The following is a 72,089-nucleotide window of genomic DNA, read 5'->3' as shown; positions in this document are numbered from 1 at the left end:
GTTGTATTAATAACAAACTCCCAAATATAACGGGATATCGCTGGACCCACCTATATACAATATAACTCGTCTTAGCAGACCTACTTATGTAGTTTACTGTCAATGTACTTTTACATGAAATGATCTACAGTTTGCACGTATCTCCATCAGGGAAAGCCATTGGCCAAGAAATAAATAAATGGATAAAAGTGCATTTTTGTAATGTGTAGTTATTGTTTTCCTTGGTTACGGCCCAGGTGTCTTCAAACTTTTAACCCCAACTTCTTGAAAAATGTGTTTCAGTGTGCCTGGTTGTCGCCCCGGCCTGGGTGCCATGGTCCTCAGTTACACATGAGCTCTACTATGTGGTACATCATGCAAAGCATTCAAAGTAAATATTCCTTGTCCGAGCGGCTCATCCGCACCATCGCAGCCATTCGCTCATTCCCACACGACAATGTGGAGGATCTCATTCGTAAGGTGGGCCTCATCTTCTCGTCCAACTTCAAATTAATAATATCTTTTAGTGTCATCAGTTATATTGACATAATTTACCTCCTGTGTGCCCTCAGGGAGCTGATGTGAACCGGATGCATGGCACACTTAAGCCCCTGCACTGTGCCTGTATGGTCGCTGATGTTGACTGTGTAGAGCTGCTGTTGGAGAAGGGCGCAGAGGTATGACATGGATGACTCTTAGACACTGACTCATTCCCCAGAGCATATTACAGATTTTTTTTTTTTAAATGAATGTACTACTTTCCAGACAGCCACTGTATGATATGAAAGGTAACTTGCAAAGAGTTCAACCTTGCTTGTGATGGGTAATCCATCACATGGAACAAAGATACAGGTCTGAGCAGGAGCCTATTTTTTATAACTAACCCGTTGGTGTGTTCAAGAATGTGTTGACATTTGAAATAGATTAGTGGGTTGCTGAAAAGCATTGATGCACAAATATAAAACGGCTAGAAAGATAAACGGTAAACAAACATGGAACTGACGTAGTGAGATAATTACGATTTAGTTGTTTTTGACTATAAGTTTGCCGTTTGACCACCAACTCTCTAGTGTTAGATTCTTCCACTCAGCACTTAGACACACAACATTTTTAGAATTTAGTTTCATACTGTGCTCTTATGAACTGAAACAAGTGGCAGTGGAACATTTTATTTCATAAAACCTAATATTCAATATGACAAAAAATGTTTTGTTACTTGCCCCTAGCCGGGCCAAGCCTTACAATTCTAGTTGGATTTATCCAGGCATAGAGTTGTCTATTTTAAAATATTTGCCTCCACATAAATCCACAGGAGGTTTGGTTTGTGATGCTCATTGCATTGAAAAATCATTTTTTTTTAAATGTGACAACAGAGTGTAAAGCAACATGTCTCTTCAGAAACACTGTCCCTGTTACTTTAGACCGTCACAGGCAATAGTTTTCATTGGGATTATTTGGTAACAAGCAGTTCCAGAATATTGTTTGTACTTTGGGTGAACCAAACTTCTAACTGTAGGGCTCTGTTTTTGTGGTGCTGCAAGCAGAGCTGCAACAGTTTGGTGTTTTCTTGACCTTGAAATTCTCTTCTCCCGTCTGTGTTATTTTGGTGCCCAACTACCACACCCTCTGATCTATATTCCACTTCAGCCAGCCATTTGCACTGTCTGCCGCTACACATACTTGGACCAAAATGTCAAGTGCACAGTTCATGCGCCTAAGACATACCGCTTTGTGCTTGCACACTTTAAACATGGCTCAAAGTTTTGTTAACCACTTAGCGGAACATTGCTCTTTTCATTACATTTCCTTATCAGGTGAATGCTTTGGATGGATATAACCGAACAGCACTGCACTATGCAGCAGAAAAGGATGAGAGCTGCGTGGAGCTGCTGTTGGAGTATGGAGCCCAGCCAGATGCCCTGGATGGCAACAAGGACACGCCACTTCACTGGGCCTCCTTCAAAGATAACCCGGAGTGTGTGAGGGCCCTGCTGGAGAGCGGCGCCTGTCCCAATGCCAGGGACTACAACAATGACACGCCTTTAAGCTGGGCAGCAATGAAGGGCAACCTGGACAGTGTCAAAGTGCTATTAGACTACGGAGCTCAGGTCCATGTGACCAACCTGAAGGGCCAGACCCCTATCTCCCGACTGGTTGCCCTGTTGGCCCGGGGCCTGGGTACTGAACAGGAGGAGGAGTGCTTAGCGCTGCTGTGCCGGGCAGCAGGGCGGTTTGAGATCCGTCGGGCTGATGGCACCCTTCCCAGGGAGCTGAGTAAGGATCCCCAGCTGCTGGCGAGGCTGACCAACATGGTGGCTCAGGCTCCCACGCTTCGCTCTCTGGCACGTTGTGCTGTTCGTCAGAGTCTTGGAGTCCAGTTCCTCCCCACTGCTGTAAAAGAGCTTCCTTTACCAGAGACGATCAAAGACTATTTACTGCTGAGAGACTGAGGTGATGAAACCATTTGGGAGCTCTTAGACCTCACTAGCTGATAATTGGACATTTATTAGCAAGTAAGTGTCTCCATTGAATTAAAGGATATTGTTGGACAGTGGCCCTCATTTATCATTATTGGTAGCTCTGTGTCCAATAGCTCTGGTCCTGCCTGTTAAGTCTCTTCACAGCCCACACTGCAGGCAGTACAGCAAGAAACTGTAACATCAGGGTTGTTGGCCTTCATCATAGAAATTGACCTACATGACGCTTGTGTCAATCCAGCTGTTCACAAAAAGCGTCTTTGACATTTTAAGTAGTTTTTTTTTTTTTTTTTTTGTAATGCAAAATGTACAATATGTATGTTACATTTTGATGCTTAAATATAATGTTATTATGGTTTGTCACAGAGCATGAGGAAAATCATACATGTTGAGTTTGGTGGTAAAATTGGTCTCTCCTCATTGTATGATTTAGATTTAAATGTATAATAGGTTAATGAATAGCTCTAATGTCTCATGATGCAGGCTGTCCAGTAATTCTGTCAGAGGATGCAGTTTCTGAATTAGATCTCTGGAACAAATTGTATTTGATGTATGATAGTTGGAGTGGCCATCTTTCTCTCTGATGTCCCCGTGCAATCATTTTTGCAGTACCAAGAAAAAATTAAAGAAGGAAAAATACACTTTAACCAGAACAGAAAATATTGTGCCAGAATGGAGCAGTTTTATTTGTTATGTAGACACAATGAAATGTTGCAGAATATTGTCATTGGTTTCATAGAATGTGCCAGGCACAATAATCTTGCCTTCATCTAGCCCTCTGAAAAGGTTCCAGTGTTGATACAAGTTATGTCAACATGCCTGCTCATATATATATATATTAGTGTGTGTGTGTATGATTTACCATTTATTTTAATGAAGGCTGTCGTTGCCAGGAAGGAAAGTTCCTGGCAACGTTATTATCTTTTCTTTTTTACAATGGATCTTTTCAGTCTTAAATTGGTCTTTCAATGGTGCTCCCAGGACTAAACTTTTGCTGCATATGTTTAAAAAGTACTTTTCATTTTACATTAAATGTTTAAATGCAGAAACATGAAATGGTGTGATTACTATGTTTTTGTCCTTGAAAGATGCACTAAATAAGCTTGCAAAAATGTGTTTGTTTGTTATGCCATCCGTCTGAATTCTGACCATTTCTGTGGTTAGTTTTGTTTTCTTCTTCTGCCACCCCAACAGTAACATCTTGTGTACACCTGCAAAAGTTGACACTTAACATGGCAAACATGCATTTCAACTGACACTTCCATCTTTTTCTTGACATATACAAACATACAACATACCCACCCCACCCACCCCTCCCACTGGTACACCCACTTTTTCTTTTTCAATGAAAGTAAATGCCTTTATATTCTATTTTCTTCTTTCCATTGTTCTTTACAAAATAATAAAACTCATGAAGTTGTTTAAACGGACACCGATAACGCATTTAACAAATCATGATTAAACACTGCTCCGATGGCTCGGCCGTAGTATGAAACACTGCTGTGTCGGTTTCATATTATTGTCTCTAATCAGATTGAGGTTTCATTTGCATAGGCTTTTTTATAGCAGAAGTTTTGACTGCAGCCGGTGTTACTAAAGACTTGAACAATGGCTCCATTATATTCAAGCGTCCCAATAAGTGAGCAACAGTGTGACAGTGAACCAGCATGCACAAACAGCAGGCCCCTGAAACCAAACTTAAATGCTATTCAGCATCATGAATTTAGCCATTGACCCCTGTGGTTCTCCGGCATCTTTTAATAAACTGCCACTTAGTCTATAGAATACCAAACCAGGGCTCAACACTCAAGAGCTTTGGAAATTAAAAGCTTCCATACACCTGTGAGGAACATAAAGGCAAGGTTTAATTTACCCATATTTAAAATGCACAAGTAACATACAACATTATCTGCTAGGTCAAACATATACAAAAGCATGGTTATTAATATGGTGAAGAACAGGCTGGGTTATGTCAAACTGCGACTTCTTGTTCGTGATTAGGGTGGAATACAGCTGGAATCACTTAGTGCCTGTACGTATAATAATAGTAATAATAATAATAACAATAACAATAATAACAGCTTACTACACTCATTTGTCTAAATCACTGTCTTTACATTGAGGGCCAGAGGAGTTAAAATATGAGAAACCACATCCATTTACACTCAGGACTGCTGGAGCTGTTTCTAAGATATTCTACTACTTGGACCCTCAAGAGTTTATGCCTCAACAGGGCAGTGAATGACGGCTGAACAGGAATCCAGATTTATTTTGACACTGTTACAACTGTATTTGCTTTGTAAAAACTGGTGACTTTGCAAAACATTATGATGGTCAAGAAGTAGCTCACTATGTTTTACCTTAATACAGAAGTGAACCTGAGCGTATTCAGTTCTCAAATCATCCACTAGGGGTCTCTCTAGCCTCGTGTATGTATCAACTCACATTTATTGTCGTATAAAACGTCTCTGAATGAGTTGTTTTGTGTGATTTGCAATTTGGAGGAAAATTGTGATGTTACGTAGCACTTGCTGGAGATTACCTCGGATGACTCGTTATGCATTTTTTCAAACATATAAGAGCTGATTTGCAACAGTCTCAAGTTCAACCATTGCAGTATATCTTATTATTTATATTTTGGCCTACACCATGCTGCCTTTTCATGGCCACAATCAGGATGTCCACTTCCAAGGAGAGAGAATAGGGAGAGAATATCAGGAAGGAAACCACAGTAAGAGAGGGAAATACATTTGCATACAATAGTTTGAACTATTTGCTTTCATCGTATGAGTTGTGACACATTATAACAGTAATCAAAACAAAGATGTTATTAAATATGGGAACAAATCAAGTTCAATTTTACATACATAATACCACTAGTCATCCTTCGTGTACAGCAGCACTCCACATACCTGGGGCTGACTTGGAAATAATTTAAATCAAGTCAATTAAATATCACAACATCTCTAATTAGCCTCAAGAGCCGCTTAATTTGAAAAAAAACACCACACACCCTACCTATTCTATGGGAGGGGGGGTATAAAGACAAATACACTGTATCATTACCTGTTTTTTAGTCTTAAGTTACATTGTTATACTATTATTAAAATGTATCAAAGGGCCTTACGATAGAGAGCGAATACCACTATTTCATTAATTGTAATATAGCATGAAATTTGTTATTTTGTATTCTATAGTGGATTTTTAAGTCAGTTTAGTTTAGTCCTCAACATGTATATACTGTTCTGGCTCCTTGATGTATAACAGTAGTTTTTGCTTTGTGTACATAAGAGTTAACAAACTAAGATGAGCTTCCAATTCAGTATATATATATATATATATATATATATATATATATATATATATATATATATATATATATATATATATATATATATATATATATATAATTCAGTACATATTTTACACCCCCTCCCCCCCCAACACACACACACACACACACCCCCACACCCCCGTGTATACATGTGAATTAAGTCCAATCTACGGGAGACTGGTCTGAAAAGCACAAGCTTCTCCTCTCAACGTTTGGATTCATTTCTCAACATATGGCGACGAGAACTGAGACGAGTTCTCGCGATAACTTGATGTCGAGGGGAGTGTCAAATTCCAAGAGAGAGGAGAGGAGAGGGGAGCCACAGCGAGGGGCGCAAGGGTGAGTTTGTAAACACTTTATTACCCTTTAAATTCCCCACAGATGTGTCGACTACACTAAACTACGACAAAGTAGCGTTTGTCGCGTCAGTTTATGTGTTTGTTATGACCAAAACTACCCGCATATTTAATTGTCCCAACTGTTGTGGCAGCTCCAGCGTTTCATTCTGTCTCGCGTTTTGCACTCAAGTGTCAGTCCCGCTAACTTCAACTCAACTGCGAGCTTTTTATGTTTTTGTGAAATCGACTGTTAACGTCGTAAAAATGCCGTTCAAGCCCAGTTCCCCGCGGATGTGACTAAAGAGTGCCGCTGCGTGCCCGTTGTCATCGCTGAGGCCGGTCGTAAAGCTGTTATTACACCTTGTGAACGCGCGTTCGGCCTGTTGTGAACGTTAGCCGCTCCAGCTAGCCGTGAGGGTTTCGTGGAGACGGAAAGTTGACTTCGGGGTTTCCGACCAATGAGATTCAACGAGCCAGTGTTATTGACGGGGTCCTAAGCGGCGCACACGTTAGCTCCCGTTGACTGACGCGCGTGTAGCCAGTTGCTGAGGAGAAAAGGCGGTCTTGTTACGGGAAAAGGCAGGGCTAAGAGCCCGTATGTCGCCACACGGTAATGACGGCTGAAAAAAGGCAAACTTTTTTTCAGGCCAGTCGGCGTTTTATGGAAGAAGGAACTAAAGTTGTTTTTAAACTTTTGGATTTCTGTTTGACACTGCTCTCTTTTTTCGTGGCTGCAACAATACGACACCACGTCTGTTTTTTGGCGGTAGAATATGCGGTGATGATAATCTGGGTCCGGGCAAGAAGAGAAACTAAAGAAGTCGAAGTCTCTTAGTAATAATGATATCCATAGTATCGCAATTCGAGCTGTTGAACGCCCCAGGATCCGCATCCCCATGCATGTCAACACCTTCATTAGGAATGTAGGTCATGTTTTTGGCAGAGTTGTGCCTCATTCCATCAAATAGAGTTACACCAGAGAAAACTGCAGCCTGTTTTTGTCCAACCAAGCATCTTGACCCACTCTGAGTAATTATATAAGTTTGAATTTGTATGCAACGGAAATGTTCTTTGCTGCAACATGATCACTTTATTGCACATATGGTGAATATATTTAATGTTTTAAAATGTATGTTGAGCATGTAATGCATTTATGTAATTTGTGCCTTTGGCTGAGATGCCATTGTCCATTTGTATTGTTGGTTTGTTAATTCAGTATTAGATGTACAAAGTTATAGAGGATTAAGCATAAAAGATGTAGTGAAATGAATGTTTGCACCAGAGGCAGAGCAGGCTTGAGACACCAGCCATCAAGTGACACAGTCTTTTTCTTTTGAATTAGAGCCAAAACCTCTCTGCGAGTGTTTATAAAAGTTGCAGACCAGAAATAGTTTCAGCACAGTTTTTCAAATGTAATTTTAGAAAACAGCTCTGGCTGGATCCATCGTGTATTTTCCTACATTGTCTGCTTGCTCGGCATGGATTTAGCTTTAAAGCCTTGTTAGTTATGCAGACAAAGATATAGAATTTCATTTGTTCCATTTACCAAATATCGGGTTCACTTTGCTTACATAAATACATATTGGCTGTTGCACACATCAAGCTACAGCCTAGATATCCCCTGTCACTCATAGCCTACATTTACAGGACCTCACATGTGATCCAGAAAATATCCTTGATCCTTCAATAGATCAATCACTGACTGACTTTTGCTATTTCACAATTTCACTCTCTTCCTCCCCCTCCTTTACGTTTTTTCTTTCTTTTTGTGGGGTCTCCCCTACCCTCTGGCAATTCAAGCCTCAGATTCCAGAGTTATGGCTGCAGTGCGAGCTATTAATACGGTTTGTTTAGTCAGTTTCCTAGCAGGCTGCATCAAACACTAGATGGCTGTGGCTGATTATAGCTGCGACTCATACCCCTACACCTGCTGAGTCGGAGAAATCCAAGTTAACGGTGGGACTTTGGCAGCAGCTCAATGAGAGGGACAGGAATTAGGGCACGTTGACTGCTTGCATGTCACCTTGGATGAAATGAGGCAAAATAGGTGAGCTTGATATCCATGCCTGTAATGAATATCAATGATGTCCATCACTAATGTAATAGCAGACTGATTTATTGTCTCTCACAGAGTTGAAGTCGGCATGAAGCAGAGCTTTACTGGGTGTAGTAAAACTTTACACTGTCAACTGATTAATTGCCTTCAGAGTTTATTCTCAGTGAGACACTACTGACAGTCAAAGTAGTAAATTACCAGCAAATTCTATTCTGTATAAATTTACGTGAAGGATTACAGAGAGTTTTTAAAAGTTTCATTCAAGATAGATGGACTTACCACGAAGCCAAGCAATAGATGCTAAAGAAAAGATTAAACGCATCTGTTTTAATCAGGTTAAGATATTGGTTGGGGCAGCTATGAAAACAAATGGTATTTTCCACCCGTCATCTGAAATATACGGTGGACTTCCCACAAAATCAAATTCTACTTTCTGCGTTGGTGCCAGACAGCCAAGTTAATGTCTAGCATGTCGTTAGTAAGATGTAAACTCTGAAATCTGTTCCCACTCCTCACGCCAGATGTGTCCATTTCCCCACACAGTCCACACCCTCGGTATAACGAGCTAGACGGAGTATCTCGTTTGCAGACACATCTCTATCCAAATAGACTCAGTGGATTGGGAACACTTTGTGAGGGCCCTGGCACCGACCTGTTGCCTTTCTCCAGAGCATGGGAGGTCTGGAAGAAATCAGACTTCTCTTCTTTATCGGCCATCTGATCTGCACAGAGAGGTACAGGGCATTTGCTTGCAAACACGATGCATACCCCTTCCCTCCATGAAGACATAGAAGTAAGAGACACAACGGTTAGGCCTGTTACTGGTCTGGCATCATGGGAGAGCGGTGTATTTCAGCGCAAGGCTTCAGTAATCATGTGTTGGCTCAGGGGCAGCTGTCCTCGGCAAAAGGGAGAAATAGAGGGAGGAAGGAGGAAAATATACTGACTTCAACACTGGGAAAACTTTCAGACATTTATGCCTCGCCAACATAATGAATAATCTGTCCCACTCAATAATGTGAGGCTGCATGCTCAATCCGTGTAGTCGGTACAACAGAGGTTAATGTGGTCTGTAACTCAGTTATATTACAGTACCAAACATGTTAAACTGACTTTGCTTTCCAGTTTGTGCAATAGCTGTACATATGAAATGTGATAATGCATCGACAGATTTAATCAATGAACATGATTAAACAGAGTCAGAACAACCCAGAAGTTCAGCGGCTGTCGTATCGTCATAGTCAAAGACATCTAAGATGTAAATCTTGAAGGGGTAATATTCGATTATTTAGGTAGAACACCATCCTGCTCATCAGCACATGAATGTGTTTTAGCTTTATGAGTATTGCAGTAGTCAGTGGCCTTTGTTTATTGAAAGGTTTCTCCGTGTATACATATAAAAGTGCAATGCATGTTGGTAGTTGCTTCACTGTCAGTGGGACAGCGTTGTGTAATAGCTGCCAGAAGTCCCGTTGGGCCGGTTCAGAGTGCTAACACATTAATGTCTCTTGTCCATCGCCATTACCACCTTCAATTCCCTGTTTTAAATGGAATGGCCAAGTTAGTTTTCTAAACTTCACAGTTTGTCTTCACATGGCGTGTTGTTCATGGTGGTTTGGTGAAGTTGGGGCTTGAAGGGAGGGGTGTGTGTGGAGTTATTCTCCACTGTATTGACAGCTGATAGAAGCAGTAATCCTCCCACAGCTTTATTTTATGTCACTTCAGCTTCAGACACAACAGGAGGAGAAACCAAACATAAGCATGTGCATATTTAACCTTTTGACATTAGCATTACTCAGGGAGAGATGGATGTGGTCTTTGGTTTGTAGTCCTGTGAAAAGCGTTGGAAGTGCATTCAAATGCCTAATAATGTGAACCTACTTTCCATGTTGGATATGCATCAATATACTATTTATAAAATGATATAACTCATTATATTATTTGAAGTTAAGTAATAGTAAATCATGGCAATAGTTTAAAGGTTGGCTGGACTGAACACAAATACCTCTCTATTAATAATACTCCACTAATAATGTTTGCTCTTCATCAGTAACTTGCATCTCAATACAGGAAATGCTTATATTTAATAAGCAAAACAAGTACAAGTGAGGTACACTGTCAGGTCATTGTTAATGTACCCATTTGAATATATGTGTGCTGTGGATTCACGTGAGAGTTCACAGAAAGTGGATAGACAGATGACTGAAACAGAGAGAAACAGCAGAGTCACAAGAAGATTGAATGAAGGGTGCAAACGGTTGGGAGGTGCTAGAGAGGTGAGGAGAGGGCGTGGTGATATGGAGAAGGAGGGATTGGAAGTGAGGGAAAAAGAGACAGAAAGAGAGGGAGAGGTCTTTGTGTAAACGGTAGCTGTCGTTCTCTCGTGTAAGCAGCTTCTCATTCGCCAACCAGAAGCCCCCTGTGTGAAGGAAGTATCACCAGGGAAACTTCGTCTCGTTGCCTCTGTGCATGTTTTCCTCCTTGCCAGGGTTATTTTTAAATAGCATTCAGCTTCCTGCTCAGACTAAAGACTACAAGCCACAGCATCCCTGTTTGGTTATTTTCAGGATTTGCCACTTCACGAATCAAGAAAAGCAGCAGCAATGTTCTCCTCTTCTCCTCTCCCACAGTTACATTGCAAGCTCTTTGCAAAAATGGGGGACGACCGACCTTTTGTGTGCTATGCTTCTGGCTGTGGACAGGTAAGTCGTATCCCTCCTTTTCCTGGCTTTCAGGCGTGTGCATGTATGTGGTGGTGTGGGAGTACTCTCCAGCAGCTGACTAACTAATCATAATAATTTAATATGTTGTACTTCTTATAGGAAAACAGAAAAGATAGAGTACTTGAAAAGGCACTTGATTTACAGAGAATAAACTGTCACATATACGATAAGAGAACTTAAAAACCCTGAAAAGACTTCAAATAACTTTGAACTAGCATGCTGTCTTGTGAGACAATGCTGCCTCCTTCAACCATGACTCACTGGAAGCTCCAGTGAGTAATCAGTTATTGTTTCAACCTGTCACTGTTGACTGTTGACGCCGGCAGACACAGGTTTGAGCCACGGCAGTGACTCAGCTGAGTGCCAATAGTGCTCTCACATGCCAGTAACGTGGTGCATTTTTAGAGCTTGGCCTTATATCACAGCAATTTTTTAAAAAGTGTGTTCTAGGACTCATGATTATTCAATACAGGAAACATGTCTCATGTTGTGCTGAATTAGCTGTCTGATCCTGTATTTAGTTGGGTGTGATATCCTCAGCGCTAGGGATGGATTATCTCCTGAGGTTGGGAGGAAGAAAGTGTTTTATGTGGTTAAGACACATTTGTGATTCATAAGTCGTCTTCCATTCTCCGATTTGATTTGACAATTGATCTGTTGCACATGGGATTTGCAGTTTAAACAACAGGCATGTAAAGCAGCTAAACATGTGTGTGTTGGATGAATAAATTATGATTTGTTTGGTTATTTTCATCTCAGAACATTATGGACACCTAGGGACCCATTCCCCGAATGTTTTTTATTTCCTCGACATGTTTATGTGATGTAAATGCTCTGCATTTTTCATTTGTAGATATCATTATTAATTTAGTTGTCAGTTTAAAACAACATAATCACATAGGAGCTTTTCAAGGCAAAGTGACGTTGATGACAGTGCAGGTCTCCAGCTGTGGCATAGATGTCATGGCGGTCTTGTTGGCAAACAGTTGCTTGTTTACAGAGAGCAACATTGTCATTCATTTGGAGTCATGTTTCTGTCCATGTGGCACATGCACATCTAATATTCACTTCTTTTTTTCGCAAACTGTGTGTGTCTGCAGTTTGGTGCTGGGCAGGTAGCGCACACTTTGTTTTGCTGAGAAAAGCAGCATACTGCAGCTTAAATCAGGGTTGACGGCAGCAATGGGACTGAACCAACCAGTGACCCATTTCACAAAACAATACACGCAATACACGCCAGAGCCCCAGACAAACGTTTTCACTGGTAGCACCGGTGCAACCAACTTTCTCACTTTTGACACACCAGCACATGGTTGGGCTGCCTCCTTTTTTGGTACAGCTTGGTATTAATCAATGACCTTTGCCTACAATACACATCGTAGCTTCCCCCTTGTACCACAACATCAGGTTCTGCGGTAGCCATTATGGTTGAAAGTGGCATTTAAAAATAAATTGCTTCCTAGAGTTCTACATCTCTCGCTCTCTCTCTCTCTCTCTCTCTCTCTCTCTCTCTCTCTCTCTCTCTCTCTCTCTCTCTCTCTCTCTCTCTCTCTCATAATCATTATGCACTGACATAAACAACAGAGAATTTTAACTTGCACAGTTTGCAGCATGAAGCCCTGGTCAAACATACATTTGGATCCATGGGTAACGTAAATATATTGATTAGTGCAGCTTTAAATATTGTCTAGGCACAAGCTACAACAAGAAATTGACCTGAATGAAAAACAAACTGAATGTCTAAATTGGAAGAAGAGCAATCTGTTTAGAGAAATAGCAAATGACTATCAAATTGACCAGGCATTTGATTGAAAATGTTTTGTAGGTGACAGTTTTCAATCCCTTTGGTTTGTGCCAAAACAAGTATTGAGGTTCAATACCCAGTCTCACACATTCTACCAGCTTAAGTATCATTATACAAATTGTTATGTCGCTGAGACACGTGCTGCATTTATTTTGTTATCATTTTTGATGGTATTTATTTGTGCCTTATGTTCAAATGCTGTTTTACTCCTGCCCTTTACAAGCAACAGTTGTCTACCAGGAAAGTCTGAATCATGCCCATAATAGAACACGGATAATTGGCTCCTGGCTTTGCTCAAGGTTTTCCTTTTACCAAGTCAACAACAACAACAATAACAACAGCCCCCCATTTTATAATATGATACCCACCATCTACTTTGTGGGTAGGGGAAATCCCAACTGCCAGTATCTCATGCAGGGAGATTAGTTGGAGATAGTTTCCTCTGCAAGATCCAGCTGCCTTGTTCAGAGGAAAGAGACAAATGAGACATGTAGTTGTATTGGTGATGCACCCTAGTTGGGCTAAAAATAAGCCCTCTGACACTTGACTGTGTTTCCACTTCACTCTCTCACATATGAACTCGCAACTGCAACGCAAATCCCAAAATAGGCTGCAGCGAATGGTGAATAGGCTGGTACCAGAGCTAAGATTATTCCTCCTACGTCTCTGACTGATTCACCTCGCCACTTCTCCAAAGAAGAAGTGCCGCATCTCAGACGATGGCTGTGGGGGCTTCTCTTCAGAAGGTCCCATTTGTCCATGTGCCAGACCTCCTGCAGCTTCCACAGTGGATACCTGACAGGAAATAGAACAGAGGCTAACATCGAGCTTCATTGATTTTGTAACACACTAGTTTGACAACAATGTTTTCTCTTCTGTAAGAACAGCGTACACTTGCATTTGTAGCATCTGTTGTGATATGTGTGAGCTTATTTTCTTTTGCTATTTTTGTCATGCCACTGGTTTTCAGACCTCATCAATTTGTAGACTATTTCAACCATTGGTCTTGCCCTTAATTTGAATGCTTTTAAAATCAATTATTTGTCATCATTTCTAGATAATTTTGAGGTACAGATGTTTGAGCTCATGGGCCCAGGCAGCTAGAATGCGCCCAGACAGTGCTCTTTATGGTTTCTCACAAAGTGTATGCAATGGGGGCTGCATGTGTTGGTCTGTATCTCCAAGAGATTATCTGACTAGGATTATTGCAATTATGGAATATGGTATCTGGGTTAATGGGCTATTTCCTCAATTGACCAAAACAAGTAGACAATTACCCGTAGGCTACTTCATATAATGTACTTATCTTTCCTCGTTTCTTCTTGTTCCAGAGGTTTACCAATGAGGACCACTTGGCTGTACACAAACACAAGCATGAGATGACATTGAAATTTGGACCAGCCAGGACTGACTCTGTTATTATTGCAGGTACTGTTTCCCTTCCAAACAAATCCACAGCATTACCCTTCCTCTTTGTTAAATATCCCCTCCCTGGCTGTTTATCAATAGCGTACCTCCAGATCAGTGTGTCCCAACACTATTGGCACAATCTCAAGAAAAGCAGCTCCAAAGACACATTTATGACATGGGTTTCTATATTTAAGGCTGAGTGTGAAAGCGATACTTTGAATAATTATCTGTATTCGTTCCCTTTTGCCAGACCAGACACCTACTCCCACCCGCTTCTTAAAGAACTGCGAGGAGGTTGGTCTGTTCAATGAGCTGGCCAGCTCCTTCGAAGAAGAAGATGAAAAGAGAGCAAAGAACTCTGTAAGAAAGGCTTGGGGTTTATGATTCTGCCAATGTTTTCATCTGTGTTTGAATATGTGTTACAGCCTTTATGTATTATTATTAACAGAAACCAATGGAATCTCCAAAAAGACTCCCACATTGTGAAAAATAACTTTCTACTTCCTTCTTTTTCACCTCAAGTGTTGAAGTGAAAAATTATTGCTTTCATAAATCCCTGCTTTGTGCGTTTATCAGTATAATCTAAACTGTTGCATTGACTTCTTTTAGATGATATAATTTAAATGGATCAATGTGTTTTTTTGCACAAAATAGTATTAATTGATTTTGTGGTTGTTTGGTTTGTGTGCTACCAGCTTACTTTTCCGATGTAAAGTAGTCTGTTATCTTTGATAAATCATGTAAACTAACACTCTTTATCTCTCTCTCACTTTCTCTATCCTCCTCAGCTCCCTGCTCCCAACGCTGTGGCTGTGGACATGAGTATGCAGACAGCAGCAGACGTGAAGGTGAAAGAAGAGGAACCTGTAGAGGTTGACTCCTCCTCGGCACCAAGCAGCCCTGACTCTTACTCTGACGATTCAGACAACTACAAGCTTCTGGTTAAAGGAAAGGTAGGACAGAATGGGAGGAGGGGGGATTACATGAGTGTATAGAGACGAGGGTGGATCCTAAACGGTGTACTCACCTCACTGCTTTTCTCCAAGGACACCCCACCCAGGAGTTCAGCCCCCACCCCGACTATTGTGCGTCCAGGTTCCCTCCAACTACACTTGGGCTTTGATGCCCTTCAGCCCACCATGCCGTCACCCACCTCTGTCATCACACAGACACCACCTTCCAATCGAACTCTGGGGTGAGTAAAGACTTCTAATAACTACTTTAAACCTGATTTGCCTTAGGTAGCTTTAAAGTTCTTACTTTTTTTTTTTCTAATGTTCCATTAAAATCAGTATCTTCCCTATCATAAGAAAGCTCTTTAAATTATCACCCATCATTTAAACTCCTTCGGTGCATGGCAAAGAAACTCTCACTGTCATTGGCTAAAATACCTCTTTATTCCAGAAATCTCCACTAAGGGATAACCCCAAAATCTCTCAACCGATTGCAAATGAAAAATAAAAAAACGTGGGTTAATAATGGCATAAAACATTGGATGATTTATTTGGCAAAGATAACTTCTTGGATTTTTTGTAGTTAAAATATAATCTACCAAATCATTATTTATTTAGATATTTTCAGATTAGACACTGGGTCGGCCCCAGCTCTGCAGGCTTTCCATATATTTCACCAAAATCTCTGTTTGAAAGCAATAGCTTCATGAACACTTGCTTGTACACTACAAAGGGTCTGACATCTTGTATTTATATTATTCTAAACAGTATCTTGCCGATTGATAAATCGTAAATTGGATCTTGAATGCAAATATGCTAATAACCATTGGTGTAATATCCTTGAAATGTGTCATGCTGTGGTAATCTTAGCTAAACACAGACAAATACAATCTAACTAAACTCTTATCTAGAACAATTACAAACAATACATCATTAGAATAACTTCTGATTTGATAGACAAGGATTTAATGTGGACCATAATAGAAAATACTTAATATTACTCCCGGCAATAGCTGTGAAAAAAGTGTGTTCTAGTGGTCAAATGAATTAACATCCTATAGTGCAGCTAATAACATATTGTATAGTGTGAGAAGGAAACCAGCAACATATTTAAAAAACAAGGGGCTCTTTTCTGGCCTTACATCATCATTAAACCACCTTGGTAGGTTAGTTGTTTGGGATTTTGTCTTCCTGTGTATTGTCTACTTAATATTGTCGTAATTTATCAACATAGAACATTAGAACCTCACACCTGATTGGATTTTGTTTTCTTAGCAATTTTTGGGTTTGTGTGTGGGGGTGTAGGGGGTACTTTGTTTTCCTGTTTGTCTTTCTTTGTAATCGTTTTTGGAAATGCCTATTTTGGTTCAGTAAAACACCTTACTGAAAACACATACACTACATGTGTAGTCCACATTTCCCATATTCTCTATAACACTATGTTGAAGCTCAACTATATTGTGAGTGAACCCTTCAAACCTAGAATGCCATCATGTTTTTTGTGGCTGCACACTTTTATACATTTCCTCATCATTAATCAGACATATGTTGTATCGGGAAAAAATTGTGTTTTTGACTGAGATTGGATTTACACTTCATCTTCGACGAGTATTTTATGTATGTAAGTGCGGATTTTATGAGGTTGGAGTGGATATATTTTCCCCAAATGGTGATTGTTGCTTTGTTATAAAATTGTTATTTCTACAAGTATAACTGAACTTCCTGCTCCCGCCTGTCCACCTGTCTAGTTCGCCAACCAGCCACTACCCCATGATGATGCTTCCTTCTGGTCAGGCAGTGCCTGTGTTCCCTGGTCCAGGACAGATGCCCTCTGTCATAAATGTAAGGCAGACTAACAGTCTAAATATGTTGAAAATCAATTTTATAACTAAGAAGTTGGTTCATGCTGTGAAAACGTGTGTATTTGTGCATCTTATCTGGTTTCCAGCTGGTCCGACCCATGAGCATGGTACCCAACATTCCTGGAATCCCCGGTCCTCCTCTGGGAGGCAGCAGCAGCGGCTCTAACTCCCCTTCTGGCTACAGCATCCACTCAGAGGCCAAGATGGTCAGCACTAGATTAGCTCTCTATTTTTATTTCTTTATCTGTTCTTTTTGTCTCCACCTTCACCCTCCAGCCTTCCTCTGCACTGACTAAGTTTGTTCATCATATGACTTTTTACTGCAGTTACGTGTTTATTAAACCCTTAAGGCATACCAAACCAACATCAAAGAACTAGTGGTGATGAAGGCTGACTGTTGCGTCGCCTCACGTGGCCTGTTTCTTGGCCAATAAGTAGCACTTGAACACACCGCAAAGACTACAGCAGAGAACTGGATACAGCTCTGGAGTTTTATGTATAAAATAACCTTCCAATGATCTTCCAACCATCTTCCTCATCCATGGGCACACAGAGTAAACACACTAGCGTTTCCTTTAACGTTGCCTCCTAGTCTCGGTCTCACATGAATGAAAGAAGGAAAATAACTCTAGATTCAGTGTTAAGTGCTTTTTACCTTAAGGACATAATTATTTAAATAAGGGCTATTCAAGTGATTGTACTGAGAAGTTGATTAACCAAAAAATAATAATACTCTGATTCAGATGTCTCTTCGAAAGTTTAGGTCCATGGGAAAAAGTATTTTTGGTCCAATGGGATCACGTGACGGACCGTGAAATTGTGATTTTTGAATTAAGAGTTGAACTTGAAAGCTTGAAAATGTCAATGGAACTGTGTGACGCTGTCAAGGTCATCATGGGCAGGCACACACATCTGCAGAATTATAGCTAATTTGTACATTCATGATCCCCAAGAGAAGTCACGTATTTCTTGAGGCAAAGGGCAGTAAAACCGGGTGCTTATTTTATTATGTTATTAAAACATCTGAGATCTTGCGGAAAACAGGTGTATTGCATGTGAAATGTGTAATAACTGCTGAATATAACAGAACAAACATTTGTCATGAGAAATAAATCAGCTTGCATCTCGAGGTGCATCTGGTGTTATCAATAACTTACTTCAGGCTGTATTGATGATTAGTAACTAATGTTTCGTTAAAGTTGTTGTTGCTGATACTATACATGAGTTGATGGATTAAAGAGAGTCAATTTAGGACAGTCTAGGTGGATTGGGTTTGCAAATATGCTGCAGTGTTTAAATATTAACATAAAATAGACATACACATTTGTGCTATTGAATCTGACTTTCTGTGTTCTTGCTTTCTTTGTCTTTTTCAATGATTAAAGCTGTTAGCGATAAAGCTGTTAGAGTTAATACTGTTGGTTTGGGCTGTGTATTCTAGTGTGCTTGTTATTGATTTTGGTCATGCCATTGTTTTCCTGTAGCGTCTGAAGGCTGCACTGTCGCAGCAGAGCCCATCAGGATACCATATGGGGGCGATGGCCATGGGCGGCAGCCCCATGATACCTCAGAGGGCCGAGCAGAGCCAGCTGCTGGTCCAACATCCAGATGCTCCGTCACCTGCACAACCTCAGGTACACTGTGTTGTATATAGTCAAGGACCTGACTGTAATGTGACTTTCAGGTCCAATAACTATGTTACTAAAATTTGGAAAATCCACCAAAAGTAACTGAGCTAAATCTTGTTTGATGTATGGCACATCACAAAGAAAATTGGGCTGTACTTATTGTAGTGAGATGAAAATGTAATCGGCTCTGACTAAAATAATGAAACTATGACTCAAACTTCCCTTTTCTTTCTTGTCTTTCTTCCGCTCCCCTCCCCTGTCTCTTTGTTTCCTTATTGCCCTGACCCGGTTCTCCCTCTAGGTATCTCCAGCACAGCCTACAGGTGGGCGGCGGCGGCGGACGGCAGAAGATGACCCAGATGAACGAAGGCAGCGGTTCCTTGAGAGGAATCGGGCCGCTGCATCGCGCTGCAGACAGAAACGCAAACATTGGGTCAGCTCTCTAGAGAAGAAGGCTGAGGAGCTCTGCAACATGAACGTCTCGCTGTCGGTGAGTGGGCTGGGAAGAAATGTGGCCTGTGGGAGGCCTGTGTTAGTTTGTTCATCGTCAGTCACTGTGCACAGTTCACAAGCTCTCTTGTTGTGGAAGTTTGTGAGATGTTTACATCAGTTTCACATTTATATGAATTTACAGAATTTTAAACCGTGGGACCGTATTTTACAACTTGTTTCACATATTTGTTTTATCCGGTGGTTGCAGGTTATTTTTTACACTGCATGACCATTTCTCCGTTGCCAGCTGTACTGTCGGGGAAACCAGACTCTTTACCCCTTTAGAGCTGAAAAACATTAAATATCCATTAGGGGGAAAAAAGTTTAGTCTCTGTGTTTTTAATTATATGATTTTTTTCTTTTGGGTCAACTGTAAGTCTAAAACAGTTGACCCAATTCATATGAATTTTCTATGAACTATTGTGTTGTAAGTCCTTATTTTCTTATCCCTTAGAATGAAGTTTCTTTGTTACGGAACGAGGTGGCTCATTTAAAGCAGCTGCTGCTAGCCCACAAGGACTGTCCTGTGACCAACCTACAGAAGAGGACTGCCTACTTAGGTGAACCCTTTTAAATCAATGCCATATTCTTCCTATGGTAGCCTCTTATGTTTATTTTCTCACTCATAATTATTCAGGACAGAATTCTTAAACGGTGCACTGGGGTTACTGTTAAGAATGGTTATAAGTGAAATGCTTTTGCCAGTTTAAGTATAAATCTGTACTTGTGTCGTCTTCTTTTCTGTGTAGCCGTAGAAGAGAGTATGAAAGACACCTCAGAGCCTACAGGCTCCCCTGCCCCGGTGATCCAGCACAGCTCTTTGGCACACAGCCCCTCTGCAGGGCACAACGGCCTGAGCTCAAGGGCAGCAGCTGAAGCCATGGCTATGTCTGTTCTGGCAGGAATGGGCCAGCAGCAGAGGGCTGAGAGCGGACCCTCTCACATTATCATGGCTGCACAGTCTCAATCTGCTGCCAGATGATGAGCGATGCCACCACCGCCCAGACTTGGCTCACGATGATCACCCAGGGATAAAAAAGAGCAGCGGACCCCCCTCCTAACTTTCCCCCAACATAGAAGTCAAAATGTCTCATCTTCCCCATCACCCTTCGCTGTGCTCCTCCGCTCTCTCTGACCCTCTTGTGGAGTCATCAAGCTGTGGCCTGAAGCTCAGCAGCAGCCTTCTGAGAATGGACTGAGACTTTTGAGAGAGCTTCCTGTTCACTTTGCCATAGACTACAGGGGCTGGACTCCAACCTCCCATCCTCGTTTCCCACTCTGTGCTTCCCCGCTCATCTCTCCTCACTGGACTGTAGGACTGCATCGCTCTGAGTGTATGCCGCCATGAACTTCCCATGTGGACACGTGCACAGCTTCTAACACACTAGGTGTTTTGCATAAACATTCTCGATCAAATCAGATACCAAACAACACACAGGACTTTACACTGTTTTCAGCAGGGATTTGTGCCTTGTGCTCCTCGACTTGTTAGCCATGCACACACTCACCCACACATGCCATCACAGCATACATCCCTGAACATCCTTGGCTCCAAAATGCAGTAGTTGTCTAGACTTCAGTGACTCGGATCTCAAATACTCACTCAAACCTTTTGTAAATGGTTCCACCGTTTTTAGGTACCGTCTCAACATGGACCTAAAAACCTTACCTCAATTACTCCCCTTTTATGATAAAATGAATAAACTGTGTGTGTGATAAGCTCTGTGCGTATATATTTATGTACATCACAACATAGCAGTTTGCCTACTCCTTAACTGATGCGTTAATAGCTGGATTGTTAGCATGTGACTATTAGGGTGTTATGTTCTTGACACAGCTATGTGCAGCTATATACTTTTTTGTTATTAATTGGCACATTGTCCCAGATTAGTTCACAGAACCAAAATCCATTGGATTGACTTTGTATTATCTTAAATTAGTTTGTTTGAGCAACAGTTTTTTTCTGACCTGAAGGGAATTCAACCTCTCCCCTCCTCCTTACTTTCCTCTAACAGACAGTTTAGCTGTTTCTTGGTTTGTAAGTGGATGCCTTTTTCATTTTATATGAAACTATTCTAGTGACTGTGTTTCTCTGTGTGGGCCCTGGACTTACTGTACCTGTTATTTTCACACTTCTCAGGATGGTTGCACATCCTTGCTGCTCGTTGGAAGTGCGATGAACCCAGTCACCCTGCTCTTTACCAAACCTAAACTAAGCCATACTGACCACAAATCAGATCTCTGACTCCAAAGACCATCTTGTACTTGTTCTGGGGACAGGAAGTAAATATCCTTACTGTTATTTTGTGACTCAGAGGTCATAGTGACAACATCTACAGTATATCCCTGCTTGTTACTTGCACTTACACTCAGTCTCACATACAGTGTCTGATGATTTTGCCTTAAGATCACATTGGTGCCTCCGATAACTCAAAAAACACGCAGATTTGCTCTATGGGAAAAACAATGGAGCCTGAGAAAAATGTATTTGTATCAATTTGTCAATTTCATCAAATAAAAATCTTATCGATTTTCGAGATTCCTCAAAGCCTTTAAAATGAACGGTTAATTAAACCATTAGTCTCTTTTCAGTGACATAAAATGATCCCATACTTGCCTGTCATCTGGTGGAGAGACACAGCAAAGACATCTTCCCTGGAAGAAGCTTTGAGGGAGAAAAACGTTCAGATGTCTTTTGACTGTTAATGAATGGCTCCAGTTCTTTATAAATCCCACCAAGATATTTTACCAAGATATCAGTATATTTTTTCATGAACACCAAAACAAGCCGTTTGCTTTCCTTGTTTTTCTCCCAGTATGTCTTTTTCTTTTCACTTATCTGATAGGATCATATATTTGCCAGATGTGATATTTCAAAAACAAGATATCTGTCCATTAACACAATGGCATGTCTTTATGCACTAAAATAATGCAAGTTCATTGTTGCTTTGTATTTCTGTTCTGTTCATTTAAAGTTTTTGCAGTTCTCTTGGTCTTTTTCAGGGGTATCAGATCCTTTTTTTTGTTTTTTATCATGTTTCTCCCATCTGTACTGTATTCATTAATGGGAATGTGCCCGGCAACTTTAAAACCTTTCACCTTTGACTGAAACCTTTGTCCTACAGTCCCATGGGAGACCCCGACATTTTGTTGTACTTCAGAGCTGGCACTATATTTGCCTGGCAGTCCCTTATAGACGATTGTTCATATGAAATGAAAAGTCAAACTATATTTAGCTTTCATGTAATTCATGTCCTTGGCACCTTTTCTGTCATTTTTTTGGTTTTCTTGTGTTGTGTGCTATTTTCAGCACTATACAACCCTTTGTCATAACGCTTCTGATTGTAATGATGAATATAGAAACTAATTTCTTTAACACAGAGATTTATTTTTTGTTTGTTTGGTTTTCTACAGAAAAATATCATTAGTCCTCTTTCAAAAAGTGATTTTGTTATATCTGTAAAGATGAATTTGGACGTGTCTTTTGACTGCCCTTCTAACTTATTTTTTAATTGGTCAACTAACAATGGTCATAACAGTCTTTTGGCATATTAATGTTACCTAGAATTGTTGTGAAAAGAGCAATTTAATGAAAAATACAAAAAGTGAAAGTTGAATAGTATATGAATGGTTTTCCACACTCCCACTGTTGGACTGATAATTTCACAAAAATTGTCCTTGTACTGTACATATCTGTACTATATGAATATATTTACTTTTCCATGCATGTCCAAGTGGAATACTATGAACACTTACAGTGCTGCAGTTTTAATTAAAGAAACTACATACATAAAGAACATTTACAAGGTTTTGTTTGTTTGTTTGTTGTCAGTTTAGATTCACAACAGCAAAAATATGTTATCTCTAAATTTGCTGTCATCTAAAACTGGAGGAATGCAGTTTTTGGTTAAAGAATGAATATGAAATAATGTACTGTATGTTGGGACACTGTAGTGTCTGCTTTGTTAATAATTGTCTACCCAGTGTTCATGACTTTCATGAATATATCGTTACTTATGAGAGAGGAGCAAAATAACTAATTCCTTCACTTCAATATTTGTTGTAGTTTTATAGTAAACTCTAAAATTCTTAATCTTTCTTTGAAGCATTTGAAGATACAGAGGTCATGTCCTCCATGTAGCAGCCTGGGGTTGTATTCTACAATTAAAAACATACACCTCATCATATAGACTGATTCTAGGTTTTTTGTTTTTACACTCAAAGTGCTTAAATTTGGCAACTTCTTGACCAAAACAGAAATAGATCAAACGATACAGTATCTACTTTAAAGGTCCAATAGAGTAATAACATAGTTCGCCTCAGGCCTAAGTGTTGTATAAATACTGTGAAAGTATTGAAACACTCCATCCATGGAGAAATGCTTACTGTCCGTATTCAGATTCAGGATTTACGTACGGTTGTAATGCCACATCTATGCAATTAGGGGTGTCCCAACTAATTACTTACATAGTCAAAGCTTTATGTATCTATAGAAAAATAGTGTCAACAACATTATTGGCCGAGATACATTTCAGCCTACTAATGCTTGTTGTTTCAGAATAATGGACAGCACTGTTGTGTGTGCAGTTTATTCGATTGATAATCGAATCAGGCTCCTTACGTTGAATCAACAAATAGTCAACTATTCGGGGTCCACCCCAATCTGCAATATTTATACTATTTCATGCTGAATGTGTCCCAGTTTATTTGTGGTTGGAGTGTATCAGACTGACACCAGCTGACAGGATGTAAACATTGACCCCAGGGCAGCGTTTCAGGGTGAGGGTCAATACAAGTAAATTCAAACAATGTGAGAAACAGATGTTTTTTTTACATTAGCATGTCAACATAATCTTGTAGAAAAAACAAATACAACAACCTGCAAATGGACATAAACGTTTTCTAAGAAGTGGTGGTGTGTATTTAGAGACTGGTCTCTTCACTCAGTATTTTTTAAATCCTTTCTATGGCCCTGCTTTTAAGTTGATGTGACACAGTAGCCTACAATTATGCTGTTATGTCAAGTTTGCTTTGAACCTTGTTGTCCTTATAAGACAATGTCCATGTTTCTTATAAGGAAAACAGGGTCGTAACTTTTTGTAAGAAGCCCTTTAATTGCAGAGGAAGTGGTTGGAAGGGTATGTTTATTTTTTATAATGGTTACAGTCACAATGCCATTTGAAGTATTCTTACATGAACTTACTTACAATTTAAAGTACTTCCTCTCCAGTAGGTCCAGGGTCAAATTGAACTTCTTTAAAACAAGTCTTTAAGTTTCTATCAGTCAGTGTGTCCATAACAGCCTATTAGAACTATAAAACAATGAGTTTATTCATTGATCTGTCGACTGCATATGATTTTAAGCAAAGTGCATAACATTTACTGTTCCAGCTTCAACAAAATAACACAAGACCTTTGAAGACATCACCTTAGCATTGTGAACCTTTGATGTGCATTCTTCACTACTTTCTGACATTTTATTCTTCAAAGATTTAAGAAAGGAAATAATTGTCACATGAATAGACATTGCAAATAATCATTAGTCGCAGCTCTACAACCTACACATGCCATGTTACATTAATAATGGTTTATTTGATAAGGGGACAGTGCACATTAATAAAAATATTTCTGTAAATGTGCAGAGTTAGCCAAGAGGCTATTTTTCATCTGTAGTCCCGAGAGGCAGATGTTAAAAAAACAAACCTAAAAACAGAAATAATATTAATTAAATATAAAAGGTTATACAATATTGACGCTTTACAATGCGTGCACAAACAATGAATAGAGTGAGAATATTAATATACGTAGTATTATCATTCAGGAGACTCTTATACATTATCAAGTACAAACAAGACATGCAACACAGAGGATCACAAATTCAACACACACAAAACCAACAAAATGAGGGATAACTATGCTGAAATAGAATGGACTAAAGACAAGATTATGCTGCATTGTGAGACACTAAAAACACATTCATAAAAGCATGCAGAGTATGTGAATAAAGGAATATCTTACATTATTTTATATTATATATAAATCAGTCAGACACAGTTAAACAACAATAAAAGACATGCATGCAGGTAGATGATAGTCGACCGGCAAAGTCAAGACAGACAGACAGTTGACAAGACAGACAGCTGACAATTATATTGTATTTGTTCCACCGCACCAGAGACCAACCAGTAGCCAATTAATCAAAGTACCACACAGTGAACCTAGTACTGTTTGGGCCCCTGGGCAGTTGCCTGTTCTCCCTGGTTATTTCCTAATCCAGGTTTAAGTGGGATATTCCGGGAGTGTTTCTACCCTTGCAAGTCACAGCCTAGTAGTAACGGTGGAAAAACCCTTACACATACTTTTATTGTCTTGCCAAATGATAAAGTTTAAGTTTTTTTTTCTGTGAGTGAAACCTCTGGCAATCCACGAGGGGCCCAGGATCTCACCGGAAGCGAGAGTGGGGATAACATGATGAAATTGTGCAGCGCTATTCAAGTAAAAAGTGTTTCTGCCAGTGAGACGCCAGGGGGAGCAACCGTTTCGGTGTGTGTGTTTTCCTGGGAAGCAGCGAACCAACGCACAGGCGAGGTAAAGGCAGTCATGTGACCCCTCGTTGCCGTTGGTGAGTTTTCCCATTATGGCGGAGGTGCCAGCCGTGCGGATGGACCGTCTCTCCCACTCTGATGCTTGTTTTGTGTCTTGAGAGAGGGCGTTATATTTTTTATTTTTCTACATACACCCGCGACGGGCTGGTTCCTTTTCAACTAGACGGCTCTCGTGTTCATCGGCGAAGTCATGGCAGACCGCGGCGGGGATTTGTCCGTCTTGCCGAAAGAGGTTAGAGACCAACTGGCGGAGTTGGATCTGGAGCTGTCTGAAGGTAAGGGAGGGGAGGGGGCCGGTTGGCTGGAGGTGGTGTGGGGGGATGCTACAGCATATTTTCAAGCTAGCTATGTGTCTCAGCTGTCCGGGCTAACCAGCATCGATTAACCCAGCAGCTTCCCTCCCTTTATTCTACTTAACAGTTCATCATACTTGACTGAGGGCTCGCGTAGACTAAAGCTAGCTCATTTCGTGCTAGTACAGGATGTGGGCACGTAAGCTAGCAGTGCATGACAAGCAGCAGGAGGAAGAGAAAGGCTTCCATCCATTTCCTCGTGTGTGCTTTATCTCAAACCATTTAAACCTACACGTCTATTGAGACATGTGTTTCTGAACCCAAACTCCTCATTTGCTGTCTTAGAGAGAGAGAGAGAGAGAGAGAGAGAGAGAGAGAGAGAGAGAGAGATCACTGCTTGACCCCTACTCCTGTCATCTTGGTCATACTTTTTCACATGGTGGGGAATTGATTCCCCTGTGAACACTTGATGGCTTCCAGTTTGACGTAATTTACTCGTCTTGTACTTGGCATCTGTCTTCAGGTCTGTGTTAAAACAAATGTTTTATTGCAGTAAAAACTGTGAGTCACTGTGACCAGTGTTGCGATTTAATGACGGGGTCTTTAGTCATAATTTACTCTGTTGTTTTAGAAGATACAGGCTGATATGAATGATAGTCAGTAATTAACATAGTGTATGACTTCAGTGATCAACAAGATGTACACGCAGAGCCTTGGACACCTGTGTAAACCTGCTATAACTGGAATTATAGGTTTACCTACGTGCGCTGCTAATCATGGGTTTCACCACCCTCAATCTTGTGGACAAATTGAGTGAGATCTGTGTCAGGTGTACGCTATGTTTGTTCTGCCCCTTGTGGATTTAGGTGATTGATGGATGTGTCTATTTTGTAGTTTGCAAATATCTCAACCATTCATTCATCTAAAGCATAGTGCAATCAACCCCTCCCCCAGGGCAGCTGTTAGCCCCTGTCCTGCTTTACACCCACTGTCACATCCCAATGACAGCATCCCCCTCCTCCTCCTGTATGGCACCTAGGCTACATTCTTCCAGCTGAGGTGACATGAGGTGGCGTCCTGTGCAGTGACCGCTCTGTGTCGACTTATCCACACTGATTGACGTTGGGTTATTTTAGTAGTGTGATATGGTCTCTGAAACTGATACCCAGTATTTGATATGCATTTTTGCAAGACTCTTAATACAAATGCAGATTAAACATTTAAATCACAACTGTAATAAGACCTTAATATATGGTTTGTTTGCAATTGACAGTGTTATTATGTCATACTTCCATAAAAGTATGAATGCATATTTACAAGCTAATTACTGTTAATTCCAAGAATATAAGCGTGAGACCATTGATGCCTTTTTACAGCTTATTTGAGCCAATATTGAAAGCTTGTATATTGCTTTTGGGATGTTTCATCCCATTTATTACACTGGATATATACTTCATGCTGACCATTTACCACAGTTACATCATAGGTCGTTTTAAAGCTTGTGTGTGTGTGTGTGTGTGTGTGTGTGTGTGTGTGTAATTTAAATAGATAGATATAGGCATAATGTTGTCTGCTGTTCCTTTGCCATATTCTTTATACATTATTTATACTGTAGTAACTATCTCTTTAGCATCTCTCATAGTATTGTGGCCAATGTTATAAATCAATGATCAGGATTGTTTTATGCCAACATTGAATTTGTATATGATTTTGTCCACCCCATTGTTGATAAGCACATATTTTAGATTCCAACCAGTTACTGAGAGACACTGATTTGCTGAAATGTGCTTGTGATGATAGCTTAGTGAAAAACTATTATTTTTGGTCACTCATGTGATAATTTAGTTATCAACAGGAACTGTTCTACAAACTATTCCTTGTTGGTGCAGTCAAGTGCCAGGGAGAAACATATGAGACTTGAAGTTTGTGCATTAATGCCACATTCACATTACCCTGCACATTCACTATGTTTACTCATTGTATGTTTTCCATATATTTGTTGTCTGACGACATAGCTGGTGAATGCTTTCTGCATTGCAGCCCACACATATTGAATGTAGTTGAGTAACTGTTGTCTCAACTGGCAATCCTAGGAAAACATTTTACGGTTTGCAATATTTTAAAGGAATGTGTGTGTAAGCCAGCTAGCCCCTTTTATGACTGGATGCAAGCGGCATTGTCATCACCTTTATAGGCCATTTTTCTAGGTCCATAACAAGCGCTCCTCTGAACCAAATAGAAATGCCTGTTCCTGCGTTGCTTGAATAAGAACACAGGCCTGGCAAATGGCCTCTTAAAAAACAACCCAGTTCTGCTAGCCCCCTGTGACCATGGGGACACAATGAGGACCATTCAGCTGGTCTGAGTTTGCCGTGGCCAGGAGCTCTGCTGCCATTTAGGCCATTCAGCTGAACCCAGTCTTTGTGTGAACGTTGGAATGAGCTGCCTTAATAGGAAGCGTAGGGAGGGGCTGGTGCCTGGTCATACTTGAGAAGATGACGTGTAGTGTGTGTGTACTACTGAGGGGAGTGTTTCACCATTCTCACCGGGCAATCTCTTAGCTGAGCCAGCCAGGGGTAAAAGGTCATGTCTGGGTCTTCCCTTGAACCAGCCTACCTGGTTGACATCCCGCACCATGTGTCAGTCATATTGGTCTAATGTTGCTGACACAAGAAACATTCAACACAGATCAGTTTTTTTGTCGGTGAGTTAGTAGCTGGTGGTCATGGGCAAGATGCCATTTTTACATTAAAATACAACTTGAAATGAATTGTTCCTAGTCGTAACTTTTAAAACTTCTAAAAGTACCTGATTGTCTGTGTTTATGAACAGATACAGTTTTGCTCTTTGTTTGCATCTGGGATAAGTATGTGCAGACAGAGAGAACAAATTATTGCCAGTTGCTTCCTTTCTAAGCCAATCATCTACCAGCCAGCCAGCTTTCAGATGCAACAGAAGCAGGCTTGGGTTAGTTTTGTATTAAGAGAGAGGGCCTTCAGCAGAGGATGACAGCATGGATATGGACCCCATCTGTATCAGCCATCCATCTTCCTGACCCTAGCTACCAGTGATGAGGTGCAGGACAAAGCCTGATGGATCCTTGAGGAAGACTATCCTCCCAACCAGGGAGGTACACTGAGAAAGGATGTATTTTATCGCTCTCTATTAACAGGACACACAGCAAACTGTTGTTTTGGTAAATATTCAGGCAAAGTGCTTTTTTTCAAACAGATTACAGACGTGGGATATACCTCCTCAAACTGAAGCTCATGTGGTGCAGAGCTCTTGTTTATAAGGTGGAGGTCTAGCCTGTCACAAAGAGGAATAATGGCCTCTCACACTGATTGAAAAGCTGAAATCTCTTCTCAAATTCAAATACTTTCACAGCGTTGGCTCTTGTAGGCCTGATACAACATGCTTTGTTAACAGCTCTAGCAAATGTTAGAGCACTTCACTTGCAAATATGACTGGGCAATATGTTAAAAATGTACATTGTTAGAGTCACCGAATTATCTTAACAATATCTTCATAATAACGTGTCTGATTAAAGACTGTTAATATGTCTTTTTTTCACTTTATTGGAGAATTGACCATCTTGAGCGACCGGAAACAAGGGGAGAGGGCTAGGGAAGATGACATGCAACAAATGTCCCCAGACAAAGTAAATCGGGAACATCGCAGTTATAGACTACTTGACTACTTCCTGTGTTTAAAGTGTTTTTCTGGAACACAATCTTGTAATAGAAAAAAAAGAGGATGTTCTTGTGCATTTAGACATAGCAACAACTGTGAACCACAATGCCTCATGAGCGTTTTGTAACAACATTATTTTAAAGATTGATGATAAACATTAAAATGTACCCCTATAATTTCACCCTCATTATTTCTCTGTTATAGAGAAATATAGATATTTGTATAGTTTATGCTTTTGTTGAAGCCCAATAGGTCAGAATCTAAAATGGGCAAATCATCTTCCTTGTCGCTGCGGTGCCAAGGCCTTAGGTCCAAGCAGATGGTTGTGTACTTTTGGCAAAGGTCTTTGCTAATGTGTGTTAGTGTGTATCTGTGTTTGCACATTCAAATGTGTGTTTGCCTGTGTTATAATACTGTTATTCTGTGAATAGTTAATGATGGCTGCATTCCCTTTTCCTCCTCCAAACCTGTTGTAGTCTGAATTATTCACATGTTCTCATTAAATATCAGGACACCCTCACAGAGTGCTGTGGGTGTGTGCGTCACTTTTTTACGTTACCTAGGTAGAAGTTGAGGCAACCAGCCTGCTTTAGTGCCAAGAGATGTATTGACACCCCACTTATCACCCCTCCAGACATGCACATCTCTTTCTACTGTAGAAGATGCTCAACTTGTTGAACTAGCTCACATGTGATGTCAGGCAGGGCTTAGCAATTTATTGTCACAATATTGGTCCCACTGTAAGGACTTGTGTGTTACTGTGCTATTGAAGTCTGAGAAGACACAAAGAAGTCATGAAATAGTGGGATAGTGTCTGTAGAGTGCCATGAAGGACCTTGGTTGAAGCACATGCCCGAACAAGCATACTCACTGAAATGGTGCTGACCTTGTGCTCTGACCTTCCTGTGGAGGTGGGAAAGTTAATGTTTTAATTACCTACAGTCTATGAATATAAATTCACTTTACACTGAACATTATCATCATCTATTGATGTGATATTGTAGCCTACTTGCATATCTTACAGTGTGTTGTAATGCAACAGTCTAGGCAGGCCTTTTTCCTGCTTTCTGTAAACCCGTGAGTCACTACAATTAGGTGTGTCCTCTACTTCGGGGCACATCCATCCGTCACAAAGTCAGAGAACCTGTTTTAACCTCCTGTCTCACAGGGCTATTTACTCAGTTTGTGGCAAACTGTGACTCATCATAAGTGAAGAATGACTGGGGATTTTGTAATATCAGACCCTTTCTCCCAGTCTGTACAACAACCTCCTTCGATTGACCTACCTGTAATCTCAGCTTGGCTAACGGTGACGGTGAAGCTCCTCACTGACGTTGCATTGCACAATTACGCTGATCTTTTGAGGCCTGCAATCCTTTAGTCAGGGGCCCGGGCTGTGACACACCAGACAATGTTGACTGATTCACACTCTGATTTATGGCATCATAGGCTAAATGATGAACTCATTGATAGTAAAACAGAAATCTTGTTGTGCCCTTTGTTGTTGTCAGACTGTGGGAGCTGATGCAGAGTCCCTCCAATGTATTGCCAGGCTATCCACTCTCTGGCGGGCCATGTGACTGTGCTAATGCTGAAGAATGCTCTTGTGAATATAAATAGACCTGGCTGGCAAGACAAATTTGCTTTCATGCCTGAGGAGGAGAAAACAAGCATCTCTTTGACACAAAAGCTCCGCCATTATTGCAGTGGAGGCCACCCTCTCAAAGTCCCAAGGAGTCAGTCCTAATTGTGTGCATTGCTTTCTCGCTGAGGCTAATGCTCCTGGCTTGTAGACAGCAGCCAGTAGAAAACACTTGCACATCCAACCACTAGATGCTTGGCTGCTACATGTGGGTCACTGTTACGTCCATGGGTTGTGTGGGAAATACCGCGGCCTGATGAGAACTGACCTTCTCAGGCCAATCAGCCAGCTGTCTGACCAATGGAGAAAGTTGCTATAGGTCTGCTAATTGTTAAAGCAGCATGCCAGTGTTTTTAGATATTTTAGCATGCTGCCTGTGTATACTTAACATTATTACTGATGAAATGATGCTATGAGTAAAAGTACTCAATCGACGTGAATATTTGGTCATGACATTGTTATGTGATACAGGTGAAGGTAAGGAGTGTTAACAACCTTATCTACTTGAGATAAACACGTTTCTAGCAGCAGCTGTTGTGTAAAATCGTTGGGTAGATTTACATAAATGGGTTACATCTTTTCATATAACCAATCAAACTATTTAACCACCTATCAGCAGCATCAAAGTGCCTCAAAGTGCGAACAACAGAAAACATTAGCTTTAAGCATACATTTCCCTTTCTTATCTATAGTATGTACATTTATTTTGTACTGCGCCCTGGCTTGCTGAATAAACTAGCAAACAAGCATCCAGTCTGTTCACTAATGTCTCTCATGCTGTTGAGCAGTTCAAACGTATCTGTAAATGTCAACATGGTTTGTATTGGATTTAGAACGGAGGGGTCCTTTTAAGGAGGTTAAAGGGACTTTTCTGATATTTGGATCATTATACCACTTTTCCTTTTAGTGATAACACGTTAGTAACAATGATCTATAACTGTGATTGGGTATATTTAACTGTAAAAATGACCAGAGCTCTGACCATAAACCTGCTGTGTCTCTTATTTGAGCTCTTCAGCTGATCAGCCACAGCTGATCATTACAGCCTTTGTAGAACACAGGGTATTTTCTCAGCAGCTGGTCAGTTTCTATATATGAAAGCGCAGGCCTGCGTCACAGGAAGGGCTGATTGGAAACCAGAGCTCAGGGGTAAAGTAGTCCTGCTGTAAATGTACAATGAAAGTTTCCAAAAGGTCAACTGCTCTCTCCGTCGGTCACTCATTGGGTAGTTGTAGTTTTTTTTCTTCTTTTGGATTCGTGCCTTACATTCGAATAGTTCTCTTCCTTATTCTTATGTAGAGCCAAAGGGTTATTGAAAATAATACCAGCGAGTAGAAGTCCTCAGGAAGCCCCTCAACAAGCTGATGTGTATCTCCCCTCTTGGCCCCTCAGAACACATTGTGCTGGAGCTTGGCTTGAAGTCAAAGGCCTCTTTAATTCAACTCCCCAGAGAAAGATGTAAAACAAATGCCATGAAAACACACTGAATGGGTGGGGCTTCAACCTCTTAATCCTCAACTGTCAATAGCACAGGCAATGTTGTATGTATTGTATGTTCATAGCCTTGAATGGAAACATTAGGTTAATATTTAGAATCACAGCTACAGTTCTGGCCGGACTCAGTCATTTCCTCAAGAGATTTGCTTTTTCAGATTGGTTGTTTGCTATTAAGTGTGTCCTGTACAGTCATTACTGTTGTTTTGAGTATTGGACTACATTTTGTAATGCTAGCATTGAATTAGACTATGTTTAGATGGTTTGTGGAGCTAAAGATAAGCCAGTAGTGACAGTATATCAACACGGTATTTTGCACACTCCTGTATCAGTGGGAGGCCTTCGACAGTAGGTGCAGGTTGTGCTACATGCTCCCACAGGCGGTGACGACACACTGATGACTGTTGTCTGGATGTTATTCAAATCACCTGGCTGGGATTGTGATGACACATAGATTTAAAGTTATATCCTAAGAGTATCCAACAAAACTTTCTCTTGAGACTGTGTGTGGGGACATCAAGTGAGAACGTAATGTCTGACTCTACAAAACTATGTTCACACTACTGTACTTGTTGAACGTTTACAATTTTGAGATGCATTTTTACATCGTTTTCTAAGACATCTCTGCCATTTTGGACTTGTGGTTACATAGAAAGTGTAGAGTGCGCCTGTGTGACTACATTTCATCCAAAAACACATGCCGATCATTTATTAGTGTTTTTACAGTTCTGTTTTGGCAAGCTCTGGCGATGTTTTTTTTTTTTTTTTTTTGAAGATGCATTTCAGTTGTATCAGGATCAAACCAATTTTAATTGCTGCACTTCTAAGTGTCTTACCTTTCCTTTAGTCAGCACTCTTCCATCTAATCCCCCTACCTGCTTGTGTTGTCGTGATTAGCTTGTTGCTAACACCGCCTCACTAACATTCCTCTGTGACCTTGCACCTTCACTTCCACGTGAAGTGACATGCGTTCACTGACGCAAAGGTTTGTGTATTATTTTAGACCTTTGACAGGCCTATTTTACACCACATTTTCTTTTCCACTTGCTGAAAATTCAGAGCCATCATTTTAAGAGCGCCGATAGATGCCCATCATGATGACAGGCTGTTTAATGACTGTGAGCTGTGGGTGGTGGGAGGTCAGGACCATGAGCAGTCCAGAGACTGGAACATAGGCAATAAGTCCTGTGTGGTTTTAGTGCCAGCTCTAGACTCAACACCTCAGGATGTGAGTGTTTCTCACAGGTCACCCCTTTCTTGTGAGCTTTTAATAGTGATTTAATGAGTCAGCTGCCGGGTTAACATTCCTCCTATATTAATGTCATATTTTAACCCATCATCCATGAGCAATTAAGTAGTCAAGGAGCATCTTCGATGCATATGTTTTCTAGAGATGAAACGGAGAGGGGCTGTTGCTAAGGCAAGCTTAGTTTGTATGGCAGGTGTTCGTCGAAATATCGTCTAGTGTACTCACGGACCACATGTGGACAACAGAACAGACTGATGTCAGTTCAGTTGATTTAGATGTCTCAGTGAACCTCAGGTCAGGCCTATTGCACATTTCTAACCCCTGTATCTCTGAACTACAACACCACCACAGTGAAACTCAATACCTCCGACTCACTTTCACTGCTCGGTACACTCTGGTTACCAGCAATGCTGAAACACTGAGTCTGTCATGCCGGTAACCAGCCAGGGCACCCCGGCCTAAATAAGCGTCTACTTTCCTGTTATTTGCAGTGCAATGAATGAAGACAGAATCAACCTACTAACCTGGTTACACTGCCACCAACGAGCTAGAAGAAGAGAAAGTGACAACATGTCAATGTATACAATGAAATAGGCCTTTTTCACAGTAGCATTTTAATGTGTTATAGTAGAAAAAAAGCATGGGTGTTACTAATAATAGTAATGCTTACTACTTAATCTCATTAATTACAGCTGTGCTTTAACGAGAGAGAGAGAGAGAGAGAGAGAGAGAGAGAGAGAGAGAGAGAGAGAGAGAGAGAGAGAGAGAGAGAGAGAGAGAGAGAGAGAGAGAGAGAGAGAGAGAGAGAGAGAGAGAGAGAGAGAGAGAGAGAGAGAGAGAGAGAGAGAGAGAGAGAGAACAGCCCATTGCTGGAATCAAACCCAGGATATTGCAGTTACTGTATATGACATGCACTATAACCACACGGCTACTAATGCGCTTCCATCACTATTATTCTCAAGCAATCTTTGTGCATATTGACAGATAATCCAGTGAGCGGCAGTGTAGCAAGCTAACATATGGGAAAAGATCTGGGATGGCCTCTCACTTCAGGTAGTCTCACTCACATTTGCGTCCACAGTACAACAAAAAACATGCCACCTGCTAGCTAACAGCTCATTGAAGTTGTAGCGTGATTAAAGGCAGCCCGACTGAAGAATGAAATATGTTTACTGGTACCACTTGTGGCTGTCTGACGTCAGCTATGAACCATCTGCAGTTGCTCACCAGTCTTATCACTTTGATGAAGTAATGTGCTCTCAGTGTGTGGAAGTCTATTAAAAGATGAGCAGCACTAATGAGAGGTGATTGACAAATTTGGATGAAAGGTAAATTAAGGAGTTGGTAATCAGTGATAAATCCTGGATTATGGAGGACATTTTTAGTTTGGCTTTCTCAATGCTGTTACTGAACTGCTCAAAACTCCACTATAGTCACACTGCTGGCTCAAGAGTGCCTTCTAGTTCTCGGACAATATGAAATGCACAATGTGATATAAGTAATGGAGGAAGTAGAGCAGTGCTCAGTCTGCACTCAAACATAATATGAATGCTTTAAAAGCTTGGAAGGAACATTAGTTGTATTTCTTTGGCAAAAACAACTTCAGGATGCTTACTGTCCAGTCTAATTGCTGGATGTTTCTTTCGGTTTGTGGATATAGTCTAATCTTTATGTTGATCCTCGTAGGACCAACACAATCGAGCTGAAGTGTTTTCATCCCTTACAGGAAGGTCTGATTTGAAAAAACAATTAGGTGTTTGAGTTGGAGTTTGAATGTAAAATTGGCCAGCTTGTGTGTCGGTGTGCTTGTTTGTATGCTTTACATGTGTCTTACAATGATGAAGGTGTTTGTCGAGGCTTTGCTGAAGGAATATGTGATTCAGGGCACTAACACAGTGACTTTGATGCGTTATGTACGTGTGAGTCTTTTTCTTTATCTTTCACTCTAGTTTCCTCTGAGCTCTACCTTACTGCTTTCCTACCAGCGCCTCTGACATGGCTTCGCTTTCAGTTTTTGATTCCACTACACATCTTTTGTGGCACCCTCTGTGCTGCTCACTCCATTAACTCATTATCTTCTGTAATGGCGAACACAGGTGTTACACATCTTTGATTGTAAGCCATTTCATCACATTGGAGTTTTTCACTTGAACCAATCTCAACTAACTGCTAACATGCAGATCTCAGTCTGCTTATTCTTCTCTTTAAGTTTTTCACAAGCAATTGCCTGGCTAGTAAAAGGGGCAGTAATATTATCTGGGCTGCCACACCAGCCCAGAGTGGAAAATGGGTGCTCAGCAACAGATAGACTAAAGAGAAATGATCCAATATGCCAGTTGTTCATACTCCTCATCATACGTATCATACCACAAAAACAAGATTTTTTTTTTTTTATATCAGCATATGTCCCAGTCGATAAAATAGAGAAAACAAATTGTCTTGTTCGTGTTCATGACAAACTGTATGACTGAATGTAAATTTGTAGAATCAACTGGGACAGTCACTGCCAGCTACTGTTACGATCCACGGAGAGCAGGACCCACAAGCAGACACAGGCGAGGTAGATGCTTTCAGGACAAAGTTTACTAGGCAAACAAACATCAAGAGACAAACCAGCACAGGACAGGGAGTTGACACAGACTAAATACACAGGGGAACGAGACACAGGTGGAAACAATGAGGGCGGGGCTTGCCATCACACAAGAGGGCGGCACAAGAGGAGGGAGGAGTCTGGAACGAGAGACAAGGAGACCGACAGACACAACAGAAACAGACAGAACAGGAGATTTGGGCATAACAGCTACTTTATCAGATTTCTTTGGGAAATGTTTTTTTGTATTGACCTGCTAAAGGGTCTGACTGAAAAAGTTGGAGTGAACAGTGATACACGATACAGTTCAGTTAACTCTCAAGACCTGATGACTCCTCTGTTTACACAACCAAATACAAACCACTTCCACTGGAGATTCTGTCCAGAGAAATTACACACCCTCTGCCTTTTTTCTCAGCTGGACGGCAGATTTCTTCTTCCATTTTGAGATTACTTCATCCTCTATGTCTGCCTGAAAACCCCCACATAGACTAACTGGGTCCCAGAGGAATTGTAGGCCTGCTTTGGAGTGGAAAACATTGGTCCTGGAGTCGAGAGGCCTTTGTATAAATGTTTCAATCTCTTTCCAGACATGAACAAATTACCCCCTTCACTGAGAACTGATTGTTGCTGATATTTGATAACTGGGATTTAGCTGCTGAGTCCTTACAGACTTTAATCTGAGTGTTATACACAGTCAAGGGTGTGGATGCCAATGCAGTTGTCTGGTCATTTTCAAACAACCAACCGAATACAGATGATTCTCATTATTGCTTTTATTTATTATACTAAATATAGTTACATAGGGCAAAGTAGGGAAAACATGATTAATGAAGAAATATTTCTTATGATATTGTGAGGATAGCAATTGACAAAGCAAGTCTTAAAATGCATACAACCTGATCCAACCAGTGTGCTCACAGTGGAACTTCAAATAATGATGATTTTCATGTATAATTCATACATGATAATTCAAATCTGGAATTTACTCTTTTTCTTCTTGTCTAACGGCTTCTATTTAAGAGCATGAACTGTGGAATTAAGCTTAACTTCCACTGAAACTAATGTCCAGGTGCCATTAAATGGCCTTGGTGTCAGGCTCATTCATTTGCATTTCCTGCAGAGTGCGATTTACCCGTGTTCTCAGCACAGTCTGCCTGTTGTTTTTGTGTTTCTGCTCTATAAATAAGATCCTGTGGGTGACGTTGGTTCCTCTCTCAGCCTCTGTGTTTATGTGTGTTTTGGGATGTAAATGTACGTACTGTGACTGTTCTGTTTGTGGTTTTGCTCTGTATCTTCTCGCTGTCATGTGCTCACCAAGACCATACTGTAGACTAGCTGTCTTTTGTTGGTATCTAATTCCTATGAGATTGAGTTGTAACAGTGTTGCATGTTAGCATCTAATTTATTACAGACAACAAACCACTGATAAACAAAGACAGCTTTGTGCAGATCGAACCAGTATCGCTGGCTAAAAACCCGCCGATGATCCCACAGAGTTAGAGAATAGAGCCTAGCGTCAGTTCAAACATTTTTGTCATCTATCCTTTTGAACACACATGCCCATTAACATGTCCAGACGGAGGGATGTAATCTGTTAGGTTGGATGTAATCTCAGATTACGGATAAGGATAAAACCCAAAATGTGAACGCTGGATGATTCTCACAACATGAAAGGGAGGTTTTATTTATCCGTATGTGTAATCAGGGTAGTTATTCTCATTGATTTGCGTGTGTTTGTGTGCAGTCATGTGTTTTTCGGTAACCTGTATGTGCCTGCAGGGAGAGGAACTGATACTATGAGGCAAGAGGAAGTCGTGGGTGACAGAAACAGTCATGTTGCTTCTCACTAGAGCTGGATGCCACCAGACTAATCTGACCACAGTAATTACAGGCTCCACCAGTGGGGGGGGATACATATGTGTGTGTAAGGAGGTTGCAGTGGTCTTGTGTTTGCAAAACTAACAGAAAACGACAGAAACCGTATTTAATAAGATAAATTACAAGTGTTGTTGCGAAATCCTCAACAGAAGTGAAAAACCGGCTCAGTGTCTTTTGTTCATATGCGATCTTAGTGTCGTTGCAGGTGCTGGGAGGCTAATCAACTGAGTCCTCAAGCCATTTAGTATCTCCCACTCATCCACCAACCTGCCCAACACACACACAGGAACAATCAGTCAAAGTTAAAGTCAGTAAACTACAGCAAAGGTACGCTCATTTGGGTTGTGTATCTGTGTGTGTTGTGGGCAGGTTGGTGCAGGATGAGCGGATGTTAACTACAGTCTACACTCTCTCCTGTCTGCTGGCATAAACTATGAGCTCATCATTCGGTCTATGAGAGGACACATTAGCCCAGCAGTGACCTCTGACTGTTGTAGAGACGCCCGTAAACTGTGCTGCCTCCTCGTTTATATCGTATTGTACTGTTGAGAGTGTTTTCATCATCTAGTCCCTGGGTCGCTGGCGTTCATATACTGCCATATTCATCTATAACCCAGGGTGCTTCCACTAAAGGCTCTTCACTCTTGCTTCTTAAAATTGCTAGTAGGCTTTTAATGCATGAAAATGTGCTCTGACCACAAGACAAATGGAAAACTTTGGCATTAAATAGTGCTTCACTGAGCCTCTCAGGCAGAGAGGAGCATTTTCCAAAAATTAAAACAGTTTTTCACGCGCCAAGTCATATCTGTTGAGAAGTAAAAGGAACATTGCGTTGCAGTATAGAAGTTAGCAGCAGGTGTTACTCTGATGGAAAGAATAGCTGGGAAGCAGTCTGGCATTGTTGTTGGAGTTTTATGTCGACGTCTGAGACTTCCACCAAAGTGCTGTTTGTTGATAGTGGCAGCTGGAATTAAACAGTTTGTTCAGATTATTAACCCCAATCAAAACAATCCTTTCAAGTCCTCTTCAATTTATAAGATTCATTTCACACATTGCTGAATGACCTGAAGGTTTTAGGTGCTTTGGGTGGGGATTTGTCCCAGTTCATTTGAGTTTCATTGTGTATTCCTCCCACACAGCACGTGCATATAACCATAACCTCAGTTTTTCCTTCCCAGCCCTCTCTGACTGTGTGCTGTGCATTACTCATCATTTATTCACCGTTGATGTGGTTTTGTGTTTCTCTTCAGTTTTTTTTGAGAATGCCAAATATTCAGTTTATTGTGAAAAGTGACCTCAGAAACAGCATTTTAAGTGTTAGCTACAGCTAGTCAGTTATTTGATTCACCATATCAGCTGCTTGGAAAAACCAATAGAAACAACTATATCAAGACAATAGTGTTAGTACCCTTGAAGTACTGTGGCATCTGGACAGCTAATGATTTACATGGATTAATTTCACGTAAGCCATACTTTGAATACAGTGGGCCACTAATATTATAGATCCACCTAAAGCTGAAACTTTTTTTGGAACAAGCATCATGTCACATATAAACTTAAATCACCAAATCAGTTGTGAAAACCAGAATTAAACAGACTTTGGCAGCAGATTTGTAGACATCTTAAAATATATATTTGATGGCCTCAACCAACACATGCGCTGCAGAAAAACAGAAGGCTGTAAGAGGCTGGAGAATGCCAGTGCAGATTAAAACTGACCTCTAATGCCTGGATGCACGACTTGTACTGTAAAATCCCTCTACGTCATTGTGTGGCTCGATAATAATTATTGGTGTGACTGAGAATGTTATATGTGTGTGTTTATCCCCTTTGTGACCCTCTGCTGTCAGCTGTGCGAGGATCAGCCTTCTATATGGTCTGTCCTCAGGTCAGAGGTCAACAGCAGCAGTTTAAAGGAAGTGTCAGAGGGTCACAGTCATCTTGACTTGAACGAGCTCTGAAACAGCCACATTAGTCTGGATGACAGGAGGAAGGATTATGATGATTGCTTACAGAAAGTAGATGACCTTTGTCACTGACTGTATACATCTAAGAGACATTTTTACACAAAACCTGCCTCTACTACTACTACAATGTTGAGCAGGTCCAGCATATGCCTGGACAACAAGACACACATGATTCTGGTTTGACACACTGACACACATCTCACAGAGAAGGCTTCTAATGCAACTCTGTGCCGGCTCAGTCATTCACTCCTCTCTGAACTGTAGTACCCCTTAACCTGCAATAGCTGTGTATACTGACATGTACTCACACAAATATTTTGCTTCCTGCACCTCAGAAAAGTTTTTGGTCAATGGGCTAGCTTTCCTGGCCAGTTGGCCCTCGCTGTTAGCATGATGTTCTCCAATCAGCACATTCCTCCTTCTCTAGACAGACACGGGGAGACGATTTTGGCAGCACATACACAGGGTGGGGTAATGCTCATATCCTGACACACACACACACACACACACACACACACACACACACACACACACACACACACACACACACACACACACACACACTGTACTGTACTGCACTGTACTGTTTTGCACATGCTCGCACTCAAAACACCACATTCTTGCTCTCAAAACATACAGCTTTTCCTCTGTTTTGAAGCAGCTGTCACAGTCAGTCTTTCAACCCAGAGCCCTCGGTGTCTCTGCCCACTGCCAGCTACAAAGCCAGTGCGGTCGTGCCAGTCCACGCCTGTTGTTATGCCCTAGCATTGACACAGACTCTTCTCTGTCTGTGTTAATGACCCTCCCTCCATCTTTCCATCCCTCCCTTTCTCCCTCTGGGCACCACTTGGGCACCATGACTAGGCTTGACAGGACCCCATCTCCAACAACACTGATGTCCCAGTCCACCACAATCAATCTGCTGCTGATTGCTGTATTTGCACGTCTGTCTGTGAGTGTTTTCCTAGCCTATAGCCTGTGCCTAAAAGAAGGACAAACATAGAACAAGTGATTGTAACGGACATTTGCTGCTGTGTTTTTCATCCTAAGTATATTTAAGGCCAGTGTGTGCATCCAGGCATGAAGTCAGACTGCTGGCCACCCGATTTGAACTTATGCAGAGAGTGATGCAGGATAACCACCACTTCACCTGGCTTTATCTTAAATAAGGTGCTGGAAGTATCAAAAAGCGCAAACTGGTCGAATACGAACACTTAAATCTATTCCTAGATTTAAATATATGCCTAGATTTAAGTGGGCATTTGTTCTACCAGCATTCAGAGAATGACAAAGCACTCTGCATTTAATCACACAAATCTCTGATTTTGCTGTTTTTTTTCTTTTCTGCAAATGATGTGTAGTCCCTCTGTCCCCTCCCTCTTACCCGGTTTCCCATGATTTCACAGTGTTAGAAACTTCAAGAATTTCCTGCATGGGAAGGATCTGAAAAAAAAGTCTGCTAAACTCAAATACTGCCAATCTACAGACTCAATCCTAAAGGGAGCTTCATTTTTTGGGATTCAGTTGTTTTTCTAGTTAAACACTAGACACCATCAAATAGTGAGTGACCAGTGTGAGAAAGCTTTAGGACCCACAGCATCTGAGTCACACATGGGGCTCCCCACCCAGTGCCGGCTTATCCAGCCCACCACCCTCCAATCTGCTGTTGAACTTTGGCTCCCCCCTCTATCCTCATTTTCTTTCCATTGTTGTTTCATACACACAAATCTGTGTTTGCTTTGGCTTCTGCCAGTGAGTCTCACCGTGTTTATCACCTCATCGCCCACAACCCCTTTCCTCCGTGTTATCTTTGATTTTCTCCATTTTCTCGCCCTCCGAGTTGGCTGGTTTCCTTGTCGTCACCGGTCAAGTGTGCAGAAGGTGCCGGGATTGAGGCTAAGCAGTCCCTTGGCACATTGCACTTGACATGGCATATGGTGTTATCACTGGACACAGGAAGAAGAATACCCGAGAGAGTTTGCGGTAGTAGGTTTGTTTGTGTATACAAGGGGAGTGTGTATGTGATATGTGTGTTGTGCTGCACAGGGAGACTGTGTGTTTTGGGGTCCCAGTTAAGTAGACTTTTTGTCTTGCCTCTGTTGCTCTCCAACAAACTCTGGTTGCTTTGGGAGTCCTGCCAGTCCAAGGCCGACTGAGGAAGGGGTGGGGCTGAGTGTACAGTGGGAAAAAGAGGGGGGAAGTGGAGGAGATAAATCGTTGAGTCCCATGTGAAACCGGCTCACATGGCTTCCTTTTTGCTCTGCTTACTATCCCAAATGTTCCCGATAGCCTTCAGGTTTTCCATTGTTCTCTGCCATGCTTGGTTATCTTCTTGTTGCCGTAATCATATTTGGGTTTCGTTGCCTGGAGGAGGTTTTTGTTCACTCATCATGTTTGTTCACTGGGGCTAATGTACGGCTCAACAATGGTGTTATCTCCTAGCCTACTTGTAAATGGACTGAGCTGTTAACATGTGTAGTTCAGTAGATTTGGTTTAAAGGATTATTATTATTAAGACCTGCACACGTATTAGCTAAAGCAGAGGCCGTGTGTTTGTGTGTCATAGGAGTGTTGTGTGTACTTCATCTGGTTTATGTGTGTGTTTGTGTGTCTGTGTGCGCAGTTGTGTGGTATGTGTGGTAATTATAACTAACCTAACGGTGTGGTGTCACTGTTCTCTCTCCTAGGTGACATCACGCAGAAGGGCTATGAGAAGAAGAAAGCCAAACTGCTGGCCTCCTCCATCCCCCATTTGCCAAGTAAGACCAACTCTTCTTGCTTTTCCTAATTTCACTTCTAAGCCATCCTTCTCTCTTTCCTGCATAATCTCCATCTTCTTGTCAGCATTTTGGTGCTGATCTTTCAGAGATGCGGAACTCGAGTCATGAGTTCAGTAAGCTGGACGTTGCATTTGAGGTAATAGTTCTCCCCCATCTGTATGGAGAATTACATGGGAGAAACAGTGGTTTAAGTTTTTTAGCTCAATAAAAAAAAGTAGCATTACTGAATATCCAGTGTGACTGTAATTCTCTTTGTCCAAATTGTCAAAGAGATTTTTTGGCTTTCTGTGGCACTCTAGTGGCTGAAATTGGAATTGCACATTTGATAACAAAGCATAGAGTAACATTTAACAACTTCTCTAATAACTGCGGCGCTGTAGAAAACCCACAGAATAACACCAAACCACTGTGTGTCTCAGAGTTGAACTGTGAACACAATTTGCTTAAACCATTGTTAGTTTACAAGCAGTCACATAAGTAGGGAAGTACCAGAGTTTCACTGTACAGCCAGTCACCTCCCAGTCATCTCGTTGGTAAGATGATATGTTCAGCTGACTCACATGAGGGTGTGGTGTTTCCTCAGGAAGAATTGCACCACATTAGCATTGGCACGAAAAGAGCTTTCTTGATGTGTCACTGTAAGCTCATTTTAAAAAGAGGAATTCTTAACTTCCTTTCCTGCTAGTTTAACCTTGGCCTGTTTTGGCTTGAGCTACCACATGATACATGTGAAGTGATTACGCACGCAAGGAATTGAAAAGGATTGTAGGAATCTAAATCTCATATGGGTAATTTCCATATTTAGTACTTCAATTAAATTCCCATGGTTGTTGGTGGGTTCTGTTATGGCAGCTTGCCCTGGATGTCAAGGCAGGCATTAGGAAGCGTTGGAGCTCCAATGGTCACCTCCTGCATCCATCCCATCCAGCGTCCTTATCCCTCTGAACCATCATCCACACAGGGACTCCGTTGCTCAGGCCCCCTGAGAGGAGTTAACTAAAAATATATGTGCTTGAATCTAGCCCAGTTCCATGTACTGCGTTAGCGGTATAAGATACATCAGTCAAGTACATGTCCTTATTTCACTTTGTGCTCAGAGGCTCTGTAGCGAGGCTAAATTTAGAGAGCTTCTCTGAGTTTAATATAATATTTATGCCTACATGTAGCTGTAATGGCATTATATAAAGAAAGAGTGTGCTCCTTCCGAAAGATCATGTTTGTTTCTTGTTTATTAATGGTATCCTACATGTGTTTCATTGACTTTTCTGTAGATGTGGATCTGTCTCTGCCAGATGTACAGCTTTCCCCCGGCCACAGTGCCGACCCCAGCCCAAGTCCTGAGGCCCCGGGACCCTCCACATCGTCAGCCTCCAGACACCACCGCGCACACCGCAGTGGAGGGACCAGGGACGACCGCTACAGATCTGGTAAATGGCGTACATAAAAAACACACACTTTAACGAAATCTTTAAATAAAACCATCCAGCAATAACAAATGATAAGTCTGTCAACTTGTATGCTTTATATATTTTTTTCCTCCTTCTTTCTGTTTGTCTACCTCACTTATTTGTCCCACTCTGTTGTTTATTGCATTATTATAGACATCCACACAGAGGCTGTGCAGGCAGCACTGGCCAAACACAAAGAAGAGAAGATGGCTCTACCCATGCCAACCAAGAGACGCTCAGCCTTTGTCCAGTCACCCATAGAAACCTGCACTCCTCCAGGTAAACTAGAATAATCACAGTAGGTAGCTGTTCCTCTGGACAGTTAAGTGTTCACATTACTTAAGTGTCTCTGGAGCAAGTCACTGTAGGGATGCTGCTCTGTAGCTGACTTCTACATATTGATCCCCCCCTTTCAAGGACGGGGCGTTGATAAATGCGTCCTTTGAGGTGTAAAAGACATCTAAATGTTGTGGATTTTCTATTTCCATCAGACACATCTTCTGCATCAGAGGATGATGGCTCACTGCGCAGGAAGGCAGCTCTCACTGCAGTGCTAGCCCAGAGCCTGCAGAGCCCCGACTACTGGATCAACCGTTCAGTCCAAAGCTCCTCCACGTCTTCGTCTGCATCCTCCACCCTCTCCCATGGAGAGCCCAAGCCACAGCCCCTGCCACAGCCCCAACCTGCTGCTTCCTTGTTGGCCGATTTACTGGCCCACACACGCATTGGTAAACATAAATAGCTCCAATGTTCACAGATACATAAGAGTGTTTGTTGGCTGTTGTTCCCATTCATGACTCTCGCTTTCTCTCCAGAAAACAGTGTCCCCCCAGATGTGACATCCTCCACTCCCCAAGAGAGAGGGTCCAGGGTGGACCTGCCTCCAGCCGTCAGGGGCATGAGCCGTGGACAGAGCCGCTCCAGCATGATTGAAACTGCTGACGGTACACTCACTCAAGCCAAGATGTTCATGAAAGTCTGTTGGTGCTATCAGTGTGTATATTCTAGGGTGTACATTTCCACTAAAAAAGTAGAAAAATCCCAGTAGTTTTCTACGTGTTGAACTTGGTTACTATCATCTGGTTATCGATCTTCTTCTTCAGATTGGAGGTCAAACCTATTTCATGTGCTAATTAAGGCACTTGAGTGACATTTTCTGTTTTGCGTTGAGCGCATGGCTCACAGCCTAGCAGTGACGAAACTGATTGGACGGTTCAAATCATTAAACAATCTGCCCATGTTCAACATTATCCTCATTACACTGTGTGGTGAATGCTGCTAATCACAGATATGTTCTGTTCTTTCTTTTGGGTCCCTTAATCCTGTCCATGTCTTGACTTTCATTTAAAAACGGAAAAGGAAAAGGTAATTTAAATCGAAATCGGGGAAGGGAGGGATGCTGAAGAGCTCAGCTTGCTTCCAGCCTGGTCTGTCTCTCTGTCTCTGTTTGTCTCGTTTAGACGTAGAGAACCGCCTACATTTGATTTTTCTAAAAAATGTCCAATCTGTGTCTTCTACCAATTTCCCTTTTGAATCCTTCCTGCTGCTGATTCTGATCCTGACTGCGTGCTAGTGCTCCGGGTTATGCCTGTGTGAGAGTGTGTGATATAGTAGATTAGTATTTGTGATACCATATAATTGCATGTGTGTGTGTGTGCTTGTGTTATTTGGGTTGTTTATGACTGTGGCTGTTGCCTCTTTGTTTGTCCAGGCGTGCCTGTCAACAGCAGGGTGTCCACTAAGATCCAGCAGCTGTTGAACACACTCAAACGGCCGAAGAGACCACCACTCAGCGAATTCTTCCTCGATGACTCTGAGGAAATTGTAGAAGGTGAGACACAACGTGTGCTTATGCATTCATGTTTGTCTTTTTGTAAGAAAAAAATGTGTTGAACTGAAATAATCGCAGGTATAAGCACTTACTTATTCATGTAAGCACATTTATCAAGCTTCAATTTCACCATCCTACATAGTCTGTTTAACAATATCTCACTTGCTTGTAGTTGCTTCATTCAGACTGATTGTGGGTACTATTTTTTTTTTTTTAGCAATGTTAGATTTGTTTTGATTACTTATACAGCTATTGACATAACTAGGAAAACTGGTAAACACGATTTACGTTAAATTAATGTACGCTCAACAGAAAGAAACTGGCAAAATGTAATTTATTATTATTTTACTAGTTATGTAATTACACTATATTGCAACATATTGTTGCATGCTGTAGGCTTCTCCTAATCATCTACTGCCTCTCCTCTCATCTGTTGTCCAGTGCCCCAGCCTGACCCCAACACCCCAAAGCCAGAGGGACGTCAAATCATCCCGGTGAAGGGGGAGCCCCTCGGAGTGGTCAGTAACTGGCCTCCTGCCCTGCAGGCTGCCCTAGCCCGCTGGGGGGCCACCCAGGCCAAGAGCCCTGCCCTCACTGCTCTGGACATCACCGGCAAGCCCCTCTACACACTTACATACGGTGAGCACCGCCTTCACTCTAAGCAATGATAACATAGACATTAAACGGCAAAAGTTATGTGTAGTCCAAAGTTAATGTTCATGATATTGTATCCACCAAATGTAAATGTGAGACTTATGTCTCACATATGAGCTGGTTAAAGTAAATAAGTATGTGCTGGCTTGAGCAGAATACCATCTACATGTACAGTACATTTCCCACAGGAGCGATAGTGGGTTGTGGACTTGAACTATCCTCGATTAGTTATACAACATAATGATAAACAACAGGACATTTTATAATCATCATTGGATTTTCTTTTCCACAGGAAAACTATGGAGTCGTAGTCTGAAATTAGCCTATACACTGCTGAATAAACTGGGCACCAAGACAGAACCTGTCCTACAACCTGGAGATCGGGTAAGAGTCTCTCAGTTGCCACTTAAATATGTAAAATATGAAGGAGTGTGGAAAATAACTTTGTTTGTTTCATAGGTGGCACTGGTGTATCCCAACAGCGACCCTGGCATGTTCTGGGTGGCTTTCTATGGCTGCCTGTTAGCTGAGGTCATCCCTGTACCCATTGAGGTACCATTGTCACGACAGGTAACGAAGTCGCTCTTGTCAAGAGAATTCCTCTGTGGTGATGACTGAGAAATACAAATCGGTCTTAGTTATTCTGACTTTTGTGGCACTTAAACTAGGTCAATTGAAACTGAACAGCTATTTTATTTACTAACTACACTGTAATGTACCTCTAGTCATTACGTTTTGTATGGTAAATACAATGCATCACTGCTCATATAGTCATGTTTAAATATGGATTTTTTACAAGACTAATATATTGACAGCTAGAGTGCATCTGTGGTTTTTAATTGCCACAGTATTTGTATACTTGCCCCTCCATGTGAGTCAAAGTCTTTTGACCCTTGTCCCTTTCCATAGGATGCAGGCAGCCAACAGATTGGCTTCCTATTGGGCAGCTGTGGTGTTAGTCTGGCCCTGACCAGTGAGGTCTGTCTCAAAGGGCTGCCAAAGACACCTAACGGAGAGATCATCCAGTTCAAAGGTCTGTGAGCCCAAAAGTACCATTGTCACAGCTGCTTGCTTAGCAACAGTCATACCTGTCTCAGTCTCTTTGGGAGCCATTAGAGTACAGACTCATTAAAGGGAATAACAGGGGTATGTTCGCTGGCCAATTTATGGCTTCAGTGTGTTGTCACTCTGCTTGTAAAGAATCGTCTGTTTACTTTTGGCCTTGAAATCAGGAGGTTGAAAGGTGAACTGTGTCAACTTAGGGTGGCTCCAAATGAGTGTACCTAAACACACTTTCTTTTTGCTTCGTGTCAGCTAAAATATTGCTGTATGTTTCTTTGTGATTATGTTTACCAGGATGGCCACGGATGAAATGGGTAGTGACAGACACCAAGTATCTGACCAAACCGTCCAAAGACTGGCAGCCTCACATCCCTACCGCCAACACAGACACTGCCTACATTGAGGTACTCTTCAGAACATACAGTCACAGTTTTGGCATTTCTACTTTGGTTATCCCACAAAATGTGATTGATTTACATGCTCTCCCACCAGTACAAAGCAAGTAAGGAGGGGACGGTGATGGGAGTTGCTGTGTCCAAGATCTCCATGCTGACCCACTGTCAAGCCCTGACGCAGGCCTGTAACTACTGCGAAGGTCAGAGCTTTTGTAACTTAGAGTATACCACTCCTGCTTCTTTGACTCTCTTACGCTAACCCTCTTTCTGTGTGTAAGGGTGAGATACTTAAGCATTATAAATTAAATTATTTTTACAAGTTTAACAGTTCTCAGCTCTTGAGCTCTTGAGGCACCTCAGAGAATATTAGCAGGGGATCATGATTAGGGAGAATATGCATCTAATGGACCACAAATAAAAGAAATTTGAGTTACCAAGATTATGCATCTTTCACACAGTCAGCTGGTGATTGCACGCATCCTCGCTTACTTGTCTTTGTGTTTTCTGTCTTAGGGGAGACACTGGTCAACGTGTTGGACTGCAAGAAGGATATGGGCATGTGGCATGGCGTCTTAACGGTGAGCTGGATGTAACAATTTGTACTGTATATACAGACTAGTTAGCCTTTTGGTTTGTAGCACAAGTTGACAATGATAATTTGTCTTTTTTTTCCAGAGTGTCATGAACAGAATCCACACCATCACAGTGCCATATGCTGTCATGAAGGCATGTCCCATGTCCTGGGTGCAGAGGGTCCACATTCACAAAGGTTTCAGCCAATGTCCAATCTTCCTTTTATATTCCATTTTTTTCTTTTTCTTATTTCATTGCCTCCGTAATTTTGTGAATTTTCAAATGATAAAAGTAGACGCCAGTGGTGGGCGTTACTGCAAAATATGGTTTTGATCCGATACCAAAAAATACAAGGCCAAAATTGCAGATATTGATACTTTTTATAGTTAAAAGTTGCTTGTGTACTTACATGTTGCTTTCCATTGTTAATTACGTAATAACATGCATGTTAAAAAAAACAAGCATGTCTTTCAAAGGCAAATAACAAAGTGCAAACATTTATTTGTTAAACAGCTTTGTTTTTAGTGAAAACTACCCTGCACCATCATTCACAGCTGTGAAATGGCTCAAAACATGATCCTCTTATGTTAACTAGTAACTAGTCCGAGTTCTCCCCGCAGCATGTGTTATTTAACCACACACAGCTAAACAACAGCAGTGTGAAGCAAAGAATACAACCAAACTTTGTTTGGACAGACAGTTTGATTCTTTGATGAAATACAAATAAGGAGAGAGAAACTGATCCCTTTTTTGTGTCGATCCTATTGATGCTAGAATTGACCTTTTTTAAAACTGATGTTTAAATCTGTAGTATCAACATTTTCGGATCAATCCGCCCACCCTAGTAGACACTGAAACATGATGACTACCTAGACGACCACTATGTTGAATATTATTTGAAATTGGCAGCAAAAGTCAAGCATTAACAGTCTACATAATGTACACATAACTGATTAAACAAACTTTAAATACAGTATGTGCACCATATATAACGTTCCCCTTACCCTCTGACAGCACGTGTGGCCTTGGTGAAGTGCCGGGACCTCCACTGGGCCATGATGGCCCACAAGGACCAGCGGGACAGCAGCCTGTCCTCTATCCGTATGCTTATTGTGGCTGATGGAGCAAACCCATGTGAGTCACATGGTCTCTTTGTAATAAATAACTACTGTGGTATGAACTTATATGTATGACTATTTTCACCTGTTTTGGTAATGTTTTTTTATCCCATTGTTTCTTATCAGGGTCTGTGTCGTCGTGTGATGCCTTCCTGAATGTGTTTCAGTCTCATGGCCTGAAGCCTGAGGTGATCTGTCCATGTGCCACCTCTCCTGAGGCCCTGACTGTGGCCATACGCAGGTACAACATCTGCATACTCTCATGCTCTGGCATGAGACACTCTGATACGGTTGTTTTACCTGCAAACAACAAGATTAGCTTTTCACACAATGCTCACCATTATGTCACTTGTATTTAGTGGGTCTTAAAATTCAGGTGGGGAGTTTCCTTGTTTTTTATGGACATGGCATCATACTTATAGTATGTTAGTTAAAAATGATGTCTAGGCTACAATAATGTCACTACTTAGTAAATCAAAACCAACTAAGGTGATTTGTCTTTACTTGTTCGGCCTTGTTCAAGATAAAAACCACTGAAACCACTGCACTTTGAGACTTGTTTTGTTTATCAGCGGACTTCAACAACGTATTACCTTTCTGCTACCTCCCCGCTGGACCCATTATTATTTCCTTCACACTATCAATTCTCTTTGTGCGTTCTCTGCAGGCCTGGTGCACGAGGAGCTCCACTACCAGCCAGAGCCATCCTGTCCATGGGCGGACTGAGCCACGGGGTGATCAGGGTGAACACAGAGGACAAGAACTCTGCTCTCACTGTTCAGGATGTGGGCCACATCATGCCTGGAGGTTAGCCACCAGAGTTGGCTTTCATTGGCATTGCAGCTGCCCCATTTACTGTACATTCTTTCTTTATCTTACCTTTATAAGAATTCAGGTACTTAAACATATGTAATGTTGTGATCTGTTGTTGTTTTTCAGCTCTGATGTGCATTGTGAAACCGGACGGGCCTCCTCAGCTGTGCAAGACGGATGAAATAGGAGAGATTGTTATCAATTCTCGGGCTGGAGGCACCATGTACTACGGCCTGCCTGGTGTCACCAAAAACACATTTGAGGTATGTCGGTGTGCGCTGGGATTAGCTTTGGTCCCACTACACTCTGCACAGTATAAGCTGGTTTAGAAAATGGATGGATGGGAAAGAACACTTGCTTAAATTATTCACTAGGTGGAGCCACAGTCTTCATGAAACTGTTGTATTGTCTTCAACCTCCCAATTATTCTCACAAGCCCCTGGGTGTGTTTCTGTGTATTACATTTTTTTAATTTAAATATTTGTCATGGCAATATAAACTCTTCAGTATATCACAATTATAATTAATATATTATGATTAATATATAATGAATTTTAGTCTAATCTTTGATTTATCTGCTATCTTGTAGGTGATCCCTGTCAACCAAGCCGGAGCACCCATAGGAGAAATTCCCTTCTCCCGGACTGGTCTGCTTGGATTTGTTGGACCGGTAAAATAAAATAAAAAATACACACACACACACACAGTGAAATAAAAACTTCACTTTAGAAATAAATGAGAGTTTGGTTTTCCTTACTGAGTTAAACTGTTTGCTTCACAGGGCAGTCTGGTGTTTGTTGTGGGAAAGATCGAGGGGCTGCTGATGGTGAGCGGACGACGCCACAATGCAGACGACCTGGTGGCCACTGCGCTGGCAGTGGAGCCTGTCAAAACAGTTTACAGGGGAAGGTGAGTCACTGACTGCTCCTTGTGAGCCAGTGTGCTTTGTGTTTGTGTACAAGTTCATCACATAACGGTCCATGGATGCACATCAATAATCATTTTGTGATATTTTATTGGTAAATAACAGAAATAGCCCCTGTGTTGTATATCCCTCCAAACGGAACAATCCCATGAACACCCTGCAGCCTCTCTCTGTGTGTGTGTGTGTGTGTGTGTGTGTGTGTGTGTGTGTGTGTGTGTGTGTGTGTGTGTGTGTGTGTGTGTGTCAGAGTGCTCATTTCTCTTTTGTCATTCATGCAGGATCGCTGTGTTCTCAGTGACGGTGTTTTATGATGAGAGGATAGTGATAGTAGCAGAGCAGAGGCCTGATGCCAGTGAGGAAGACAGCTTCCAGTGGATGAGTCGAGTACTGCAGGTAAAATCACATACATGATAAACTTCCTACTTACTTGAGTCAGAAGTTTTTTTATTTTTGCAAAGCAACATTTTCTTTTTTCTTTTTGCAAAGCAAAGTTTTAGATTAAAGTGCCTCTTATCAGTACAGAGGCTGGCAAAACAAGCTTGTTCCAATCCGGTCTTTGGTCCTAGAACAATCTGCAGGCCAAGCTTAAACTTGAGACCTTCATCTCTTTAAATTATTTTAAACTAAGAATAAAGGAAGTGGTCACTGCGAGCTGCAGTTGCTACAACAAATGCATGACCACAATGCTGTCTTTGTTAATGCACTGGATGATGTAATATATTGTGTTGTATCAATTGTTGCTGCTGTGATCTGATGTGCTTTTTAAAGTCGCAATGGATAAAATAATAATAAGTTTGTCATAACGGTGTTAACTTTGCAATCATTAAATAATAACTATTTCCTTCACAGGCCATCGACAGTATCCACCAGGTCGGCCTGTACTGCCTCGCACTCGTCCCGGCCAACACCCTCCCAAAGACGCCCCTTGGAGGTATCCACATCTGTGAAACCAAGCAGAACTTCCTTGAGGGAAACCTGCACCCCTGTAATATCCTCTTGTGCCCGCATACCTGTGTTACCAACATGCCTAAGCCACGGCAGAAACAGCCAGGTACTCGACCTTAAACCATATCTACTGATGTTTACAATATAACATCACGGCAAAGACTAATTCAATGTTGAACCTATGTCAATGAATAAACTTGTCTTTGATCTGTTCAGTGGATGTCGGTCCTGCTTCTATGTTGGTCGGTAACTTGGTAGCAGGGAAGCGGATCGCCCAGGCTACAGGCAGAGAGCTGGGTGTGGTGGAGGACCAGGATCTGATCCGAAAGGTACTGTTTGCAACGCAAAACTGAACCACACTTTGACCTCACTGACCCTAGAATAATATCCAGAAGTTTAATAATGGAATCATGAAAATGGACCATTATTTTTCCACAGTTTAAAACCTGGACTTTAAGACACAATGTTCTACTTGTATGAACTTTATACTGTTGCTATTATTAGTCACTGTATATTACAGACAATATTAGAGCATCAATTATTAGTTGATTAATAACGTGCAACATGTTTTATAATCGATTAATTGTACAGTGGTTTGTCAAGCAAAAAGGCCAAATATGTGAGGTTGTTTTAACATTATTGTAAACTGAATATCTCCATGTTTTAGACTGTTATTCAGACAAATCAAAACATTTGTAATCTCTGGCTCTATGAAATTGCTTGAAATTGGAAATTTGTTGGTGTTATTTCCTGATGTTTAATATGAATCATTCAAGAATTACAAGGTTACACTACAGGTCAAACTTATATATATCAAGTTACTTTGTATAAAACACAAATGTATTTAAAATAAACTGTAAATGCTCTGAATGTGTTTACCAAGTTAAAGATGACACTAACAGTCGGAGAAAAATGGATGCTGATGTCTGATCCTAAATCTCTGTTGTTGTTCTACCTTTAACTTTGCTTGGGTTGGGCTTTAGCTCTGTATGTGGCCCACCATGATGGTAAGGCCCTAGCCTGGCCCTCACCCGTCTTTGCTTCTCCTGCTTCTGTCAGTCAGATGTGCTTTTGCAGCCGCAACAGCCGGATGGCCTCCAGCAACAGCTTTGGCCCGACACACAGAGATGACTGTACAGGCTGGTTCCCTGGCCAGCAGGGGTCCACACACTTAAACTAATATTCAGAAATACACTAAGAATCAAGTTAAATGCCACTTTACGTTCATCAGTGTCCCATAACAGACTCTCTGCTTTCACCTTTTGAAGATGGTAGTTTGCCTGCAGCCTATTAGCTTTACCAAACCGAAAGCTCAGCAGTAAACTAAGTGACGTTTATCTAAGTGAATGAAAGTAATGGAGACTTTAAGCAAGTGGTTGTAAACAGTCCGCTACCATATGTGACCTTTTGAAGACCATCTTATTATGCACAGCTACACATTATGCTAATAAAACCCCATGAAAGTATTAATTAGGAACATTGTCGTGTGCACCTCTGCTTGCTGTGTTCACTGTGATGCTCCCATGTGTAGCATGGCTTGATGAGTGCTCAGGGCAGACAGTCTGCACGATGTGACCCCTGATTTCATTGTTGACCTGAGCACGCGACCCGTTATCAGAGAGAGAGAGAATCGCTGTAAATCATGTTTGTTTGTTCAGAGAACGTCATAGTGTGAACTATGATTTTTTTGTTACTTTACGTGTTCGCTTTACTTGGCATCAGATTTTCTTTACACGTCTTGTCTTTTTCAATCCTGTGCACTGGCCAGTTCCTCAGCTTATTGAGACTATTTATTTAGAAGCTAATATTCAATTCAATCTTATTTCTCCCAATATCACAAATTTGCCAGATAAGGAAAATCTCCCCCCAAAAAACTTTAACAGGAAAAAGAAACTCCAGGTAGTGCAACTGAAGAGGGATCCCTCTCCCAGGGTCATGCGGTCAGAATGAAATGCATATGCAGATTACATTTTAGTAAATCCATATGACAGAAATTATACATCTAATTAGAGCAGTAGTAGCAGATTAATACTATACAAATTATAACTACCAATAATACCAGCAGCAGTGAATTTCGTAGAATGATATGGATAATTAAAGCTTTAATAGTAAAATAAATATGTACAATATGCATTTAGTATTTCCTTTGTGTTTAATTCTACAAATAGCTATTGGATTGTTCCCCTGAAGCATTTGTTGTCAAAGGAATAGTACACTGAGGCACTAAAAAGCTTGTCCAAGTTGTCATTAGACTTTGTTTTAAAGGCCCGAAGCTCGTTAGTGGCTTGAGTTGCAGATGGTTGCAGATGACCCTGCACTAAAATATTCTGCAGACACAGTCCTGTTGTTTGCCTCTGTGTGAGAGGTCACAGAATATGTTTTCTTTTCTCTATTCCACACAAAATCTGTTTGAGTTGAATAAATATATCTGAGATCTGTTTATTTTTGGCTGTTGGTTGGATCGTATATGAATTGCCACTATATTGACTAGCTTTTATGTGTTCATGTGTCCATTTTTAAATGGATTATTATTTGCCACAGATATAGCTTTGTTTTTTGTGTGTGTTTTTGTATGCAAAACATGTTTTGAGTCAGTCCACCATTATTAATGTTTATGTGGTGACACACTCTCTTTACCAGCACCAGTTTTTGTCTGAAGCGTTGCAATGGAGAGCTCAAACTGACCCGGACCATGTCCTATACGTGCTGCTCAATGCCAAGGTAACACACATACAAACACACTATCATAATATTTGTTAATAATAACACACAAATAATGCTTTCCTTTTATTTCTTTAACTTTTGCTAATGGTGATCTATTTTGTTTGGTGACTTCAGCTGTACTTCCTCTCTTTTCGCTTTAGGGGGTGGCAGTGTGCACCGCTACTTGTGCTCAGCTGCACAAGAGAGCAGAGAAAATCACAGCTACCCTAATGGAGAGAGGAGGCCTCAACACAGGAGACAATGTGGTGCTGCTTTATCCCCCAGGTACACACACACACACACACACACACACACACAAAGGGCATCCCACCCTTTTTTATCCATTTGATATACAGTGAACAAGTAGCTGTTTAATTTGCCGTTATCTCTGCAGGTATTGACCTGATCGCTGCCTTCTATGGCTGTCTCTATGCGGGGGTCATCCCTGTGACGGTGAGGCCGCCCCACCCACAGAACCTGGCTGCGACTCTCCCCACTGTCCGTATGATCATCGATGTGAGTGCACACCTCTGGTTTTCTAATTATTAGTGCTTCTGTTCTACAGATTATCCAAGTACAACGGAATACAAATACGTTTTAATTTTTTTTCATTTTATACAGCTCTTTAAGGGGAGACTCTCCAGGCAAAAATATGTTTTCATGCACAGTGCTCTAACCAAATTAAAGGTTTTGGGCTATTTTGTCTTTTTTTCAGTCTATTGGAAAAGAAAACATTCAAAATACACATTTAGGTGTTTATTTTACTACTTTGTTCTGTAGATTTCTCTTAAATTCACCAAAGCTTTAAGCATTCAATAATGCTACATTTGCATATTAGATATAACATTTCTGAAATCTTGTAATACAACAAAATATTGTCTTAATGTAAGTTATTAACTGGAAGTTGATGATATATATTAGTTTAAGCTTTTAAACTTATCTTACAAAATGTATGATATTTTATCTTATAAAGGCCGTTTTCTCAAAATTTGTTTTTTTGGTCATAATCTGAGCCAGAAAACTCTACTTTATTTGCAGTTACATTCATCAACTTTCCAGTTTCATTCCTATCTATATTCGGATGGTTTTTACTGAGGGGTTTGTTCATATGTCATTCACAGCCGGATTTATTGTATCACCAAAAACATGTCGATTTTTTTTTTTTTTAAATGGTTGTTGACAGTATTTTCTGATTTATAGAGTGATACAAAGGGTTTTTCAAAAGTCCTTCTGTAAAAACCTTTAACTCTAATATGTCAACAAAATAAAACAATATTTTTGGACCAGGCTTTATCCAATGTTCAGTATTTTAAGATAATGCCTTATTTGCACATTTAAAGATTTTCAGAAAACTTTTAATATAAAATATAAAACAATTGTCTTCATGTAGTAATCAACTGTAGAAGATTCATGGCGATATCTATTAGTTACATGTTTCACCCTATTCACCACTTTTTTTTTGTCAATATTATATCGCTCTAAAGAACCACGAGCGACCTGTTATAATTGGCAAAGTGCCACGAGGTAAGTAACTGAGACCAGATTCAGTGTAGTAGCTCTGTTGTGATTTCCCTGGAGGGAAGCAAATCATATGGAATTTCACCTCAGGGATCAATAAAGTATAACAATGATTAAATGCCTTTTATTTGAGTGATTCCTCGAAAGTAGGATTTGTACACTGTTAAAGCGTTGCATTTGATATCCTTGAATGAACTCCTTTATATGTTTGTTTGGTGTTACAGGTGAGCAAAGCAGCCTGCATCCTCACCACTCAGCCTCTTATGAGGATCCTCAGGTCCAGAGAGGCTGCTGCCAGCGTCAACATCAAGACGTGGCCCACGATCATCGATACAGGTGCTGACCTTTGTCTAACTATTTTGTGGAAACCTAACGTTGACTAAAAGCTACTCCCTGTAGTCAACAGAGTGATGCTGCATACGACAAATACAAAAATACGGAACCATTACCAGGTTGCAATGTATTCTCTGTCCTTAAGAGCAAGACAGTGCAAGTGTGTGATTTTATTTTGTCCAGTAAGAAAATAACACAAAATCCACTTCCCTCTTCTCACAGATGATCTCCCCAGAAAGCGACCTCCACAAATTTACAAACCGCCTACAGCTGAGATGCTGGCCTACCTGGACTTCAGTGTGTCCACCACCGGCATGTTGACTGGAGTCAAGGTAAATTACTCTCACTCATCATGCATATTGTATGGAACCTGAAGCCACTATCTTTATCCAGAGGGACTTTGATAAAGCCGATTTGCTTTTATTGTGTAGTTTGATGACAGCCTAAAGTGTTTTCAAGAGTTTATTTATTTCTCGGTAGATGTCTCATGCTGCAATCAGCACTCTGTGCCGCTCCATTAAGCTGCAGTGTGAGCTCTACTCCTCACGTCAAATAGCCATCTGCCTGGACCCATACTGTGGCCTGGGTTTTGTCCTGTGGTGCCTCTCCAGGTAACTCTCTCTCTCTCTCTCTCTCTCTCTCTCACACTCACACTCACACTCACATGATGCTGTTCCTGTAAGTGTGGTATTGTTTCTGTAGCAAGTGTGTTTTTGGCCCAGTGTTTACTCAGGTCACCAGTCCATCCTTATCCCTCCTCTGGAGCTGGAGAGCTCGCTGCCACTGTGGCTGAGCACGCTCAGTCAGTACAAGATCAGAGACACATTCTGCTCCTATTCTGTCATGGAGCTCTGCACCAAAGGCTTGGGAACACAGACAGAGATGCTGAAGGTCAGAATCACACTCATACCCCTTTAAAATGTCATGTCTGTAACTACTCTAATCACAATACAGTGGAATTGGTTGTACTTGTGGTTCAGCATAGCATAATCGCTCAAATCACTTTGGCTAAAAATATCCACTGATGCTGAATTCATGTTTGTTTCAGGCTCAGTCTGCACTTAACTGTTAAAACTGTGAATAACCTTTAGCCGTGCGTGTCTCCAGGCTCGGGGTCTGAATCTGTCGTGTGTGCGGAGCTGTGTGGTGATAGCAGAGGAGCGTCCTCGCCTCGTTCTCACGCAGTCCTTCTCCAAGCTCTTTAAAGATCTCGGCCTATCGGCGCGTGCCGTCAGCACCGCCTTTGGCTCTAGGGTCAACCTGGCCATCTGTCTGCAGGTTGGTTTCATACGGATACACACTGAGTTATCTTCACACTTACTCCCTAATTCAACTAATCCTTGAAGGGTGTCATATACATATTTCATTCTATGTTTAATCTTGAAAATGTACCCTCCAGTTAGTTTAGTTGCTTACTTTATTCTACGCGAGTATTCATTTTACTCTCTGCATCCTCAGGGCACTGCTGGACCAGACCCCTCCACCGTCTATGTTGACATGAAGTCGCTGCGCCACGACAGGTAAGACGGGAAACAACTGCTATTGTCACATGATCCGACTGGTGAAAACAAACATGGCGTGTCGGTCAGGTCGAACAGAGTGATTGACGGGCTGTCTTTTGGCTGTGTCCTTTAGGGTGAGGCTGGTGGAACGAGGAGCGCCACAGAGTCTTCCACTCATGGAGTCTGGCACTGTAAGTATTGATTATTGGCTAAAAAGACTCATGTGTGTGATGCTCTCACTGGCCACAGACCCAGAGAGGTACTGGAAGGGGTTGCATTATCTCTAAAGCTAAACTCTCATTTGATGTTTTCCTCTCAGATCTTACCAGGAGTGAGGGTCATCATAATCAACCCAGAGACCAGAGGCCCACTGGGTGATTCACATCTTGGGGAGGTGAGTGGAGAGAGGCACAGAGGATCATCAGATGCTGACGTTTCACATTTTCACATCGTCCTCTTATAATTGCAAATGGAGCAAAGTGAATGCAGCTATTCGACACAAAAAGCGATGCATTTGAATGTGTGACATCTTGGATTTACTGTGAAACCTACAAACTTTTTTTTTGGTTCCGGTTCAGATCTGGGTGAACAGCCCTCACAGTGCCAGTGGCTACTACACCATCTATGGGGAGGAGAGCCTGCAGGCAGATCACTTCAACACCAAACTCAGCTTTGGGGAGCCCCACACTCTGTGGGCCAGGACGGGCTACCTGGGCTTCATCAAGAGGACTGAGCTGCTGGATGCAAGCGGCGGTGAGAGGACATTTGAAAAGTTGACCTCATTCACTTCAATTTAGCCTTTTTTTTGGCCAGTCTTGAAGGGGGCGATATCGATGACATACGCTATCATAAATGTATATTTATATAATACTAGTCCCTTATACATAGGGATTTCAGTATAGATTTTCATATCATCTAAACCTAGTTAAGTCCGTAGCTATTAATAGTCAAATACCTTTGTTCTTCTACGCCACAGATCGTCATGATGCCTTGTTTGTGGTGGGCTCTCTTGATGAAACGTTGGAGTTAAGGGGGCTACGCTACCACCCCATCGACATCGAGACCTCTGTGTCCCGAGCACACCGCTGCATCGCAGAAAGGTGAGAGTCTTCAATTGGTCATTTTTAATGATTTATGTTTTTCTTCTTCAACACTCAATGAGAAACGCCATAGGCTTTAGTTCACACAGTGACACAGAAAACACATGACTGAACACCTCTTGCTCCTCAGTGCTGTGTTTACATGGACCAACCTGCTGGTGGTGGTGGCGGAGCTGAGCGGCTCGGAGCAGGAGGCCTTGGACCTGGTGCCCCTCGTCACCAACGTGGTCCTGGAGGAGCACCACCTCATCGTCGGGGTAGTGGTCATCGTGGACCCCGGGGTGATCCCCATCAACTCCAGAGGAGAGAAGCAGAGGATGCACCTGCGAGACTCATTCCTGGCAGACCAACTAGACCCCATCTACGTGGCCTACAACATGTGATTCACCAAATGACGGAAATGCAGAAAACTGAGCCAGGCTCCGAGAACAGACGTGAGGGAGAAGGACTTTGGGGTGCATTCAGTAGAAACCCTGATGTTCAAGCTCAGATACACATTCAAAACACCAAACAATGTGGGAATGCAAGTACAGTTTGAGTACTGTAATGAGAACACTCTTCCCTTTCAGAAACTATTTCTTCTTTGCTTCCACCTGCTCACTGAAATCTACTGAGGGGGGGCGGATATTTTCTGTCCTCTTGATAGTAAATCCACTTGTCAAATGGAGGAAATGGAATCTTCATTCTCTCTGTGCATCCCACTTCTCCCTCATGGCTCCAGTTCGTGTTTTTAAAGACATTTTTAGTTACATACTTTCACCCTCCTTCCATTCCTTGGTTTTTATCCTGAACCCTTCATCCTCGTGTGCTTCTTTTTTTTTAACCCCATTGATTCTTGAGGGCAGGATGGCGCACTCAAACTGTTGAGAGGAGCTGGAACTTTCATCCTCTTGCACTTTAAGTCCTTGCACCTCTGAGTCTGCTTCCTGTCTCACCTGCCTCAAAGAGACACCCCCCATGTTTGCTGCTTTCGTGAGAGCAAATCCACATCAGTATTAAACAGTGCCACCAGTGAGGTGCAGTCCTACGGGGGTGGTCCTGACAGATTGCCTTCCTCCACCAGGTGCACCGTGGCTATCAGCTCCCATCACATACTGGAGACGTGCTGTTGGCATTCACGCGTTCCAAAATGTCCGGAAAAAAATACACTTGAATCATTTGTTGGTGTGGGAAAAGAAAGACTTGCTTCATAAACATACAAACCTGGATATTATCTTTGATGGGCAGAAACATTTCGGTGTGAGTCAGTCTGTTAGATAGTTCTTATGATTGTGAAATACTAATACAATTTTTTTAAATGCACAGATTTTCAGACGAAGAATCTATACCTGGTGTTTAGGTGCGCATGCTAATTTTGAATGCAGTCAATGACAATATGCAGGCCAAAAAATAAAAAAAACCTGTAACAAGCCATGGCGTCACACAGCAGTGGATTGGTTAGAAGTCTTAACTAAAAGGTGGACAGAGAGACTCTGCGATTGAGGACTGAGTAATACGAGTGAAAGCTCCGTAACAGGTGAGTTGAGATTTGACAGGATCATGGACCAGTTTCCTGGCTTGAACTGAAGTGAGCCGCTAGCTTTCAGTCTGTGTAGTTTCCCGCGTTAAAGCAAAGAGCATCTTTCACTTAATGTTAGCGTTACAGTTGATTTAGATAAATGTAGATCATCAGAAGGCAAGTCAGTGCCTTTTTATCACGGTGACATGAATGATTACGGACTGTCGACATTTGGATAAATACGATATCAAAAATGAGGACAGGACTTTGCCTTACTAAACTTATGGAATTCTGTACTTTTTATGTTTTAATCCCTCATTTCTAGCTGTACTGTTCGTGTATTTAAAGGACTATTCCACCATTTTTCACTCGTGGAATCTGACTCCAGTTTATAACTCATAATACACTCGTATCTCATGTTTGAGAGAAAAGGGGGGGTGTCGAATTATTTTTGCAAAAACCTTTGCGATCCGGACTTTCTCATTTCATCACCATTTAAACCAATTTTTCTGAATGTCTGTAACACTGAAATAAAAATAAATTAGGAATTAACAATCAGTAAGGAACCCGTGATTAAAAAATGGCAGAATCCTCCTTTATATATACAATATGGAGGTAATAACTGAGGGTGATGATGTTGTCTGTATACTGTATTTTAGAGGTCAAATATTACTGGTGTTAATGTGTACATGGATATGAACTTTGTCGATAAAAACTTGACTGATCTTTCATACTTGACAGCATTTTTCTGCATTGTTAATTTAATAGTATCACATTGCAAAAGAGAAAAAAAGGTTTCAGATTATTTTGGCAGGAACAATGTGCACTTTTCCAATATCATTTTATGTGTGTGAGTGTGTGTTTGTGTGTGTGTGTGTGTGTGTGTGTGTGTGTGTGTGTGTGTGTGTGTGTGTGTGTGTGTGTGTGTGTGTGTGTGTGTGTGTGCGCTTGAGGGAGTGTGTGAGTGTGTGTGTGTGTGTGTGTGAGTCCAGTTCAACAATGATACTTGGCTTTACTGGTGCAACAAGGTTTGTCTTTTGTAAGAAAATTATCCCAAAATATTGAACCTTTTTTTTCTTCTTCTTTTATGTCGCCACCACTGTATTTTAATTATTTCGATCCGAGTTTGGAATCAGATATGTTTTATAGGGGTTTCATCAATATTTTCTTGATATAATCTTTCTTTAAAACGGCACAACTTCTGCAAACAGATGGTTTGATTTGAAAGCAGCTTGACATAAAGCACAACACGTCAGTAAACCACTTTTCATCAGTGATCACTGATGACATGTCGGCGAGCCAGTATTTGGGCGCATTAGAGCTTCTGAGCTGCTGTGTTATAATTGCTTTGTTGCTACTGTTTCACTTCGACAAGTTTTAATAAAGTTTTATAATGTTATGTTGGCCTTCAAGCATTTAATAGACGTTGGTGCTATTAAATAAGGGAAAATTGACAGACTTTTCTTCCTCCAATGTTGCAACGAAGACGTTTTCTTCCTGGATGCCCTTTTTGTGTGAAACTCAGTCATTTTTTTTTCATGCCAACATTTCACTCACTGCTCGGTTCTAAAAATTGTTCGTCATCACCAGTTTTCATCGGCTTTGCGATCTGATGAAAACCCTCTGAACAGGCAACTCAACATGGACAAAGCAACTTGACATATCCGGCATTTACATTTTAATATTTATTTCAGTTGTCCAGTTGTGAGGAATGGTGTGCATTTCAAACCTCCAAAGTTATTCTAAGCACAAAATGTAAATGTACATGTGAGGTAATGAAATTAGGATCTTTCACACAAAAAAAAATCTCAAGGGCCCACAATGTATACCTCAACAACTGTCTGTTCACTATGCATCGTCGAGCTGCAGCAAAGACATTCTAAACTAGTCAATGGTGCGATAACTTCTAACAACATGTCTTACTTGACAAAAAACACTGTCACACTGTCATTGGATGTGTTTCATGTCAAATAAAAAAAATCCTTTGTCAGAATTTCTAGCAATTTGTTCTTATTTTCCCTCCGAACGCTCCGGAAACTTCAGGAAGCGGCTGTTGCATTAAAAGAAAATGTCCTCTTCCTTCCACCAGGCGGCAGTCTTACTAGTTCATCCGATGAAAATGGGCTTACTCCCTCTGTAATGTCTTCACGGCACAGTTTATTAACATATTAAACATAATTTGAACTTGAACGGCTCATTTTACATTTTAATAAACAATGCAACTTGTCATTTAATAATACTAAAAGGTATCTTTAATCATTGGCTGACAGGTTCTTCACAACATTAGTGGTTTTGCATGTTTTATTGATCCTATTTACTACCAATCAGTTACATTTAACGTCACTCTTCTCGGGGGTGCTGTCTGAGGAGGAGCAGGAAGTAAGCCTACATGGGACTGATGTCAGGTGTGAGAACACTGAATGCTCTACTAGCAACAACGGTTTGTCTGAAAATGGGAATTTCTTTGCTCTCAGTACATACAGTATGTTTGCAGTACTTAGATGCATGAGTTGTTTTTGTTTCATTAAAATGGTTGTACATTGTGTTAATTCTGGTCAGTTAGGGTAGCCAGATATTTGCGCGCTATGTATTACATTCATTGTACGGTGCCAGCCTCCTATGCCCGACCACCTGTCCATGTCTACAATACGTCTCATCTGAAGTGGACTGATGTGTGTTATTATGCCTGAATGCACATCCATGGTGTTCATGACAGCACCTTGTAGCAGCATACAACCTCACACAGTCCTGACTGGAGAATACTCAACAACTACAGTTAACGTTTGTGCTGTGTTTGAGATGTTTGACGTATATTTTTCAGGAATTCCTCGTATGGGATGGAGTTGCAAGAAGCTTCCGTTTTATTTTCATGCCATTAATATATAACAAATCTTGAGTTGCCAGGTTGTGAAAAATACATTTGTCTGGTATAGTTTCTATTTGGTAATAAAGCAGTTACAATAGTTAGTAATAAATATTCACGCATTATGCCATGCAGTCTGCTGTTCAGACACTCTGAGAACTCTGTCTAAAAGCCCATTGAAGGGGTATTTAATTAATTTAAAGCTCAAAAAGACAAAGAAAGTTTCCAGCTTGAGGAGAATAAACACCAACCAGAAGATTTAACGTCACAACGTTGCAATCTAAAGGCTTAAAGGCTCAAACCCTCTATTAAGAAGGCCTTAATAGAAAGTAATCAATAATACTACGCATAAATAAATGTCGAACATTAATTTTCAATGTGAAATAACAATTCTATTTGTTCAGATTTGAGTTATGCATGGCTAAAAACATCCAAAGCGATTGATGTATATGTATATTTATTGCTGACGGATTGTGTGGATGTTTAAGAGCCACTTCAGAGCAGCACAGAGCAGAGCCCAGATCAGTCTTGTGTGCAGTCTGTGTTCAGCAGACGCTGATGCTGTCTGACTCTGGTTCAGCCAACCTGCAAACCTGCTGGTCCTGGCGTACACCCCCGGCTTGCGAGGAAGTCCGCACCTCATCCCGAAGCTCGTCACTCCGACCACGTAAAACCTGTCCTCGTCCTCGCTGTAACATTGCAGGGGGCCGCCGCTGTCGCCCTAAGGCACGCACACAAACAGCACTCATGTCTTGTTGAAATGAAACCTGCAGCGAGTTTAACAACATTTAAAGTATCATCACCTGACAGGTATCTGATGCTCCGCTCTCCAGCCCAGCACAGATCATGTTTTCAGTGATGAGGCCAGCATACCAGGGGATCAGGTTACAAGTTCTCCGGTCAATAAGCGTCACCTCAGCTTCCTGCAATCTGTTTGTCAGCTTACCTGCAGATTACCAAGATGGTACTGCATTTCAAAGAATATTTGTTGATGTATAAAACTCCTGTGAACTATTTTTCCGGGTCAGACCTCCGAACCATTTATGGGGAAGAGCTCTGCCCATTCAGCTTAATTATTTCCAAGTTTCTGTTTAATAAATACTTAACGACATTTAAGTGTTTCACATCGCATTTATTTTCCACCGAAGGAGATTGACAAGTTAAATTTCCATTACAGTTGGTACATCATTAATGAAGAGTTCTTCATTCTAAAATAAAATGTCGATCCATCATTTTCCAATTGACATTAATTTATCAATAAGTTATTTTTGGGCCGCATATTCTGCAGCTTTCTTATAGAAGAAGGATCCATTTTAATTGAAATGTATTACGGATCTGCAAAACATTAATACATGTTTAAATCATCTGTAATAAAGCCTTGATAAAAGGCATTTGTCTAAATATTGAAATTGCTTTTCTCAAGATTTCTTTTTTAACATGTCTGCTATCCTCACCGACTACTTTAATTTGATTTTATGATTTACATGATAGTGACTTTCAAACCTTTTTAATTGTGCTAATCTTGGCCGGCTCAACTTTAAATGGGAACTGTTGAAATCTGGTTACAAGTTTTGGGGAGAAAATAGTTGTATTAAGCTTTCTGTGGCTCCAAAGGTGGGGCTGCACAAACGCTAAATCTCTTTTTTTAAATAGATTTAGATCTCAAAGGACGTCTCGGTTCAGGAAAAGTTCATGTGTCTTGTTGTAAAGTGGTACCGTTCTCCTTCCCAGCGAATCTGTGTTCCGTCACAGAAGCCGGCAAGGATGCAGAATCAGTGAGTTTTCAAACCAACCTCTGAAATGGCTGCTCCCCCATCCAGTGATGAAACAGTGGCTGAAGTTGAGGATGAACTCATGAGTCACATTATGAGGAGTGCACACAGGCTGGATGTGGTCAGTGAAGTGGAAGGAAGAGCCGAGGAGCAGGAGTGTCACATCGTTGTCAGACGTGACGATATTGTAGTCCTTGTGCATTTGGACTTCACGGATGGAGCGGATCTGGGTTTGATTTCCTGGAGCGGATAACGCATGAAGTCCTGCCACCACGCGGAAATGTCTTCTGCTGAATCTACCGGACACAGAACAGAATACACTTGACTGTTTATGACTGATGGATTTTTCCTTTACAAACTAAGCGAGCTGTTTATTTTACATATTTAATCTCAAATAAAGGTTGGTTTCATTAGTTACTGTTTAATTAGGCACCTGGCATCATTAAAATGTACAAGTAAACTGTATGTACTGTACCTCTGTTCTTGTTCATGTGTGGTGTGAAAGGAGATGAAAAACAACTGGTATTAGAAAATATATGTTTAACATCTTGATAAACATACACAAACACATGCACCCACACTTTCTAACACACACATTGTGAGAAGGAGAACATGTCAAACATGAACACTTTTGTAAAAAGAAAAAGTGGAAATAAATGGAAATCACACTGCTACAACATTAGATTAAACTAGGCCGAATCCCAGCAGCATTTCTTTGTCTGAATTCAGAGTTGAATTCATAAGCCACTGGGTGTTTCATCTCCAAGGGCCCCAAAACTCTAACTGTGCAGTTTGTTACAGGGAGAGCATCTCTCTGTCCATCATTACATTTAAAACGTGTGTTGTTGCATCTTTACAACATGCACAACCTTCACTGTTAAAACTACTGAGCTTGAATCTGTTTAAAATAACACAATCACACAGCTGGTGCTCATTTGGACCTCTGGTTACATCCAGGACTCCCTGATGGTAAATCCAGATGAACCTTTACATGTGTGACATCCGTGTTACCTTGTAGGTATGTCTGTGTTTAATATTCGTTATCATCACCTTCAAGCCTACTTTCTTTTCACATATTAAATAGATAGTTTTCTTAAAACCAGGCACATGCACATTGGTCACAGATGATTTGGCCTCATTGGAGTTTATCGGTTGTTTCATGTTAAGTCACAAATCCAAGTGTTGGGTGCCAGACATCTTGAACAGCTGAAAAATGCTGTCAAATTAACCAAAATGTCTCACAAGTTTTTACACGTCATTAATTATTAGACCCTTAGAAGCGAAGCTTTCTTTATCAAATACAGAACGAGTGCAGGTCAGTCAGCGTAGGTTGTACTCACAGGTGTTTGTGGAAGCAGTGTGTTGCAGTGAGCACCCTGAGGCTGCTGACAATCGTCCCGCCGCAGTGGTGCCTTGACTGAATCTGGATGCTGACCTGCCAAGGCCAAGCCCCCTCAGGAGCCTCCCGGCCCCCCACTATACGAGACATACCAGGGGGGCCGACCAGGAGCCGCCGCCCACAGCCTTACAAACACAATCAAAAGAAATGTCCATGTAATATTTGAAATGACATCCTGGTTTTTACTTTGTTGGGTGCAGTTGGTGTGACGGTAGCTGCATTCTAGGTGTGTGACCTTTCTGACATAAAACTACTCTAAATTAGATCTGAAACAATTAGCCAATTAATACATTTGTTAATTAACAGAAAATAAGTCCACTACAAGAAAAAAATGCCCCAAATTCTCCAGTTTCACTTGTGATGAGTTTCTGCTTTTCTCTGTTTATATCATTATAAATAATATATCTTTGGTTTGTAGACTGTCACAAGGAATTTGAATCCGTAAATTTAAGTAGTGGAAACTTGTGATGATGTGATAAACACCATTGATTAATGGTGTTTAGCTTCACCTCGTTTTACAATCAGCTAACTGAGTCACGTGCTCATGTAACCAAGGTTACACCAGGCCAAGTTAGGCCAGCAAGCAAAACTGAAGAACAAGGCTGTTTTATTGCTAATTAATTACATTGTTCCTTTGGATGTTATATTACTATTCATTTTAAAGTCACACAGTGTCAATTTAAATGTTGTTCGGGTTAGAATAAAGGGTCAATGGCTCCTTACTTGTGACAACCGCCACAGTGGCCATAATGTTGCATGGCCACTTATACGCTAGATAACGGTAGGCTCCTCTGTAACCGTGACACAGAACATGCCACTTCAATTAATTTAAAGTAACATTACATTTATTTGTAAAGCTCCTTGATGCTGTACTCACTCTCCTGTGGTGAAGTCAGAGCGCTCAAACACATGAACACATGAGCAATCAGCACAAGCGCCGTCAAGTCCATTTAGTCTCACGATGTTTTCACCGCGAAACAAAAACAACGTCTGTTCTTTCCGGCCAATGACGTCATAGGTCAAATGTGAAATAAACGATGGCGGTCGTGACAAAATACAACATGTCAAATAAATAGTGTTATAACTATTTTGTTGTATCTCAGATAATATACCAACAGAAAAATAAAAATAAATGTTTTTTCAATTATTAAAAAAAATGATTTTCAGTTAACTTTTTATTAATTTTCACACGCACACACGCGCGGGCACACACACGACGATAACACAAGAAATGTGGCAGATTAATAGATACAAACTGCCTATTTGCATGTTAATTTGTCATATTAATGAGCAGAGTGCGGGAGGAAGGCAGCAGCCTGATGCAGCGGCTATACATGAAAATAGTTAACAATTACTTGGAGATGTGTTTAAAAATATGGAATCAAATTGAATACATCTTAAACCCACTTATAGTTAACATTGCTATAAATGCATCTGACAAAGCACAATTATTCTTATTTGCAGTATAGCCTAAATGTAATAGGATCTGAATGATGATGTATGGAACAGTGGTTCTCAAATGAGGGTACATGAACCCCTGAGGGTAGTGAAGGCACTCCAGGGGGTGAGTGAGATTACAAAAAAAGTGTATTAAAAATTAGCATCCATTAAAAAATCCTTTAAAATAGTTATTTAATAAATATTCAGTAAAATATAAGTTTATGAAGATAATTGTATATACTCTATATTAAATCAGACACTAATGGCACAGCGCTGTGTATTACATCTTTTTTTCAACCAAAAATGATTTTGCACTGTTAGGGGTACACCACTGAAAAAAGGTTGAGAACCACTATAAAACCTCACCTAGAGGTATCTCGTGGAAGCTGTCTCTGACTGAATGCCTCCAGCCTGACAAAAGGCATTACAAACTCACCAGCCTGAACACAAAGTGAGCCAATGCGTTTTGTCAGAGGAACCTTGTGTATTTCTGTGCTCAATCCCATCCGCGCTCATCTCCGAGCCCAGAGAGCTGCATTTTGTGAACCACACACTTTAGGTTTAGAGTCTGCAGGCCTAGATGACCTTTACGTTTTCACGTAACGCACTTGCCGACACTCCCTTACATTCAGTCGAGAGTCATCAATTATGCAGGCAAACTGCTCGCGCTGAGGGGGAAGATAGCAGCAACAATATGGCGACAACCGCAGTTTCTCCACAGTCTTTTCCACATCTGCAGTTCTGCAACAGCTTTCCTGATTTATTGTAACGCTGTAAAGTGAGTATCCTTCATTCATAATTGTTTGATAAAAAGGTTCATGTGTTTTTAGGTGACGGTACAATTTTCTCGCTGTCGGTATCCTTGCGTAAATGTCGCAGAGCTGCACACTGCCCCGCATCTTCTTTTTTTTTTGGAGCTGGATGGAAGAGGGAGTCTGCGCGTGCTGAGCATCTATCGGCTGGACCAGAGCACGAATACATTCACGTATCAAACGGTTGATGTCGATCGCAAGGAATTTATCGGATGAACTATGTCGTCGAGCATCTGAGGCGTTGCTTAGACCTTTGAGAGAGGAAATGCCTCGTAGGTTAGGCTTCAGGTAGAGCGCCGTCTGACTGATCCAGCCCCCCAAAAGACACAAAACTAAAGATTTTTTTTCTTCAAATTTTGGTCACTTTTTTAATTTTATATAGTCTACCCTCTGGATTACAGGATGGTGCTCTTGAAACACCATACAGCTTCGATGCTATGTGAGTAGCCTGATCCTCCTTCCACCATCAATACACAAGGCATGTACATTCCTCCAGGTGATTTTGGTGTGGCAGCACCGTAACTGTTCTCTAATCGTTTTATTTGTCATGTTTAACCTCATTTTTAAGATTGTGTGTGTGTGTGTGTTTTATGTTCGGGGTTCGCTTCATACTCTGGGATATTATGTGCACACAGATAGAGCCTCTATTGATTTGACAGTCGACATGGCTTCGCGGGTGTGGTGCAGATCTTTCAAGACAACGCGTAAAAAAAGCACCGAATATCTCCGGAAAAAAAAGCTATCTTATTTGGCTTTTTTTTTTTTTTTTTGCTGAATAACAAGAGCGACATAATGCTTTGATTCATTTTGATACATCAACATCACACTTGGGACTTTGACAAATCCACCGTTGCGTTTACCACAGCGTGACAATTTCCACATACAAACCACCCACTGCAGCAATAATGCTTTGGCCAATTTGGTGGTATAGCGGGCCACTTCTATGCGCATTGCCACCTCTTGCTTCTCTCGGTGTCCGAGCGGCACTCTTCTATTCAATGAAATAGATTAAGAAACAAAGGCACGTAACGGTGTCCACGGGCCCTGCTTCCTAATTAGCAGGTTCAGTAAACAAGTCTTTTTCACGGCGTCTCTGAAAATGAGAACTGGAAACATGCTAAGAAAATGTGCTTGTTTGCCATGTGAAATGATTGCACGTCCAAACCTGAATGTAAGCAATGTGCAACCCATGAGACTGAGACACACCAAGGCCAGTATTGTCACCGTGACTTACTCACAGGGAAGAGAATGGAAAGATAAACTGCAGGCCTACGGGCGTCGAGGGGAGAGCTCATGAGCAGCTAGAAGGCTTGGTTTATAGTAAAACGGTTTTCCAGTTCGAGCTGTGATGATTTGTCTCTCTCTATCAACGCTGCATGTATGCATTCGTGCATATGCATGTGTGTGTGTGTGTGCGCGCGTGTGTGTGCGCGCGCTCGTGTGGTGCTGAAGTGGACAGCGCCAGCAGAGCAACAGAAGGCTCAGAGACTGTGAGGTTCCGGGGTCCATTTTAAAACAGACGTCTTGGCTCCCTGACTGCATGTCCCCCCCCCCCCTCCCGATGCAGAGTGGAGTCTTTGCTGTGTGATATCTACTTATCTACTCTACATGTTAAATGACATTGTGTTATGCGAGAGGGGAGCAGGAAAGTGACATGCCTTGTGATTCAGATGGGGGGGATGTAGTGTTTACCCTATTTAGGCGGCATCCCGCTTTCCCCTCCACCACCTTAGGCTGACAAACAAAGGTTTGTGTGTAATGACAAGGGGATTAAGGGTGAAATATAATGTTGAAAATGTAGCACAAAATCAAAAAGCAGCCATCTTTAAAATAGTCAATGACTAAGTTCAGGTGTGGCTGTGTTCCCACTGAACTCCTCTCAGCTGCCTCCTCTTTCCTCCAGCACTGCCTCACATTAATATATTGACCCTGAAATGTCCTGCAACTTGAGCAGTTGTCATGTAACCATCATACCCTTTTACATCTGTGCTAGAAAAAGGCACCACTCAGTTATACATCCATTAGGTACACCGGGACTTCTGTTATAGCGTTTCAACAGCTATTAAAAAAATCACAAGGAGTCAAATCCCTAAATGGGTCTTTGTTGTCAGAGCTTAAAAACAGAACCTATAGAT

At 41.3% G+C, this 72,089-nt stretch overlaps 3 protein-coding genes across 4 annotated transcripts; 2 read left to right on the top strand and 1 right to left on the bottom strand.

The window, feature by feature from the left end:
* Nucleotides 1-330: 330 nt before the first annotated feature.
* Nucleotides 331-22,847, top strand: LOC306744093 (cyclic AMP-dependent transcription factor ATF-7-like; the record flags this gene model as incomplete). The annotated part of the gene is given in 14 exon segments (XM_079226672.1): nt 331-459; nt 552-656; nt 10,815-10,886; nt 14,043-14,139; nt 14,372-14,481; nt 14,910-15,074; nt 15,168-15,316; nt 16,823-16,916; nt 17,023-17,142; nt 18,421-18,639; nt 18,642-18,662; nt 18,866-19,054; nt 19,511-19,616; nt 19,812-22,847. Coding segments are annotated over 14 exon segments (1,803 nt in total). The 3' UTR covers nt 20,039-22,847.
* A 3,004-nt stretch (nt 22,848-25,851) lies between these two features.
* On the top strand, nt 25,852-63,067 carry dip2ba (disco-interacting protein 2 homolog Ba; the record flags this gene model as incomplete). 2 transcript variants are annotated; one of them, XM_079226669.1, is made up of 38 exons in its annotated part: nt 25,852-25,936; nt 43,158-43,229; nt 44,522-44,677; nt 44,852-44,977; nt 45,190-45,426; nt 45,514-45,642; nt 46,410-46,529; nt 46,971-47,168; nt 47,476-47,567; nt 47,643-47,753; nt 48,093-48,216; nt 48,540-48,649; nt 48,738-48,840; nt 49,154-49,218; nt 49,316-49,409; nt 50,228-50,347; nt 50,458-50,572; nt 50,999-51,138; nt 51,271-51,407; nt 51,734-51,814; nt 51,926-52,053; nt 52,348-52,462; nt 52,919-53,120; nt 53,231-53,343; nt 55,655-55,735; nt 55,879-56,002; nt 56,112-56,233; nt 57,460-57,571; nt 57,791-57,900; nt 58,049-58,179; nt 58,291-58,459; nt 58,676-58,846; nt 59,027-59,088; nt 59,204-59,261; nt 59,390-59,464; nt 59,649-59,823; nt 60,047-60,170; nt 60,301-63,067. In XM_079226669.1, 38 exons carry the CDS (start codon nt 25,852-25,854, stop codon nt 60,551-60,553), a joined length of 4,740 nt encoding a protein of 1,579 aa, XP_079082795.1. In that variant the 3' UTR covers nt 60,554-63,067. The 2 variants fall into 2 exon arrangements, with proteins under 2 accessions (XP_079082795.1, XP_079082794.1); XM_079226668.1 differs by having other exon boundaries at nt 45,514-45,693.
* Nucleotides 63,068-63,992: 925 nt separating this feature from the next.
* On the bottom strand, nt 63,993-68,652 carry LOC306743306 (transmembrane protease serine 11D; the record flags this gene model as incomplete). The annotated part of the gene is made up of 6 exons (XM_079225810.1): nt 63,993-64,030; nt 65,117-65,252; nt 65,335-65,477; nt 66,325-66,599; nt 67,644-67,827; nt 68,580-68,652. 6 exons carry the CDS (start codon nt 68,650-68,652, stop codon nt 63,993-63,995), a joined length of 849 nt encoding a protein of 282 aa, XP_079081936.1.
* Between the last annotated feature and the right edge of the window lie 3,437 nt (nt 68,653-72,089).

Source organism: Taurulus bubalis (assembly GCF_910589615.1).
Source record: "Taurulus bubalis genome assembly, chromosome: 11".
In the NCBI taxonomy this organism is placed as follows: domain Eukaryota; kingdom Metazoa; phylum Chordata; class Actinopteri; order Perciformes; family Cottidae; genus Taurulus; species Taurulus bubalis.
Note: the sequence above shows the minus strand (reverse complement) of the source record. Positions and strands in the feature narration are given on the sequence as shown.